General features: G+C 59.7%; 1 protein-coding gene across 1 annotated transcript; it reads left to right on the top strand.

Annotated features, from left to right (window-relative positions):
* The first annotated feature begins 27,365 nt into the window (after positions 1-27,365).
* Positions 27,366-62,622, top strand: CARD11 (caspase recruitment domain family member 11). The gene is made up of 24 exons (XM_036241485.1): positions 27,366-27,591; positions 31,376-31,588; positions 33,133-33,270; positions 34,088-34,413; positions 38,845-39,024; positions 39,734-39,886; positions 40,266-40,391; positions 40,789-40,986; positions 42,492-42,668; positions 43,277-43,328; positions 44,569-44,651; positions 45,632-45,732; positions 46,558-46,610; positions 50,059-50,191; positions 50,693-50,894; positions 51,282-51,408; positions 53,318-53,558; positions 54,088-54,184; positions 54,537-54,632; positions 55,562-55,697; positions 56,681-56,860; positions 59,208-59,332; positions 61,051-61,166; positions 62,347-62,622. The coding sequence occupies exons 1-24, from the start codon at positions 27,411-27,413 to the stop codon at positions 62,561-62,563; spliced, it is 3,651 nt and encodes a 1,216-aa protein (XP_036097378.1). The 5' UTR covers positions 27,366-27,410; the 3' UTR covers positions 62,564-62,622.
* The last annotated feature ends 6,787 nt before the right edge of the window (positions 62,623-69,409 follow it).

The following is a 69,409-nucleotide window of genomic DNA, read 5'->3' as shown; positions in this document are numbered from 1 at the left end:
CGGAAGTCTCACCGTAATGTCGGCCCATTCCGAGGGGTTTTCTCACAGTTAACTCTTGTCTGCGTCCTGGGTGAGGACGACGTGCCCGCCCCAAGCTTCGTCTTTCCTTCTAAAAGCATTAGTTTCGTTTCACATGTGGCTCTGTAATTCACCCGGCATGGTTGTTTCCTTTCGCATCTACGTCATTCAAGTGTCATTTCCATGCCGTGGGGCGCACCCATTTTCAGAGTCCAGAGAGTTCTGATAAGTGTATCGACCCAGGTAACCACAACCACCCCCCAGCTGCGGACTGTCCGCCTGGCCCGGGATGTTGCCTCTGTCCCTGTGCTGCTCAGAGTGGCCCGTGGCCCAGCAGCCTGGCCTGACCTGGAGCTGGTGGGAACCCAGGTGCCGAGGTCCACCCGGACCCACTGAATTAGAACCCACATTTGGACAGGGTCCCCAGGTACGTGTGTGCACGTTAACGGTGGAGCGACAATCGGGGATTCTTCGGAGAAAGCTGACAAGACGAAACTGCAGTTTCTTTTGTTGTCAAAAGCACAGCCCAAAGCGAGGCGAGGTGGTGGCGGGTCCTGAGTTCGCGGGGGGACAGAGCAGAGGACCGAGCTGGGCGTGAGTTCCAAAGTCCTGACGGGAGCACCCTGCGTCCCTGCTGCATGCCACTCGGAGAGGCCGAGCTGTCCCTCCCGGCTCTCTTCTCTGCGTTTCGTTTGCTTGTGAGTCACAACATGTCAGTCTGAGGATGTGTGCCGTTTCCCTGGCGTGAGCCCAGGCTGGTCTCCCTCTTTCCCATGGGGGTCCCCGCAGCGCCCTCGCTGGCTGAACTTAGGCTCCGGGGACAGTGTCATACAGGGACTCCAGCACTTGGTCCGGGGCCTCAGCACCGGTGTCTCTGTCCCCTCCTAGTCGTCCTCCCAGAGCCTCCGGTCTCGCCCTCCTGATGTTCTGTGTCCTGTGAAGGGCGGGGGGCCCGCCCTGCAGACCTGCACCCTGAAGCTGACAGTAGGAGACAGGTGCGCTCAGAGTTCACGTCACCAGGACCGTCACTTTCTCACTGCTGCCTGGGCACCTCGCCGCCGCTCCAGAGATGCGTGAGTCCTTCGTGGCGCCCTCAGGTGGTCGGAGGTCCCTGTGCGTGGCGCCCAGTGCTCTGTCTGGAGTAACAGTCTTGGCACAGTGATTACTGCCCCGGGCAGGTTCTGGAATCAGCCTGGAAGGGCCACCAGTCACCTGCCCCAGCCAGGTGAGGAGGGGCCGGTGTGGGAGCCACTGCAGAGCCAAAGGCCCCCAGGAGGGCTTCAGGGCTGAATTAGGAAGGGCCTTTCCTATCCCAAGATTATAGGCATATTTTAAAAGTTGTTTCTCCTAATACTTTTGGAATTCGTGATTTACTTTTCAAGTCGTTCATCTATCTCTAAATTGTTTTGCAAAGGGTCTAGGTAGGAATGTTCGTTTCTCCAAACTGTTAGCAAATTATCCCGGCAGTGATGGAATCCTCCTTCCATTCTCTGCATCGGTGTGAAATAGCGCCCTCAACACGCACTGAATTTCTGCACGCAGCTGAGCTGTTTCCAGACCTGTGTTCACGGATCTAATTATCCCTTTCAGTGCCTCTGTGGCCTGTGGTTTTATATGTTTTACTGCAATGGAGAGAGAGAAATTGATCTTGGACTTGGCCACCTGGCTGAGCTGTCCTTAGTTCCAGCAGTTTACGGTCTCACTGTTGTTCCTTTCAAAATAATTTTTAATTTACGTGTTTACATTGTTTTCGGTGTGCCGGTTGGAGACCATGTTCTTTTGCAATTTTTAAATTGTTATATATATTTTTTATCAGCAATCATGTCGTATGGTGTTTCTACTTTTCCTTAGTGCTTGACATTTCCTCTATGGCTGATGAGTACACGGCAAAGTTCTGTAAAACTTCCACGTGTGTTTGAGAACAGTCTGTCTTCCCGATTCTTGGCTACAGAGTTGACGTGTTGATTATTTTCAGTCCTCTGATTGTGCTTCTTTTTAATCCTCACCTGAGGATATTTTTGCATTTATCTTGAGACAGAGCGGGAGGGAGAGAGGGAGGAAGAGAGAGAGAAACATCGATGTGAGAGAGACATATCGAGTGGTTGCCACCTGCACAATCCCAACCAGGGCTGGGGACAAACAGCAACCAAGGCACGTGCCCTTAGCGGGAACCGAACCTGGGACTCTCTGGTCTGAGGGCCAACATTCTAACCGCTGAGCCAAACCGGCCTGGGGTGATTGTGTTTTTATTTGTCCCCTTCTTGGAGGCTTTGTGAAGTCTCTGACTGTGACTGCGACTTTGCCAGTGTCTTCTGGTATGTCTCGAGATACATAAACATGAGCTGTGCACCATCTCCTCTTCACAGCATAGAAGTCTCCCTGTCCTGCCTGGCTGGTGTGGCTCAGTGGTCGAACACTGACCCATGCACCAAGAGGTCGCCGGTTTGATTCCTGGTCAGGGCACTTGCCCAGGTTGTGGGCCTAATCCCCAGAAGGGGCATGCAGGAGGCGGCCAATCGATGTTCTCGCTCATCGATGTTTCTCTCTCTCTCCTTCTCAGAGAGAGAAGGAGTGGGCCCTCTGGGGATTGGGCCCACAACCTGGGCATGTGTCCCGACCGGGAATCAAACCGGCGACCTCCTGGTGCATGGGTCAACGCTCCACCACTGAGCCACACCAGCCGGACAGAAAAAATATTTTTTTTAAAAAAGTCTCCCTGTCCCTTTTCATGGCTATCCCCTGAAATCCCATGTCCTCGTTGACCCTTGTTATCTGTTGTGATGCACGATACACTGGACACACTGTGCGTATTTACCTTGTGGTTGGAACCCCTCGCCTTTTCTGCCTCCTGCCTTTCCGAGAACCATCAGGTCATCTTCGTCCTGTTTGGCTTTTCCTTGTCATGGTTTGCTCATCACTGTCTCCTATTGATCTTCTCTGATTGCTATTGAAAGTGGGCTATTGTCTCTACTCTTCCTGCAGAGCGATTTCCCCTTTCCATTCTGTCGATGTCGCGCCCGGGATCCTGGGCCTCTGTTGTCAGCTGCCTGTATGTTGGTAATTGTTATATTGAGTCGCTCAGTTGACCCTTCCATCAATATATTCTGTCCTTCTTTGCGTCTTATAACAATTTTGCTTAAAATCTACTTTGTCTGGTATTAGGATACCCGCCCTCAGGTGACCATGAAGGAAGGTGGCCCCCCTGAGACCCTGGGAGTGGTGCTCTCAGGGCAGAATGGAGCTGGTCACACCGGCACCCAACTGGCCACGTGTTCAATGCAGAGCCAGAGGGGCAGCGGCCTGGGGTCCTAGGAACAAGGACGGCGTCTTCAGAGGGAAGAGATCCTCCTAACCAGCTCTGGCCAGTAGGGTCGGCCTCTGAGGAGGTTCCGACCAAGACAGCTCTGGGTCACGTTCTGAAGCGCGCAGGGGGAGCGGCGGCCCCTCGGCGCATCCGGTGTGGGGGGCAGGCGTGCCGGGAAGGTGATGAGCGGCCCCACACTCCCGCTGCGGGAGCAGGCAGGGGAAGACACATTAAGAAAGGCGCGTCAGCCGTAACTGTGAGCTCCTTGGTTTTATTGGTCTGTGTCATAACCTTAATGTTACTTAAATGTAGTTGGTGGTGTTGTTTATTGGGGTTCCTCCTTCTTTTCCCTGTGGCTGCTAATATTTCGTGTCTCAGCTCCCTACTCTCTGTTGTCACCCGCTATCCATTACTGTCACCGCCTTGCTAGGATGTCCTTGGAGGCCACTCTGAATGGAGCTGTCCTGGTTAAAGAAATTCAATGTGATTGAACTGCAGCAAAGGATCAAAACCCGGATACCTGAAGGGAGGAATAATAACTAGGTATTAAAGTGTATTGGTTATTTATTACCGGCAGAAGGCTGGAAATTAATCACCGCTGGTGATGGAAAACCTGAAAAAGTCACCTCTGTCTCTGTGAACCCGGTTCTGCTCTTCCTGACGTGCTCCCAAGGCCCCAGGCCGCCCTTGCCGGAGAGGTTTCTATCCCAGCTGGCCAGCTGCAGACGCCGAGAGCTCGAGCCAGAAAAACGGCCACGCTCACGTCGCCGGGCGTTGAAAGAGGGCGGAGGTCCGAGGAGCGTCTGTGACGTGACCTAGATACAGACCCTGGCCGCACCGCTCAGGAGCCACGACCTGAGCCCAGTCCCCCGGCGTGTCCAGCGTGGGTCTCCCACCTGTCCTCAGGTTCAATGAGATGCCGCTGTTCATGTTTAGTCCCTGGGCCAATGGCCTCGGTGGGTGGCCAACAAAGGGGCTCAAGGCCTCATCAGTCCAAATGCTATCTGTGGGCCAGCAACACATGAACAGTGCAGAGCCCCAGCCCCCGGGCCCCCTGCATTGGAACCCACCAGCGGCGGGGCCCCAGGCGAGGCCAGGCACAGTGCTTGAGAAGTGCCAGCAGCTTCTTAGGGAGCTGGAGAGAGGTGCCCTGTCTCATGCTGAGGCCAGGAAAGATTCCTCCGTTCCGGCTGCAAGAACGGAAAGGTGCCCGGAAGCCTTCGAATCCTCTTCACAGACGAGGAAACCGAGGTCCAGACAGGTTCAGCGTCTGCCCGAGGCCGCAGATTGGTGTTCAGTGTTGTCCACGCCGACAGCGCGTGACCTAGAACACTCGCCATCGTCTGTTTAGCTCGTGAGTCTGCAGACGGAGCAGAGCTCGGCTGCGGGATCACGTCTGCTCTCTGCCCGTCTGCCCGGGCGCCCACCTTGGGCTCAGGGGTCCTCTCCCCAGATGGCGTAGGCCCCGCCCGCCGCTCAGAGGGGCAGCAGAGACCCCAGGGGTTGTATTTTAAAACTGTTCCAGGCCCGGCTGGTGTGGCTCAGTGGTTGAATGTTGACCCAGGCACTAAGAGGTCGCCGGTTTGATTCCCGGTCAGGGCACATGCCCAGGTTGTGGGCCTGATCCCCAGCTGGGGTCAGGCAGGAAGCGGCCAATCAATGTTCTCTCTCATCTATGTTTCTATCTCTCTCTGCTTCTCCCATCCTCTCTCTAAAGTTAATAAAGAAAAAAAAATTTTAGCCCTGGCCGGTTTGGCTCAGCAATTAGAATGTCAGCCTGTGGTCCGGAGAGACCCAGGTTCGGTTCCCGCTAAGGGCATGTACCTCAGTTGCGGTTTGTCCCCGGTCCTGGCTGGGTCGTGTGGGTGGCAACAACTTGATGTGTCCCTTTCACGTCAATGTTTCTCTCTCTTTCTCTCCCTCCCACTCTATCTGAACAAAAAATGGAAAAATGTCCTCAGGTGAGGATAAAGGAAAAAAATTTTTTTAATTTTAAAAGTGCTGCAGGTAGCCTTCAAGAGAGCTGGGATTTAAACATAGACTTTCTAGCACAGAGTTCTCTCTACAATTCCAGATTCGATCTTCCCCCTTGATCTGTCCTTGGGGAAAAATTAGACCCTGTCAGCTTGATCCTGGGTAGAAATAAAAATAACCTCATCTTTTCGCTTGCCGGTGTGAGCTGAGCACCCCGGGGCTGAGCCCATCATCCTGGTCCCACAGAGAGCCCCGGGAGCTGCCTGGGAAGTTGGTTTTCACAGCAGGGGAGGTGGCAGCAGCTGCCTGGGCCCGATCAGCTCAGGACTGTCTTAGTGAGGGCGATTCTGCAATGAGACGGGACCAAACCTCGCCCAGTTTCGCCCACCTGCCCAGCCCAGGGCCTGGCCTGCCCTCCTATGTGGGCTGGGCTGGGCTCCTGGAGCTCCTGGGTTCTGGCCTTTCTCCTCCCTGACAAATGGCCCATCTGCCTGAGGCACTAGTGTATGAAGGGGGGTGGGCGGGGGGCTTTGTATTTGTTGTTTAGTTTGAATCCAACTACAGGGGTCCCCCCTTTTCAGCCGGTTCTCTTTCCACAATTTCTGTTGCCCGTGGTTAACTGCATTCCGAAAATATTAAATGGAAAATTCCAGAAGTAAGCAACTTGTAAGTTTTAAACTGAGCACCCTCTGAGTATCACGATGCAAGCTTGCGCCCTCCGCTCTGTCCTGCCCGGCATGAGTCACCCCTTTGTCCGGCTGTGTCCACGCTGCGTCCGCTCCCTGCCCGTTAGTCACTGAGCAGCCGGCTCAGTTGTCTGATCCACTGTTCTGGTGTCGCAGGCCTGTGTTCGAGTCCCCTTCTTTTACCTAACGGTGCCCAAAGCCATTCTGGTTACTTTGTTCTAGTTGTTTTTATCACTGCGCTGTTTTATCATAGCTACTGTTGCTGACCTCATACCGTGGTTTATAAATGAAACGTTATCACAGGTCTGTGTGTAGAGGAGAAACACAGTGTCCGCAGGGTTGGGAGCTAGCCGGGTTGCAGGCACTCACTGGGGGTCTTGCCATGTATCCCCGTGAATAAGGGGGCGCTGTGGCTCCGGTGAGCCTTCGTTGGAGCTGGGATGAGCCCGGTTCACCTGCCCCGAGCTGTGTCTGCCATTCCAGACCGTGGCTCTGTCTGGGCTCCTCCCCGGGCTGTCTGCACATGTGAGGGACGTGTCCTCACACCGTCCACACAGGCCGGGACTGGGGCGCAGGAGGTGGAGCACACTGGGTGGTGTCAGCGTCACTTCACCACGATCCACGCGGGCTGAGTTTGTCCCGTCGTGTGTAGGAAGTCAGCAGCCACGTTTTAACCTGAGCTCCTTGGAGGATGCTCGGAATAGCCCCTCTCTTCCCAGGAGGACTTCAGCTCCTAGTGAGTGCTGCACTTCGGATTTGACTAACGACCTCGTGCCAGGGTGAGCATAAGGAAAGCTCCCCAAATTGAGCACCTGCTGGATGCCAGGCATGTGCTTTAGCAGTGCTTTTAGTCGTCGTGAAAATTTCACCCGCCGTGGGTATCATCCATCCTATTTTACAGCTAAACCATTTGCAAATTATCTGTAGATTCCTAGCTTGGGGAAACCGAGGCCGGGGGTCGTTGTGGAGCAGGGCGGGGTACTGAGTGCCGTGTGTTTCGTGAAGCATTGTCCACGCTGATGTCTGGCATCAAGCAGAATGACTGGGCTCTTTCTAGTGGCTTTTTCCTTCACCTTCTTTGCAAAGACTCGGGTCCTTCCTGGTCCCTCCCTTCTGCCTCAGAGATGACAGAGCTGGCCTCTGACCGGGCCGAGGGCCCAGGTACTTCCCACAGACCCGGGAAGGGACAGCCAACCCACCGCCATTCAATTCTCTGCCTGAGTCTGCGTCCTTCCGCGCCAGAGGCCGCCTCCCCGGGGCCTGTGCAGGGAGGGACGTGCAGGGCGGGGAGGGGAGCTCACAGGGCAGGGGCTCTGTTTCCTGCGGGGGGGCCTTCTCCTCCCCTCCGTCTCCAGGCTGGCTTCCACGGAGACTTCATTAGCAGCGAGCTGCTAATGAAATTTCATATTTATGATCAGAAAATAAAATCATTGGACCTTCTTGAAACAGGATTTGATGAGTTTTGGCCGCAGCAGCTGAGTCAGCAGTCGGGGCCTGCACAGTTTGGAACCGGGGTTTCGGGGCAGAGATAAATACAGCGAGGCGGGGGAGGCTGGGCCTGGTCCTCAGTGGGCGTCAGCCTCGGAGGAGCGGACCCGGACCCCTGGGGGCAGCATTGGACAGGGAGCTCCTCCCGGCCCCTCGGGCGGGAAGGGCAGGGTTTGGGGTTCAGTCCCCGTCGGTGTTGTCTCCAGGGTCTCCAGGCCCCCGGGGGGCTGTTCTGATTGCAGAGCTGGCTGGGTTGGGTTCTTTTTCTTCTTGTCATGCTAGAAAAACCACCCTTCTCCCGCAGCCCAGACCCCAGCCTCGCTGGGAGTATGAACGGGAAGCTTTCAGCTACACTTCCTTGCCGGTGGTGCCTGAGACCCTGCCGCCTTCCCCGAGGGGTCCCGAGGCCCCCTTTCCTCCGTGGCCTGAAGCGACCCCTCTCCTGGGTGGTTGCCTGGAGAATCGGCTCCTGCCCTTCAGTGGTGGCGCCCTGACGCGCCCAGAGGGAACCTCCTCACCTGGACAATCCTCCGTCGGGTCTCCCCAATGGGAGCACTTTAGGCCCCAGAGTCGGAAGGGACTTCGAGCCTTCCTGGGTCTGACACCCCCGCCCTGCAGGGCCTGGTGGCGTCTGTCCTTGAAATGCCCGCGACTGGGCAGCTCCCCTCCGCGTGCTTTCGGTGAGTCTCATCTTCCCGAAGTCGCCGCCGCCTCCTCTCTGAGCTCGGACGGGTGGGCTTGCCCGAGGGGGATGGGAAGGCCGTGCGCAGGGCGAGAAGATGGACCGTCCCCGCGCCGCCCCAGCTCTGTCGAGGTGTCCGCGTGGAACACCTGCACCTCTAGACCCTCTTCTGCACCCTGGAGACAGGTGTTCGAGTCCACAGGGCGGCCACGGTATCAGTGACAGGAGAGACGCCTGCTGGGGCCCGGGGCCACTCGTGAGAGCGCTGGTTCTGCCCGGCCCGCGTTCCGCCTCTCGGGGCTCCCGCTCCCTCACCTCGCAGTACCGGTGTGGGTGGCGCCTCGGACCACGTGGGGGGAGTCTTCCCGCCGTACTTCCCTCCACTCCTCCACTCAGGGAGTCGTCACTCGGCCGACAACGTCCCAGGGGGGCCCACAGCACAGCAGGCAACCGAGGGAGGCCCTGACCCGTCGGGGACACGGCGAGGGCGGAGCCGAACCATCCACACTTCCTGCCACGCACCACGTGTCGTGGGCTGGAAATCTGTGCCCCGTGTCCGTAGGTTGAAGCCTTAACTCCCGGCGGGTGGCACTTGGTGGAACCTTTGGGAGGGTTAGGGTTAGAGCAGGTGATGTGGTGGGGCCCTCGGGACGGGGTCAGTGATCTCAGAAGAAGAGAGGCCAGAGCCCCGCCTCTCCACGAGCACGCACGGAGGAGAAGCCACGTGAGGACAAGGGAGGTACCGTCTGTGACCCAGGGAGAGGTCCCTCACCTGTCACCGAACCTGCCAGCAGCGGGTCTGACTCCCAGCTCCTGACACTAAGAGAAATAAGTCGGGTTCTTGAGCCACCGACAGACTAGTACCAGGTGACCTCGGGCAAAGCCTGCGGCTTCCCGGAGCCTTGGCTCCTGGTCACCATGGGAACGAGGGCGGCTGGGAGTTCGAGCAGGTGCGGTCACCGGCCTTCCTTCCCGGGCGCCCCTGCCCGGAGCGAGGTGGGCTCGCTTCCCGACCACCTTCACGGTCAGGCCCGGAGGCGCGAAGTAAACTCCAGGGGGGGGGGGGGGCGCACTCCCTGCAGAGGCTCCAGGACGGTCCTTTCTGCCTCTCCCGGCCTCGGTGGCCCTCGGCTCACACCACCCGGTTCCCTCTCTGCTCCCGTCCTTCCTGTGTCCGTGTCTGTCCCTGGAGTTAAGGCCCACCTGACCCCGGAAGACCTCCCCTTCACTGAGGTCCATCTGCAAAGACCTTGTTGCTACCTACAGTCACGTCCTCAGGCCCCGGTGGACACGGGTTTGGGGGATGACACTGAACCCAGTACACGCGGGCAGGTATGAAGGCGGAGCCCGGGCGGAGGGAAGGGCTGGAGCCCGATGTGAGGCTGGAGTGCAGGGTGCTCGAAGGAACGGGCGGCATCAATCCTCTGCAAGTAGGAGCCCGAAACGACAAACCTGAGGGCCAGGTGTCGACGAGGACACAGGGACGAGGCCTCTCGTCCGCTCGGGCAGCATGACGGGCTCGTTGGAAAACCTCGGGCAGAGGCATGAGGTTAAGCACCGACCCCATGACCCAGCCGCTGGCCACAGGTATTTCCTCAGGAGAAATGACCTGTGCCCAGGCGGGCAGACGTCCCTCCACAGGTCACGGGCGGACCACCTGGAGGTGCATCGGCCCCTCAGGAACGGAACAGGCCGCGGCAGCCGCAGACGCGGGCCCATTGCATGCACCGGCCAAGGCCAGCCCGCGCCAGGGCCGCCGCCGTCCGTCCTCCGAGGCTCAGAACTGGTCAAGAACACAGTCCTGGTGCCTCCGGTGGGGCAGGCAGAACAAGCACAAGGGAGCTTTCTAGGGTGACAGCCGCACTGCCCGTCTTGACTGGGTCTCGTCTCAGGGGTGTCTTCTTTTCAAGTTCATCGAACTGTATGTTCGAGATGCAGGCAGCTCTCCCTGGCCGGTGTGCTCAGTGGTCGGCACGTCTCAGGTCCAATTCCCCGTCAAGGGCACAAACTTGGGTTGCAGGTTTGATCTCCAGCCTTGGTCCCGGCGCATGCGGGAGGCAACCAGTCAGTGCGTCTCTCGCATCAATGTTTCTCTCTCTCTCCCCGCCCCAACCCCACTCTCTCTAAAAATCAGTGGAAAAAATATCCTCTGGTAAGGACTGAAAAAAAAAAATAGCCCTGGCCGGTTTGGCTCAGCAGTTAGAGCATCAGCCTGCAGTCCCGAGAGACCCGGGCTCGATTCCCGCTAAGGGCACGTACTTCGGTCGCAGTTTGTCCCCGGCCCTGGTTGGGTCGCGCAGGAGGCAGCCACTCGATGTGTCCCTTTCACGTCGATGTTTCTCTCTCTCTCTCTTCCTCTCCCTCCCGCTCTATCTGAACAAAAAATGGAAAAATGTCCTCGGGTGAGGATAAAAAAAAAAGTTAAAGAAAAAACAATAGAGTTTACAGATCATACCCCAGTTTTTTCAGAAAAGGGAAGTCAGTTCCCTCATGACCATACAGGCTGGAGACTAGAGAGGAATTAGGTTGAAATGGCCGATTCGGGCTCCGAGCGTCGGGCCATGGAGCATGGGGTGAGAGGCCTGTGTCCCGGAGCAGGAGCGGGGGATGGGCAGGCCCCTAGGAAAGGGGTGGGGCTAATCTCTGGACCCGCCAGGCTGCAGGGTGCTGGATCCCCCCACAAAGGCTCCCTCCCTCTCTCCCCCTGAGCTGTGCTGGCGGTCCACCTCCAAGTGACCACTGCCAGGGGAGGTGTGACCAGCTCTCCGCTGCAGCCCTGGGGTGGCAAGAGGTCCAGAGGAGGAGCACAGGCTGGTGTTTCGCTCTGAGCACCCCAGGATGCGGCTTTCAAAATTATCTTCTAGGGGTGTCCTAGGCCCCGCACTTCCCGCCACCCGGCCGCCTCCTTATACAGTTCCGTCAGGGGATCCGTGGTCTCCTGGGCAAAGCACGGTGGCAGGGTCGGCAGGACGGGCAGACCTGGGGTGGTGCTGGCCTCCTGCCCGTTCCTCATGCCCTGTGCACCCCTGACAGCCTGAGCCCCGGCTCCGCGACGCCCCCAATCCCCTTCTCTTCTCCCAGCCTCCCCCTCCATGGAAAGTCACCTACAGACTCCACTCAGAACAAAAATAAAAAGGGAAGTGGGGCAGCCCACCCAGCCCCCACCTCTGCCCCGCTAAAAATAGAGGCGGCCTCTGAGTGGGCGTGTGTGGGTTTCTGGGCTGCTCCTGCAGCATCAGCGTTTTCTGGGGGCTGGCAGGCAGCGCACCGGAGCAGAGGGAATTCGAGAGGTGTGGGGAGAGGCCGAGAGACCCCAGCCCAGGGCAGAGCTGGTTGGCAAACATGTGAGTATGTTCCCCAGCTGGCCAGCCGGCTCACACTGAGCCACGGGTGTGCCGCCAGCCACGGAAGCCACGGCCTAGCTCAGAGGGGGTCGGCTGCGCAGGTCAGGGGTGGCTGCGTACCCCGTCCGCCGACTTCTCTGGCGTCATCCACACTGTGAGCTCTAATGGCTTCGTGCATGTTCCTTTTCATGTCTTAATCTCTTCAATGACACGGTGGCCCTCCCACGGGTGCTGGGCATCTGTGGGACGCTGTGGCTTCTCCTGTGCAGGGCCCAGAACTGGGCCCATGAGGACGCTCAGCAAACGCCCAGTCATCCGTGCGGACAGACGGCTCCCGCTCTGATGGCTGCGTCTTCTAACTTTCTCCTCGTGCGACGGTGCCAAGGCTGCGGAGCAGGCTGCAGGCCCCAGGCCCCGGGGCGTTCCTGGGGAAGGAGTGAGGTGCCCGGGCCCCAGCTGGGCGGGAAGGAAGTGGGCGCAGCGTCTGCTCCCTGAAGCTGGGGCCCTTTCCTCCATGGGAAGCTCGCAGCCCGCAGCCTGCCCTGTCTGGGATTCCCGCCCTCCCCGGAGAGCACCCTTCCGGCTCTGCCTCGGAGGGTTAGGAAAGCTCTGTACACGAAGAAATAAGCCTCTGCGAGGTGTCCGACAGTCCGACCCAGGCCAGCCCCTGTCCACAGGCAGCGTGGAATGAGCAGGGGCCATCGGCTGGCCGAGCCACGGGGAGACCCAGATCCATTGTCCTGGGAGAGAAGGCCCAGCCTGGGGCCGGTGGTTCACCCAGGAGGCAGACAGACCCTGGGGAGGCCCACCCCACCCGGGGTCTCTGGGAGGCCACGGGGGGCCCTGGTTTCCTGATGAAATGCTTCAGCAAGTCCTGTGTGCTGAGAGGCCTCACAGGCCCCAGGCGGGGGTGGGAACAGGCTGTGTTGCTTTTTAGGGACTCGGTCTTCTTTCCGGGCCACACCGACGTCAGGAGGTGGAAGGTGTGAACTGGGGGGTGGGGGCATCCTGGCCAATGAGAAAGAAGCCAGATACTCGTGCTGTCCCCAAGTCATCCCTCGATGCAGAGACGTCACCACTGGTCTGATGAAGCCACGGCCTGGCCTGTGATGTGGGTGAGGCCGGGCGGCCAGCCTCCAGCCTGGCTTCCTACGCAAGTCCTCTCCGGCCGGCAGGCAGGCGGAGATGAGGACCACAGAGGGAGCCAGCTCGGCCGAGGGCCTGGGCACTGTCTGGGCGCAGTGTGGGTGGGCCGGACTGAATCCCTGGCGATTTTATCTTGGGCCCCGCCCCCACCCAGGCTTCCTGGTCTGCACCTGATTCATCAGCTTTGGCTTCCATGGCAGAGACGCCAGAGCCCTCGAGCAGCTCTCACCATCACTGCCCCAGAGGCTGGCCCAGCTTCCCTCACAGCGGCCGTGCAGGCGCCAACCCGCGGCGGCGCCCGGGCCCAGAGAAAGCGAGGCAGACCCCACCCGCCTCCAGCGGCCAGCTCTGCGGGCCTTACACACGGGCGGGGCCGGGACAGGCGAGCGGCAGGGCTCCCCTGGGCAGGGCAACCGGGGCGTCGGGAGAGGTGTTGCGACACCCCCGGTGACGTGGAAAATGTGAGTCCCTGTGTGTTTGCACCTCCCGCGGGCGTTCAGGCAGGTGAGCCGGCCTTCGGAAATGAGTCAGGCTCGTGGGCCAGCTGCTCAGGCCTCGGAGCTGTCGGGGGCGGGGGCTGACGCACAGGCGCTGGGTAGGCGTCCTCTCCCCGGCGGCCCAGCTTCTCCTTGAGCCCCCGCACCCCGCGCGGCCCCGCCCCGCCCCGCCCCGCGCTGGGACTGGCTCTACTTCTCTTCCCTTTTCTGGCCGTGCACCTGCCCGCTAAATACAGCCCCGAGTCCCAGTTCCCTTTTCTCTGCCCTCTGCCACCTGCGGCCTCTGGGGAGCCGCTTCCTTGACACCGCGCCGCACAGCCTCACTGATTCCCACGGCGCCCGGACCTCGGGTCGGAAGCCACTGGAGGGCCGCGGTGCCGCACACGTGGCTGCCTCCCCGGCTCCAGGCCGGCCTCGCCCCCGCCGTCCTCTCCCGGGACTGGACCTCCTCTCCCCTTCCTCAGGGTTGGTGGTGCCTTCGCTGCAGGGCTGCTTGGTGGTTGGGCTAGTGCTGGTTCGGGACCCGACGGCGCCCATGTGCTCAAGAACCGATTGCTGCTTTTCTTTATTTTATTTTACGGATCCAGGTGGCATCCACAGGACTAAAATTCGCCATTTTGAAGTGAACAGGTGGTGGTTTCCAGTACATTCATGGCGTTGTGCCAACCCCACCTCTGTCTAGTTCCGAAGCATTTTTGTCACCCCCAAATAAAAGCCAGTACATGTGCGCGGTCACCCCCCACCTCTGTCCCTGAGCCTCGGCCATCTCCTGTCTGCCTTCTGACTGTGGATTGGCCTGTTCTGGGCACGTCACAAAACTGGAATCCCACCCTCTGCGGCCTTTGGTGTCTGCCCTCACGCAGCAGGTGTTTCCAAGGTTCCTCCGCCTTGGGTGTGGCACATGTCAGTGCTTCATCCCTTTTGACGGCTGCATAGTATTCCACTGTGTGGATAAGCCGTCTTTACTCTCAGGGTTCAGGGCTGCTGGGGCTGGGAAGGGAAACTGGGCAGAGAGGGTGAGGGGCGTGGGAGCCTTGGTCATCGCCAGTGTGCAGCAGAGATGCCAGAAGCGACCTTCGAGGGTCCCTGCCCATCACCCTCACCCACCCCACGGGGCCGCTCCATGTTGTCATGGAGACGGGGCTCTTAGCGCCCCTTTGAGGAGCGAGTCAGGGCCACGGCAGCCCTGGCCATCCTTCCGAGTTGCCGTTTGGCTTTGCTCCTGAAGACATTATTACAATCAATTACAGCCAGTTCCTGATTATCTGAAGCACTAAAGAGCAGAATAGCCCAGAGCTAATTGAAATGGGCTGTGGGGGTGGTCGGGAAGGAGGGGCCCCCTTCCATGCAACAGCTGTTTATTTTGCAGTTAATTATGAGTAAGGAGCCCTTTCATCTCCCACCCCCCCCCTCTGTCCCCCTCGGAAACCTGTTTTCCCAGCGTAGTGGATACTCTATGAACACATTTCCACCGTCGCGCCTGGCCGTCCGTCTCTCCGGCAGAGTGCCCGGCGTGGAAACCTGACCGGCTCTGCCCGCGTCCGTGCCGCCTGTCCCGCGGGAACGCTCCTGTTCGGACAGCCGTGTAGTCATTGCGCCGGATGTGGGCATCCTGCTTTTTCCTTCTAAAAATGTCTCCAGGGAATGGAGACATCATCACAAGGCTTGCAGAAGAAGGGGAAATGGGGCAGATCCGGTGTCTAGGCGTCACCGGTCCTGGAAGGACTGGGAGATGGTTGTCGCTACTGGTCACGTCCCTGATGACCATCGAGGCACCTGTCTGATTTCCCCGCCCAGCTGCAAACGAACACCTCCGCTGGGTCCTGCAGTCTCCCGGAAGCAGGGCCGCGGTCTCAGGTAGTCTGGGATCAGGTGATGGACGCCGTGTGGAGGTGGGTTTCGTCCCTCCTAAGCTCTGGCATTTTTTCCTGCGGCTCAGCCTGCCTCCGCCCTCACCATCTTCGTGGGTTTTGTTCCTGAGTCATTCTGTCCCCACTGCGCGTCACACACCCACAGATGCCATTGTCCCGGCTTGTCCAGGAAGGTGTCCTCTGAAGGTGGGCTGGTGACAGTTTCCATCCACTTCCTGGGGCCCCGCACGGAGGGAGCCATGTGTGGGGCTCACTCCGAAGGAAGCCGGCCGGTGCTGGTGATCAGTGTCCCGAGCCTCACAGTCCGCAGGCCAACCGCAACCCCCGTGTCTGTGCCAAGGCATCCGGATTCTGGCAGTGCCCCCGGGAGGGAGCCCCAACACTGAGGCGATGTTTGGGAGCACTGCCCGACAGTCTCCCTACAGAACCGGGCGAGGCTGGCCCGTCCCCGCAGGTCAGAAACCGCAGGGACGTGTATCCAGCCTGCTGGTCCGTGCTGATGGAGGGAGCGGGACAGATCGGTGCTCAGATCCGCAACGCAGGCGCAGCAGAGGAACGGGGGACACAGGGAGGGCGTGGGGTGCCGGCCACCGGCTGTCACGGAGAAACCTCAGCACGCGCAGGGGCGCCAGTCTCTCCCGCAGAAGGAAAGAAACTGCAACGAAAGGGATCCGGCGTTCCTCCAGTGGGAATCACCTTCATCCATGTTAACCCTCTGTGTGCACGAGCCTGTCGAGGCCGCACGGGGTACAGGAGACAGGAGCTGCGCCCCACAGGCAGAGCTGCCCACACCACGGTGGGTGAGTCTGACAAGCCCAGACGACAGGGTGAGGCCAAATCACTGAAGTTTTTCTCTCAGTTCTCTTTGGTGTGGAGGGCGTCACGCAGGACCCCGAGGCAGAGATGTCCCGCTTCCATGGGGAGCGTGCCGCTGGCTTCGGCAGGGTGGCCCTGACCACGCGCCCTCCGTGAGGGTGCTGCTGTCCAGTTGTACAGACCACGACGTGGGCGCTCAGGGAGGTCAGGTGGCACGCCAAGGCCACAGAGCAGCAAACAGCAGAACTGAAGCTCCAACCCCGGATCCTCTCCCTTCAGGACCGTGTCCTTCCCACCAGAGCACAGGGAAGTCTCGGTTCGGTCTCTGCAAAGGGCGTTTGGGTTTGACTACTTTGGATTCGAGTAGAATTCCTGCGACCTTTCTGCGACAGCCCCTATATTTTAGGGGGAACAGTGTCACTTCACACCAACAGCACGATGTATTATAACCTCTCAAGGGCAGGAGCTCCATGTTCCTTGTGTAGGATGCCCTGCACCCCGGATCCCGGCCCCCCCCCCCAACTCTCTAGATTGACAGGGAAGGACTCTTGAGACACGGCCCACCTTGACAAAGTCGCGGTCACTCAGCCCTCAGAACACCTCCTCTTTCTCCTCTTGCTGCCTGGAAATCCAGCCGGTGACCCGATGCCTGAGGAAGTACAGGGCTCCCCTCCAGTCCTGAGCCCCTGGGAGTAAAATAAGGAAGCCTGAGGTGCAGGAAACCCGGGCTGCTGCTTCCCGCACCAGCGATCCCACCAGACCTGAGGCGCCCCGTGCAGTTGGGAAGGCAGAGCCTCTGGCCTCCTCCTCCCAGGCTGCCCTGCAGCTCAGGTGCCCCCCAGCATCACCTGTCACCTTGGACCCTGATGGGAGAATTGGAAAGGTGAGGGGGAAACAGCCCACCCCCACACCGCCACCCTGTTCCCGGATAAGAAAACCTGGATACTAACCTTTGGGTTGACTGAAATCATTACAGAGTTATTTTCAAACACGTGCAAGTGCGTTTCGACATGATACTAAGTTTACCTGTTTCCATGGATTTCATAAGACAGGCAGCCCCACAACTGGAAATGCGTTTGAAGCTGACCCCCACGGCACTTCGGAGAGCATCTCCCGTCTGTCTCGTCGATGCAAAGGAGAGACCAGGGCCGGCTCTGTGTGCCGCGCCCCCACCGGCCCCCTGGGCCCGAACTCCATCTGGGCCACAAGGATGACGAGCGGCCGCTGCACGTTCCCCTGGCACATCACTGTGCCGCGCCCGCTCCGATCTGCAGTCTCTGAGCTCGGGCTGGCCTTTCAGAGGTGGGCCAGGCGGGCTGTCACGCAGGCTTGCGTCTCCCCTGCTGTCCCTTCGCGCCCGTCTGCGCCATCTTGTTCACGCCGCCTCCTCCTCCTGGTGAATCTGCCAGGCTCTCCTACCGTGTTGTTCCCTGCCCCCTCCTTCACTCCCCTCCGAACACCGACTGTGTCTCTGCGCCTTATGCTCGCTGGCCCTTGTCTTCTCCTGAACCTTCCTTCCCGTGGTCTGTTTCTTCCTTTTCCTCACTCTGTTTTCTGTGGCTAGCACTGATGTTGAATCCAGTGAGTGAGTGAGTGAGTGGATGGATGGATGATGGATGGATGGATGGTGGATGGATGGATGGATGGATGGTGGATGGATGGATGGTGGATGGATGGATGGTGGATGGATGATGGATGGATGATGGATGGATGGATGGATGGATGGATGGATGATGGATGGATGATGGATGGATGGATGGATGGATGGATGATGGATGGATGATGGATGGATGATGGATGGATGGATGGATGATGGATGGATGATGGATGGATGATGGATGGATGGATGGATGGATGGATGATGGATGGATGATGGATGGATGATGGATGGATGGATGATGGATGGATGATTGATGGATGGATGGATGGATGATGGATGGATGATGGATGGATGATGGATGGATGGATGATGGATGGATGATGGATGGATGATGGATGGATGGATGGATGATGGATGGATGGATGGATGGATGGATGATGGATGGATGATGGATGGATGGATGATGGATGGATGATGGATGGATGATGGATGGATGGATGGATGGATGGATGATGGATGGATGATGGATGGATGATGGATGGATGATGGATGGATGGATGGATGATGGATGGATGGATGATGGATAGATGGATGGTGGATGGATGGATGGACAGATGGATGGATGGACGGATGATGGATGATGGATAGATGATGGATGGATGGATGGATGGATGATGGATAGATAGATGGATGGTGGATGGATAGATGGATGGATGGTGGATGGATGGATGGATGGATGGATGATGGATAGATGGACGGATGATGGATGGATGGATGGGTGGATGATGGATAGATGGATGGATGATGGATGGTGAATGGATAGATGGATGGATGATGGATAGATGGATGGATGATAGATGGATGGATGGATGGTGGATGGATGGATGGTGGATGGATGATGGATGGATGGTGGATGGATGGATGGATGATGGATAGATGGATGGTGGATAGATGGATGGATGGATGATGGATGGATGGATGGATGGATAGATGGATGATGGATAGATGGATGGTGGATAGATAGATGGTGGATAGATGGATGGATGGATGGATGGATGGATGGATGATGGATAGATGGATGGTGGATGGATGATGGATGAGTAGATGATGGATGGATGGATGGATGAAGGATGGGTAGATGATGGATGGATGGATGAATGATGGATGGAAAATGGATGGATGATGGATAGATGATGGATGGATGGGTAGGTCCCAGTCTCCTGCTTTAAGTCTGCTCTGAAGCATTCTCATTACCCAACTGCAGACATACCCCGGGCAGACGTTGGAGGCCAGGGCCCACCTGGCCTACCATTTCGAACGTGTCTCCTGCTCCCGTGGGCCCAGCGAGGAGACAGAGGGAGATTTACGTTGGCATGTGGCTCACACAGCACCGGCCAGTCCTCATCCTTGGCTGCTCTCTGCGTGGGGCTCTTATGTGATGACACCAGTGACCTTTCCTGTGAAACCCAAGGCCCAACCTTTTTACTCAGCAGATTCTCGGGGCCGCGGGGCTCCCCGGGGCTCCCCGGCAGCAGGGTCTGCCTGTCAGTGCTCCAGTTCAGGGCACAGCTGCCACATCCAGTTTCCAAACAGCCTCCCCTATTCCCCAAACCACAGTGACTTGTGGCCTCCTGCCGCCGCTCCTGGGCTAGAATGTCATTTCTCTACGATGTATGCTCCCAGATGCCTGTGTCCACGGTGGGGTTGCTTCTGCGTAGAGAGACGCAGGTCTCCAGCCTGGACTCCGCAGGGAGACGCGGGTGTGGGGGAGAGGTCAGCGCGGGCCGGCAGTGCACCGAGAGGCACAGATGAGCACAGCACGGTCCCCCTCAGTGGAAAAGAGGAGAGACAAAGGGAGGTGGTCGGACAAGACATCACCGTGCGCCGGCCGGCCCACACTTCCTGCTCCGAGTTCTCCCCGACTGACCGATCACCGAATACAGTTCTGTGGCAAGGGGATGTTTTTATCATAAAACCTGGGCCATCAGAGCGCTCCATTCTGCGAACGTGTATTAAAAACCCACCACGTGCTACATCGTCTGGTTGCGACCCCTCCCGAGACGGGCGTGATGCATCCACAGAGGGACCGTGGACTCCGAGTGTCTTACAACCCAAATAACAAAATGGTGGCCAGAGCTTTGAAGAACATGCCAATGAAAAGGAATTTCACAGGGCCACGTTGAAGCACAGGGCTATCTGGAAGCACGGGGGCTCTGCCTTGGAACCGGCTGGCTCTCGGTGACTTAGCGCCCCAACCCTTGGCGAAGGTGCATTTGTTGACCAGGCTTCCAAGGCAACCACAGAAGAAACCGGCATTTCATTCTGCTAAGACCAGGGGCCTTCCCGTGGCCAGCCACGCAGAGGGCTGCGCGCCACAGGAGGGAGAGGCGACCTCACTCCGGGACTGGGTTTGGCGGAGCGGCTCAGCCTGGCCTCCCGGCGACCATCGGGACTGCAGTTTGCTGTGCGCTCGGCTCAGAACCCAGGCAGAGCCAGAGTGCTGAACGGGTGCACATCTCAGAACAATTCAGACCTGCTTTTTGCAGAAGCTTCCCTGCGGTAGAAAAATGAGAGCAGCCGGGGGGAGCCGTCCCCTCCGAGGATGCAAGAGGTATGCATCCTTCTTCCAGAAAGCCTTTGCTGTGGCACAAGTCGCAGGGCGCTGAGGAATGAGCGTGGACGTGTGGCAGGGCCTGGGGGGCTGGGAGGGGTGATTGGCCATGCCCTTGGTCTCTGGTTCAGTAAGCGGGTCATGCCCTGCCCCTGCCCCTCGATTCTGACTTCCTCTTTTCCTAAAAGACATTTGTATTCCACAGAAGTGATGGGCCCCTTGCCCGGGTCACGGAACGTGGTGGCGGGAGCACCTTGGGAACTGAGCCTGTGCCGGGCGAGACTAGGGGCGGTGGGCAGGGCCGGGGCTGGCAGGCAGGGCATGCCCGGAGGTTGCCCCGGAAGCTTGGCTGTAACTGGAGACGGGGCACTTGGGAGTATTGGAAAGAACCGGGGCTAGGAGAGGACAGGTGAACACCCGTGGCTGTGGGAGAAGCTGAGACTGAAAACGGAGGGTCCCGGGTCAGGATCAGAGGCCTGACCGCAGCGGGCGGGTGAGACAAATGGTCCCGCCTGTGGGCCGCAGCCAGGAAGGGCTAAGCACACCCGCGAGGTATTGTCTGCTGGTTACCATTTCCCGCGCTCTGTCTTATTGCCTCGGGACACCGTAACCCCTCGGAGTCACACCATTTGTTTCTGTCCTCGCCGCGTTCCATCAGCCGGCAGTACTTTGTCTTCATTGATCCCCTGCTTACTCAGGTTTTGTATCTAGAAAAAAGAACAAGCACGAACGGACAGATAAGGCGGCGGCAGCTCAGACTGCAGCGCTCAGAAGTCTAGCTGGGACCCAGATGACTCTCTCAGACGTCTTAGATCTTACTTATCCCATGTATCCATTAGGATGGTTTTCCTAACGGCAAATACTAGAAACCAAATCAGAAGTTCATATATACGGGGATTTTATTCTTCTATGGACCAGGGACTCAAAGGTTGGCTTGGACCCAGAGTCCTTGTAGCAACCCCAGGCAGCCATCCTTAGAGTGCAGACTTTGTCTTCATGGCCACAAGATAGCTGCTGTGCTTCAGAGCATTGCATCCACATTCCAGGTAGAAGGACAGGGACAAATAAGCAGCTCTCCTCACCTGATTCTGCACCAACCCAAAGAGCCTTCCTAGATGTCTCACCAGAAACTTCCACTTATTTCGCATTAGCCAGGATTGTGTCCTGCGGCCGCCCCTAGATGCAAGAGCGGCTGCAAATACCGATTCTCAGATGGGCACAGTGGCGCTCCAATGCAACGGGGGCTCTGTGAATAAGGAAGAGAGAATGGGTATCGGGTTGGCAGCTGGCAGAGGCTGCCACTCCGCTGTGAATTTAAAATGATAATTGCCGCTTTCAAAATATGTACCCGTGAAGCCCAACTGATTGCTGTACACATGGTAATTGATGGGAAATATTATTATCTCCATATTTCGGTTGAACAGGCTGAGAGAGACCGAGGTGAAGAAGTTCACGGGAATGCCAAGAAAGAATCCTGCAGGGGGGTTTCTCGCTGCTTCTCTCGGGGTCTTGTTTGTAGCCATGAAGGGGAGAGGGGGACGCACAGGAAGGCACAGCTCTGGTTCTTTTTCATGGGCTTTAATTCCAGGGCTATAAACACCAGGCAGAAGGAGTGCCGGTGTGTCCCTGTGTCTCCTCGGTCCTTCTCACAGGCACTAGATCATTCTTCTAAATAATCTCCCCCCGCCCCCCCCCGTCTTTTTTTTTTTTTTTTCCAGAACTTCTTTCAATTAAGTGGAGGTTTCATTGGAATAATTAAACCCTCCATCTCAAGCTGCTCACTCCAATGATCCAGGCAAATCAATTAACCAGAGATGCATTTGTCTTACTGACTGCTCGGACCCATTCTGGTCCCAGAGCGTTCACACAAGGGACCATCCTACAGAGAAGAGGTGTCCCGCAAGGACAGCTCATTTGCAAAGAGCTTGGCACTCTGTGGACCCGAAGTAAGAGCAGCCTCGTTGTTGCATTCAGGATTTGACTTTTATTTATTTACCCAAGGTATATATATTGCATACCCACCGCGAGTAGGACCCAGGCGAAGTTCCGTGGGGCAGGCCAAGGTGAGATGGACAAGTGGCAGGTGGCTGAGCCGCTCTGAGCTGTGGGGCTCGTAGCAGCTGCCTCACAGGTGGCTGTGTTCAGGGAGATCGTCCACATGGTGTCTGCCTGCAGCCGCTACCACACTCCTTTCCACAGACAGCTGTTAGAGGGTGTGCTCCAGCAAAATGAGGGAATAAAACAGTAAAACAGAGGACACGGAGCCCGGGAAGTGAGGAACCTGGCTGGTTGCATTAGATGCTGTGCTTAATAAAGGTTATCTTTACGGAAGCTGGCTCGTTAACTGAGGCTCAGATGACATGGGGTCTGCCACTCAGCAGCTGTGGGGTCTCACCCCATTATTGACACTCTGATCCTACCTCCTCATCAGAAAAGGGGGACCAAAAGGCCCACCTTACCACAGCCCTGAGAAGGAGGAGGGGACGTCTGTGACGTGTCCCACACACAGTGAGCATGTCTGGCTCATGAAGGGGTGAGCTGTGTGGCAAGCAGTGCAAAAGGTAGGATGTGGTGAGTGTGCCGAGAAGGGAGGAGACTGTATGACCCCTCAGGCTTTGTGCATTTTCCATGTTTCTAACTATTGACATATGTTATTTTTTATTTTTTTTTACCAAGATAATGCCTATGTCATGCAGAGTTTAAAAGGTACATAGGCTGGCCCTGGCCGGTTTGGCTCAGCAGTTGGAACGTCGGCCTGCGGACCAGAGAGTCCCAGGTTCAGTTCCCGCTAGGGGCACGTACCAAAAAAAAAAAAGTTAAGTAAGCTTGCCCGGCCGGTGTGGCTCAGTGGTTGAGCGTTGACCCCTGCACCAAGAGGTCACCGGTTCGATTCCGGTCAGGGCACAGGCCCAGGTTGTGGGCCCGATCCCCAGTGGGGGGCATGCAGGAGGCGGCCAGTCGATGTTCTCTCTCATCGATGTTTCTCTCTCTCCCTCTCCCATCCTCTCTCTCTCTCTAAAATCAATAAAGAAAAAAAAAATATATATATATATGTATATATATATAATTTTTTTAATTAAGTAGGCTCGCCCAGCCAGTGTGGCTCAGTGGATTGAGTGTCGTCCCACGGACTGAGAGGTCCCGGATCAATTCCCGGTCAGAGCACATGCCTGGGTTGTGGGCTTAATCCCCCAGTGGGTAGCATGCAGGAGGTAGCCGATCCACATTTCTCTCTTACATCGATGTTTCTATCTCTCTCTCCCTTTCTCTAAAAAGTCAACAAAAACATATTTTTTTTTAAATTAAGTAGGCTCGCCCTGGCTGGTTTGGCTCAGCAGTGGGAGCATCGGCCCGTAGACCAAAGAGTCACCAGTTCCATTCCGGTCAAGGGCACGTACCTCTGTTGCAGTTCAGTCCCTGGCCCTGGTCGGGGTAGTGCAGGAGGCAGCCAATCAATGTTTCTCTCTCACATTGATGTTTCTCTCTCACATTGATGTTTCTCTCTCACATTGGTGTTTCTCTCTTTAAATCCCCCTCCCCACCCCCCGCTCCCACCCTATCTGAAGATAAATAGAAAAATATCCTAGGGTGAGAATTTAAAAAAAAAAAAACACAAAAAGTTAAGTAGGCTTGTAATGAAAAACATCAGTTCCTACTCTGGCCATCAGCATCCCCAGTCCTGAAGCAGCCGCTTCTAACTCGTCTTCATTATTGTTTTCCTTCATTATTATCCTTTGTATTTCTAAGTAATGTGTGCACCACCATGTACTGCTGTGTCTGTTGGCACGCCGCCAGGTAGGTGGGGACGTGGGGTCTCCTGGCACCCACCGCATGCACTGTCTCCCTCCGTTCCCCCAGGACAGTCAGGTCGCAGGTTTTTGTGTTATAGTTTCATGACTAGGTAACTATTGTTTACATTGAGGCAAGTTGAGTGCTGTAACTGTTTCCTTTCTTATCTTTTTATTTTTGCCAGGAGTCAATGTTGCCTCTTTCTCTTTTTCTTTTCATTTGCTGCGGATTTATTTTATGTACCTGTCCTTCGTGTTGTTTTTATTTTCTATCTGGCTCTCAGATCTATGCTTTGCTTAACTATATGATTTCCTACATTATCCAATATATGAGATAATCATTCTCGCTCCAGTGGGCCTTCCGTGGTCCTGCCATAATCTCGACAGCTACTTTCTGCTGCATCCCTCTCATCTTGGAACTTCCCTTGATGCTTCATCCCATTGGATTCTCTGTCTCCTGGGCTCCAGGCCTTCCTCTTTATTGCTTGATTCCCTCAAGGAGCCTTCTAAGAAAGGTGCTGGGAAATAATGGTTAGGGTCCCTTGCCTTTCTGAAAATAATATTCTAATTTTTGCACATAATAGTTTGGATGCGTTTACAACTCCAGGTTTAAAAGTATTTCCCATAAAAACAAACGTGAAGGTATTGCCTTGCGGCCTCCCAGCTTCCGGTGTTGTTCTTGAAAGCCTGAGATCACACTTCTCGTCTTCTGCGGGTGACCTGAGTTTTCTCTCTGGAAGCTTTTGGGGTCTCTTATTCACTAGTGGCCTGAAATTTCATAATGATGTCCTCAGAAGGTTCTTTTCCACTGATCGTACCGAGTGCTCAAACACTGTTTAAATATGAAGATTCATATTCTTACCTTGGGAGAATCCTCTAATATTATTTCTCTGATCATTTCATCCCTTAATTAATATTATATCTTCAAAAGATACACAAGAAAGGAAATATAACCTCGGTCGTCTCTTCCTAGGATTTCTACTTATTGGACATTAGACCTTCTAAGTTGACTTCATCCCTCCTTCTTATCTTCCTTCGCTTAACTTTTTATTAACTTTTGGGGAGATTTCTTCAACTTTATCTGCCAAACTTTTTATTAATTATAAATTTCTGCTGCCTTATTGTAATTACCAAGAATTGACTCTTTGTTCCCTTTCTATAGCCTTATTTTCTGAATGCCACATCTTATCTAATCTCTTAATGGATTGTAATGATCAAATTATGTTTTCTTAGGTCTTACCTCATTCTCCCCACAGGTTCCATTTGGTCTCTTCCTTCCTGCGGAGACTTCCCTCTGACATCCCACGAGGGTGTTTATTCTTAAGTGGGGGCGGCAGACCGTGTGGACAAGTTCTGCTTGTCGGCTAATGGGCTCCTTGCAGGATGAATGGGCTTCCCCGGTCAGGCCCGAATTCCACGCTAATAACTCACTGGGCCATCGATCCCTTTTTTTTGAGAAGCAATAGCTCTTTTTCACCCTGAGCCAATATCTACCATCTTAGAACTTGTTTTTACTTCTGTTTTAAGCTGTGTGTTAAAGTGATATTTCAGGGAGCTTTTGTACATACACTTTCTGGTTAGAGACATTTAAAAGGCAGACTTCTAAAAAAATAAAAAGACAAAAAAGGCAATTCTAGGATCTGTCTAGCAGTGATTAAGAGGAAGTCAGAGAACCTTGGGTCCAAATCCTGCCTTCCCTGCTGACTCCGACATGGCCGGGCCCCAGGCTCAGTGCCTCGGCTGTGATGACAATAATCACAGTCACAAGAGCACCACCTGCCTCCAAGAGCCCCCGAGGTCTGTCAGGTGTGCTTAGCAAAGTGCCTGGAACACAGTCAATGTTCTGGAAGCATCGGGGGCGATGTTTCAGCCCGGTGACTGTGAAAGACCTGCCAGCCAGTCTCAGGAGCCGTAGCCCATGCATCGCCCCGACCTCGAGTCCCTGAAGGCGCCACCAGAACTCTAAGGGCAGAGAGCGAAGTGCAGACTCTCTCCTGGCTGTCTGCTGCCTTGGCTTTCCCACCTGTGCCAGCCTGTCGGGCGCTGTACCAGCCTATAAAACCTGTGTTCTCTCTCTTGCGATTAAAACCTCCCTCACGTCCCGGCCGGTGTGACTCAGTTGGTTGAGCATCACCCTATGCACCAGGAGGTCGCCTGTTCGATTCCGGGTCAGGGCACATGCCCGGGTTTCCAGCTCCATCCCCGTGGGGGGTGTGCAGGAGGCAGCTGATCGATGTTTCTCTCGCATCCATGTTTCTCTCTCTTTACTTCCCCCTTCCTCTTTCTGAAATCAATAAATCATGGTTTTTAAAAGCCTCTCTCACAATTAAGTTTTCTGAAGCCTTTTCTTCTGATTGTAAGAGAAACGCTTGTTGCCCTGGCCGGTTTGGCTCAGCAGGTTAGAGCGTCCGCCTGCGGTCCGGAGAGACCCGGGTTCTGTTCCCGCTAAGGGCGCGTACCTCGGTTGCAGTTTGTCCCCGGCCCTGGTTGGTCATGCGGGTGGCAGCCACTCAATGTGTCCCTTTCACATCGATGTTTCCCTCTCTCTCTCTTCCTCTCTCTCCCTCCCACTCTGTACAAAAAAATGGAAAAAATGTCCTCAAATGAGGATTAAAAAAAAAAAAGAGAGAGAAACGTTTGTTCCCTCTTTTTTTAAATGCAGATACAGGAAAGTGCCCTTTTCTCTGCCTTTGCCGGGTGGCCTGCGGGCAGCCCTGCTGATCCTGGCTGGTAGGTGGCCCTGGAGGCCGGCCCGCAGCCCTGCCCGCAGTGCCCACCGTAGGTGGCTGCCCCTGTCCCGGCCGCCAGCAGGGAGGCCGGGGGACACCAAGGAGACCGCGTCCTCCAGAGAAGCGTGTCGCTGCCGCTTCCCGGGGGCGAAGGCCCGTGACAGCTCACTCCGATCCCAGCGGACACCCGACGAGAACAGCTTCTGTCAGCTCTGGGAGGGCTAGTGTCGCCTGTGATTAATCCTCAAAGCCAAAATCAAGCGAGTGTCTGGTTAAACAGTGGCGCCCCAGGCTCCCTGTCATTCCCAAGTGGAGCGGCCACGGACACCTGCCGGAGGCCCCAGCGCAGGGACCCGGCAGGTGTCAGCCCTCCTCGCCTTCTCCGGCGGGAGCTCAGCGTCCCCTCCCCCGCCTCCCCTTCCCCAGAGGAGAGCTTGTCCTTCCTGTCAAACCCACCGCCAGGGCCGAGCTCGGGGAGCGGCGAGCTGGGCATCCGGCGGCCTTGTCAGTCCCCGTGAGGAAGCCGCCTCGGGGGTGGCCCAGGGTGCCATGCGTGCCCCTGCCCAGACCCGCAGCCAGCCGGGCGGAAGACCCGATTCGGAGCGAAGGGACTCGGCTCGGCCTGCTCGCTGTCCGCCCTCAGGAGCTAGGAGCCAAGCAGCCGGTCCCCCCTCGGCCTGTGCTCCCCTCACACCACGGGAGACCTCCCTGCCGCAGGCAGCCCCCAGGGGGCCTCTGCCCTTCTCCCAGCCCCAGGGGTCTCAGGCTCTGGGGCCAGTGGCCTCCCCGCAGCTCCTGGGCAAGGCCCACCACGGTCACCTGGAGAGATGCGCCCTCGGCGCCACCGTGATCCTTGATGGCTCCCTGCGGTCCGACCGCCTGCCAGTCAGATCGCCTTTCCTCTTACAGACGCCGGCCGCCGCAAGCCCGGGTCCAGCGGAAGACCGGCTCGGGGAGGGACAAGCCCCGGCCCCGAGGAGTGAAGCTCAGACCTCGGGAACCAGGAAGCTGTGTCCTGGGCACGCCCTCCATGCCAGGTACTTCTCATGCGCCACCTCCCTCGTGCCGAACAGGACCGGGTGCGGGCACCTGGACGGGATGGGCGGGGAGGGGTCCCAGCAGAGGGCGCGGGGAGCAGGCGCTGGCCAGCGGGACTTTGCTGCGCCGTCAGAGGCGGCCAGTGCACTGGGGACACGGGACGCGGCCGTGGGCACTGGCAGGAGGCAAGGGCCTGGGGTCACGGTGAGAGTGTGAACGTCACGGTGACAGCAATAGGGAGCCACATGGTAGATGTTCTGACTGAATGAGTGACGGAGGTGAGACCGGCAGCCACCACAGCGTCCGTCTGCCGCGGGAAGGTCATCTCCTGGCCCTGTGACGAGGGGAGCAAAATGGCCTTCCTGTAGGGCCTGGCCCCAGCCTCCAACGGGCTCTTCCGCTGTTCCAGAGAGGCCAGCGCAGCCCAGGGTTTGCCTCGGGACCACGGAGACCCTGCTGGTGTTGGGTGGGGTTGCCCCCAGCTCCGGTTCAGCCTCAGGGGGTTGGGGGGGGACGGTCCAGCTTTGGACATAGTAAAGGTAGGTTCCTTTTCCCCGTGACTGGCAGTGGCCGTGCTGTCGGGCACGTGTATGTGGCCACAACCGCCCGAGCAGCCCAGGCCCACGCTCTGCCTTTGCAAACAGGCTGCAGGTCCAGACCCGCGTCCATGAGGCCAGTAGTGTGTTGTCTGTGCTGTTTACTGGCCCAAATGGGACTGAATCCTCTTGGAATCACTTTAAATCAGTTGTCGCTCAAAACGGCACACACTCCAGGCCCTCTGGTCGCCCGTAGCGAAGGCCCACGCAGCCTCGCTCCGATGAGCCGCGAGGTTATTGAAAGGCAAAAGCCAGCCTGCGGTCCTGAGGGACCCAGGTTCGGTTCCCGCTAAGGGCACGTACCTCGGTTGCAGTTTGTCCCCAGCCCTGGTCGGTTGTGCGGGTGGCAACCACTCGATGTGTCCCTTCACATCGATGTTTCTCTCTCTCTCTCTGTTCCTCTCTCTCCCTCCCACTCTACCTGAACAAAAAATGGGAAAATGTCCTCGGGTGAGGATAAAAAAAAAAATGCCCTGGCCGGTTTGACTCAGCGATTGGAGCGTCGGCCTGCGGTACAGAGAAAGGCAAAAGCGAGGACCGGAAACTGGAGTTAGAGACCCAGAGACACGACCCTGCCACTCGGGCCCCCTGGCTGGTCACAGCCACCTCACATGGCGTCTCCCCTGCCCCCCGCACCCGCTCTGCCTGTGCTCCAGCGGGACCCAGTTCTAGCTCCATGGCCATCCAGGTGCCCTTCAGCTCTGCTCCCCAGCCCTCCCTAACCCCTGCTCACGTGAAACCCGGGTGAAGGTGCAGCCCGGCGAGGGCACAGTCCCCCTGGGCAGGTCAGTCAGCCAAGGTCAGAGGGTTTATTCAGCACGAACGAGATTGCAGGGCGGTGACCTACCACGAGGTGTGAGTAGGAGGCAAGTACTGGATACCGGCGAGTCCCCTGCCCAGGACTTGTAACTGTCACACACCTGCCCCTTCGGGCTCCAAGGCCCAGGGGCCACCCTGCTCTCCCTGGGTGGCCGTAAACCGGATTCTCCCAGCCCCGCAGCAGGTCCACTCATTTGCTGGAATAATTCACAGAACTCAGCAAAACACGACACTCATCATTGCGCCTTCCTTTAGAGGATACAGAGGAAAAGCCACATATTCCCAAATGCGGAGGTGCCTGGAACCCCAGGGTTTAGGGACTATCGAGGTGTCCCTACGGGGGCGAGAGGATTCAAGGATTCCTCATTGATGACCGACCTCGATCTCTAGCCTCTCTCCCTCCCCAGAGGTCGGGTGTGGGGCTGAAAGTCACCTCCAGTCACTTGTAGTGTCTCTGGCCACCAGCCCCCAACCTGAAGCTCTAGGGGCCCCTGAGCGAACAGGCATCTCGTTACCACACAAAAGACACCCCTACCAAGAGATTCCAAGAGTTGTAGGAGCTCTGAACCGGAAACCAGAACAAAGACCAAGAATGTTTGTTTTGTTTTATGAAACTACATGTACATATTCTGAAATTTTCTGTTGTCAAAACAACATGTCTTGGGATGTTTCATACCACACATCCCTTGGAAATATGTTTCAGTGGCCCAAAGAGTCAAGGACTATCTCCCGGTGGGTGGTCAGGTTCTTTCCACGGTTTCCCATTAGAAATAGTGCTAAGTGTTCAAGGAAAAAACCCAGGGCAATGGGTAAATACTTTTGGCATCTCTCACAATGGCATGCGTGCCACTGTTACAAGTGAATCAAGCACCTGAAACTCAAGAGACTGTCACATTGACGCTTGAATGAAACAATGTTACTCAGACCTGCTGTGTATGAAGCATCCAGAAAAGGCGGGTCTATCCTAAGTAGACGGGCAGTTCCCACAGTCAGAGGGAGTGGGGTGTGACCACTGAAGCCTATGGACTTTCTTCTGGGGGTGATGAAAATGTTCTACAGTCAATGGGGGTGATCTTTGGGCAACTCTGTGAATATACTCAAGACCTTTGGATGGTATACTTTCAAAAGGTGAATTGTATAGTACATAAATTATATTTCACTAAAACTGTTTAAAAATGAACAAATTAGATTTATATATCTATAGATAGATAAATGATAGAAAGATAGATAGATAGATAGATAGATAGATAGATAGATAGATAGGTAGATAGATAATGTATAAAAACGTGGATGGGAAGGGTGTACTCCAATTGCAAAACTTTCCCTCTCCCTATAAGGTTTTTTTTTTTTATCCTCACCGAGGACTTTTTTCCCCACTTTTTTGTTCAGATAGAGTGGGAGGGAGAGAGAGGAAGTGAGAGAGAGAGAGAGAGAGAGAGAGACATCGACGTAAAAGGGACACATCGAGCAGGTGCCTCCGGCACAACCCCAACCAGGGCCGGGGACAAACTGCAACCGAGGTTCATGCCCTTGACCGAATCAAACCCGTGAGTCATTGGTCTGTGGGCCAACGCTCTAACCACTGAGAAAACCAGCCAGGGCCCTCTAAGTGTATAAATATTACAGTATCCACCACCGTCCGTGCTTAGTGCACACAGGGAAGGCTGCATACCGCGGTGAGCCCGGGAAACAGTTCACTGTAACAGTCGTGACCTGCATGCCTTTGTCCATGTGAACGGTCAGCCTGCTCCTGCCCACCCCTGCCTATCTATATTCATATCCCTTCCTCTCTGTATTTTTGTATTTATTTTTGTATTCGATTGATTTGAGAGAGAATAGTTGATTTGTTCTTCCACTTGTTTATGAACTCATTGGTTGATTCTTGTATGTGCCCTGACCAGGGATCGAACCTGCAACCTTGATGTAGCGGGACACTCTAACCAACTGAGCTACCGGGCCAGGGCTCTTTCTTCCTCACTTTTTCTTTTTGTTAATCCTCACCAGCGGATATTTCTCCATTGATTTTTTTAGATAGAGTGGAAGGGGGAAGGGGAGAGAGAGAGAAACATCGATGTGAGAGAGACACATGGATCAGTTGCCTCCTGCATGATCCCAACCGGGGCTGGGGATTGAACCTGCAACCCAGGTATGTGCCCTTGACCAGGAATTGAACCCGAGACCCTTTGGTCCATGGGCTGGTGCTTTAACCATTCAACCAGGGCTCCCTTCCTTGCTTAAATGGGTAAGACACCGTGATACTCTTCCCTGCTTGACTTTCATAATCTAACACATTACGGCGGCCACCCCACCGGCCACCCTCCGGCTGTCGCCTGCGGCGGGGGTGAACCGCGTTGGTCTCCGTGCCCAGGCGCAGGCCCCGAGATGGACGACTACATGGAGACGCTGAAGGACGAGGAGGACGCGCTGTGGGAGAACGTGGAGCGCAACCGGCACATGCTGAGCCGCTACATCAACCCTGCCAAGCTCACCCCCTACCTGCGCCAGTGCAAGGTCATCGACGAGCAGGATGAGGACGAGGTGCTCAACGCGCCCATGCTGCCGTCCAAGATCAACCGGGCAGGTAACCTGGGGCCGCTCGGCAGGGGAGGGCGGGCCGCCCTGTGCAGCTTCGGAAAACCGCACCAGGCAGCAGCGGTACCAGCATAAAGTTTCTCTGCGGCGGGAATTACTATGCAACCGGGTCCACAGACCTCTGCCTGTTCCAGTCCGCCCACCAAGCTGTGTGGAGACGAAGGGTCTGCGAGCTTGGCTAGGGGGATTACTGACCTGACCCGGGCTTTAGCATCCCCCCAACTATGAACATAGGTAGGCAACAAAGCAAGTGATTAGCCTACCTGTGACTTTGTCAACAATAGTTACAGCTACCTTCATAGCACATTACTGCTGTTACAGACCCCTCCAAATCCCATTTACACGATCCTCCTCCTCGAAATCATAGTAGCTATTAGACCTGCCAAGAGATTGTGTTATTTTATGCATAAGCACTTTATTACTGAACCATAAATTTAATATTTCATAACTGTATTTTATTATAATTGATACCCTTTGTAATCCCATGCATTTTATCTGTTTAAAAATATTATTCTGAGAAGGGGTCCGTCAGGCTGCCCTAGGGGTCCGTGACACTTTCTTACATTCATTAAAGGCAGTACGCATGGTTTGTGAAACTTGTTTTATGTTTTGTATATGCGTGTGTGTGTGTATATATATACATATACATTTGTATACTTGTCTCTGTGTGGGCAAGAGGCCACGGTATAAAACCTGTACCTGTCTGTAGCTCGCAGTTTAAAAGGTTTGAAAATCACTTCCCCACAGTGTGACTGGTGATGAGAGGCTCAAACGCTAGGACTGCCCTTTGTGTCCATGACACTAGTCACAGCCTGCTCTCCTGCTGCGCTCACCGTGCCTGGACACTCCTGCCCACACGGCGCTCCGGGCCGCTCTGCCAAACATCAGTTGACACAAGATGAAACTCACGTAGTAAGCCTGTCCCAGGGACAAGGTAGTTTTAGGACCTCAGGGGAAGAAGGGTCTGCAAATAAACCACTTAAGGAAGGGTCACGAAACGCAAACATGACGTGCAGCCAGTCGGGTAAAAAACAAAACTGCCGGGCAATTACATTTGGGTTAAAGATGTTTCCAGACTGTGTGATAACCCCAAGAAGAACAGGGAGCTGTGCCCGCTTCCTGTGACTTCTAGCCCACACAAATATTTGTCTTTCTGCTCTGAATCCCAGAGAACCGCATGTCACTGTGTAAGGGCCACTGCCCTCCTTCAATCACGGAGGAGCGGACGCCTGGGTGGTTCACTGTAACCCTGGCCCACCGGGAAGCGCTTTGAAACGGGGTGTTTCCTGAGGCTGTGGTTCCATGTATCCTGGTTCTACCGATTTCTCAGAGAAGGGAAACCAGCACCCACTGGATCCCTATAGAGGGCCTGGCCTTCTGACTTACACTCTCTGGACTCCGAGATAGAACTCGGGAGTGACAGAATGTGAGGGCGCTGTGTCCCTACTTTACCGAGGGGTACGCGTCCAGGAGGGGACTAGACCTGAGATTCGCATGCAATCGGACATGCATTCTTCTCCCTGACTTCCGCAGGCCGACTGCTGGACATTCTGCACACCAAGGGCCAGAGGGGCTACGTGGTCTTCCTGGAGAGCCTGGAGTTCTATTACCCAGAACTGTACAAACTGGTGACTGGCAAGGAGCCCACCCGGAGGTTCTCCACCATCGTGGGTGAGTGGCTTTGCCATCGAGAGCAGTAGGACTCTGGTGGGACACTTCTAGAGCTATGGATCTGTGACATCAGGACTGTGCCACATGTGGGCTGTCAACCACTCATTTCTGCCCGATGATGAAAGGGACAAGGTGACAGGCGCATTCATGGTGGGGGGACAGATTCTCATGGTGGCCCCCGGATCCTGTTCTTGCCTACTCTCTTGCCAGCATCCCTGACCAGAGCCCTTGGCCATCTCATCTGGCCTTTCTTTCCTGCGTTTTCTTGCATCAATCTTCTGTCCATGTCCACCACAGCCCCACCCAGACCCTACAGCCCATCAGCTCTCTCCATCCGCTCCTCAGGCAAACCTCCCCTGCTGACAGCTCTCGGGTCCTCCCCTGCTTCGGCCTTTACTGCCCGGCCGGCGCGCACCCAGAGCCTCACCTTTCTGCCCCTGCCTCTCCATGCGCTCCAGACACTGAAATGTGCCAAGTCCCTCCGTCCTCCATGCTCCACCTTCTTAGTGTTTCTCCCCCACACTTAAGCTTTCAGCTCAACTGTCGGGAGCCCCCGCAGCCCTCCGCCCACCAGGCTGGACCCGCCGCTCTCCCAGCCTCTCGCTGCCCCAACCCTTTCCCGATGACAGGCTCCCAGCCTGCGGTTGTGCTGGTGTGGTCACGTCTGTCTCCCTGGCCAGACCGTGAGCTCTGCCGGACCGAGGCTGCTTGGCTCGCCCCGCGTCCCGGGGGCCTGTGGGTCGTGCGCGCTCAGACGGTGCTGGTGGGCGCGTGGGTGCGCATGGGCGCCCGCCTGACCCGCCCCCCCCCCCCGCAGTGGAGGAGGGCCACGAGGGCCTCACGCACTTCCTCATGAACGAGGTCATCAAGCTGCAGCAGCAGATGAAGGCCAAGGACCTGCAGCGCTGCGAGCTGCTGGCCAAGTCGCGGCAGCTGGAGGACGAGAAGAAGCAGCTGATGCTGACGCGCGTGGAGCTGGTGACCTTCCAGGAGCGGTACTACAAGATGAAGGAGGAGCGCAACAGCTACAACGACGAGCTGGTCAAGGTGAAGGACGACAACTACAACCTGGCCATGCGCTACGCGCAGCTCAGCGAGGAGAAGAACATGGCGGTGATGAGGAGCCGGGACCTCCAGCTCGAGGTGAGCGCGGGGCGGCCAGAGCCCGCACCTGGCTGGGGCCGGGGCCGGAGAACTCCTGCGCCGAACCCTAGGCCCACCGCGCGTGCGCACATCGCCCCGAGTTTCGCGCGGCCGGGGCCCCTTCACCATGGGCACGTGCATGGTGCGGCTCATCCTGCCCAGGAGCGCAGCTCCACCGCGCGCAGGTCTGCGCATGCACATTCCGACCAGTGGGGCTTCCACCTAGGAAATCAGGCCCCCAGCTCCACCGCGCGCAGGTCTGCGCATGCACATTCCGACCAGTGCGGCTTCCACCTACGGGATCAGGCCCCCAGCTCCACTGCACGCAGGTCTGCGCATGCACATTCCGACCAGTGCGGCTTCCACCTACGGGATCAGGCCCCCAGCTCCACTGCGCGCAGGTCTGCGCATGCACATTCCGACCAGTGCGGCTTCCACCTACGGGATCAGGCCCCCAGCTCCACTGCGCGCAGGTCTGCGCATGCACATTCCGACCAGTGCGGCTTCCACCTACGGGATCAGGCCCCCAGCTCCACTGCGCGCAGGTCTGCGCATGCACATTCCGACCAGTGGGGCTTCCACCTACGGGATCAGGCCCCCAGCTCCACTGCACGCAGGTCTGCGCATGCACATTCCGACCAGTGCGGCTTCCACCTACGGGATCAGGCCCCCAGCTCCACTGCACGCAGGTCTGCGCATGCACATTCCGACCAGTGCGGCTTCCACCTACGGGATCAGGCCCCCAGGTCCACCGCGCGCAGGTGTGCGCATGCGCATTCCGACCAGTGCCGCTTCCACCTACGGGATCAGGCCCCCAGCTCCACTGCGCGCAGGTCTGCGCATGCACATTCCGACCAGTGCGGCTTCCACCTACGGGATCAGGCCCCCAGCTCCACTGCACGCAGGTCTGCGCATGCACATTCCGACCAGTGCGGCTTCCACCTACGGGATCAGGCCCCCAGCTCCACCGCGCGCAGGTGTGCGCATGCGCATTCCGACCAGTGCGGCTTCCACCTACGGGATCAGGCCCCCAGCTCCCCCAGCTCCACTGCACGCAGGTCTGCGCATGCACATTCCGACCAGAGCGGCTTCCACCTACGGGATCAGGCCCCCAGCTCCACTACACGCAGGTCTGCGCATGCGCATTCCAACCAGTGCGGCTTCCACCTACGGGATCAGGCCCCCAGCTCCACTGCACGCAGGTCTGCGCATGCACATTCCGACCAGTGGGGCTTCCACCTACGGGATCAGGCCCCCAGCTCCACTGCGCGCAGGTCTGCGCATGCACATTCCGACCAGTGGGGCTTCCACCTACGGGATCAGGCCCCCCAGCTCCACTGCGCGCAGGTCTGCGCATGCACATTCCGACCAGTGCGGCTTCCACCTACGGGATCAGGCCCCAGCTCCACTGCACGCAGGTCTGCGCATGCACATTCCGACCAGTGCGGCTTCCACCTACGGGATCAGGCCCCAGCTCCACTGCACGCAGGTCTGCGCATGCACATTCCGACCCAGTGCGGCTTCCACCTAGGGGATCAGGCTCCCAGCTCCACCACGCGCATGTGCAGACAGGTGCACAGGGACCCAGGTGCACTATGCGCATGTGCAGACGAGCTCACGCAGGCAGGGCTCGGGCGGGCAAGTGGGAAGGTGGGAGGAGCCAGAGGCCCAGATGCTGGCTCCCAGTAGTCAGCAAGCAGCTGCGCACCGAGCCTGCGCGGGGAGGCAGGAGGGCCTCGAGACCGGGCTCCGCCCTTCACCCCTGTGCACAGAGCTCGCGTGGCTCAGTGGGATGGCCAATCCACTCCCCAGGGACTCCCCAGCCAACTCACTGAGGTCATTGGTGAGTTTAGCGCCCAAGTGGAGACAGGGAAAGGTATTTGCTTAACTCACTCGTTCCATTTACGTAGCGAGTGCCCCCATGCACCAGGCTCTTTTCCAGGGACACATGACTCCAGGCCAAGGCCCCGCTGTCGCGGAGCTCATATCCAATCAGAAGACAAATCGACCAATGCCTGTAGTGCTGAGTGCTGCTTAGAGGATGGCAGAGTACAGGACAGGGAGCAGGGATGCTCTGTGAAGTAGGACGGCCGGGAAGGGCCATGTGAAGGGGACTGAGCTGAGATCTGAGGACAGGGAGGGACCGGCCATGCAGGTGTCCGGGGCGGGGCGAAGAGCAGGTGCAAAGGCCCCAAGCAGGGAGCATGCTTGAGGTTTTTCTGGAGTCCAACCAGCAAGTGGCATGGAAGGAGGGGAGAGGCGGCCAGGGCCCAGGTCATGGGGACCTGGGGAGAACATGGCAATTTATTCCAGTCGTGATGGGAAGCACTGAAGGATTGAGAGCCGGGGAGTGACACCTGATTTATTTCTAGCAGGATCACTCTGGCTACTAGGTGGAAAATAGACTCCTGGAATATTTATTAAGCACCTGCCACGTGGAAGGCACTGTGCCAAGCACTGGGGGGGCCACGGGGATAAATAACCTGATTTCTGGCTGGGTCACGTGCAATTTAGTCGAGGCCGACAGATCAGCCAGCAGTGCTCCAGAATCCAGGGGAACTTAGTCAGAGGCACAGCGGACAATGGAGTGTTTCTGCTAAGAGAAGGAGCTTTTACATTCTGTAGCTTTGACTTCAGACCTGGCTTCTGGCTTAACCAGTAATTGACTCGTGGCCCAGTTTCCTCATTTGTCAGTGGCCATAAGGGAAGGAATACCTACGCCCTCAGACCTCAGAGACCCTGCACCGCAGGTCTCTGGAAAAGTGACTGACGCAGGACGCACCTCCCCCATGCTGGCCCGCCATGCCTGCTTGGCTGCGGCTGGGCATCTGGACCCAGCACAGGGCACTTGGGTTGATCTTCCAAGATGCTGACAAGGATTTTTCCCACGAGCACTAAGGAGTGATTTCGGTGCCATTTACCCAGGATTTGGGAAGTTAACCTTCAGTGGGACTTGTCAGTTTCTGTCCTAGAACTTTTTCTTGTATGGTGTGTCCCTGAAGACGTAGCGGTGGTGAGAAACATGTCTAGGATCGAGAGGGCCAGGTGGCCAGGCGAGTCCGAGGCCGTTTCTCAGCCGCAGGCTGCTTCCCTGCCTGCCGTTTCCCTTCTTCCCCCAGGCCACTGGGGCAGAGTCGCTGTCTTTGCTGCTAAAGCCACTGCCCTCAACCTGCCAGGTATCCTGATCCCTGTCTCTCCATTAGCCTGGAGTGGACAAGGACACCTGCCCCTTGTCGCATCCCTTCCTCGATGCCCTTGAAAACAAGCCCCTTGTTCTGGGTGTGTTACCGAGGCCCATCGGTTGGGGGAAGCAGACACGCTTAGGCACAGAAGTTAAGAAGTGTTCTGGTCCCAGTTCCCGACACTCACCCCTTGAGGGAGACGCCAGCACATCTCTAGTCCTGTTTTTAAAATTTTAAAATGTAAAACTTGGTCTGTTCAAGGAAATCAGAAGTCAACATACGTGAAAGAAGGGAAGTGGTCAAGGTGTAGAATTATCTAACCTAATGTCTTGAATGTGGGCTAGTGGCAAATCACGAAAGACCTTATTTTTCAAACTTTGTATTTTTATTTTCTTATCCTCACCCAAGGACATTTTTGCATTTATCTTCAGATAGAGCAGGAAGGAGAGAGGAAGGGGGAGAGAGAGAGAGAAACATCGATGTGAGAGAGACACATCGACTGGCTGCCACCCACAGGACCCCAACCGGGGCCGGGGACAGACTGCACCCGAGGGACGTGCCCTTAGTGGGAACTGAACCCGGGACACTCTGGTCCACGGGCTGATGCTCTAACCGCTGAGCCACACCGGCCAGGGCTCGTTGTCCTGTTTCTCGGTGTCGCTAACTGCCTCCTGCGGGTCCTTCAGCCCCGGGAGCCTGTGAAATTAGGTCCAGAGGGTCTCAGCTGTCCTTGCAGCAGAACCACCATGTGCTCAAATAAAGCCCAGGGTGAAACCCAAGAGGACAGAACCTGGACGAGCAGAGCTGCTGTGGGCGGCGGGACGAGGTGGGCCTGGAACCGAGTCCTTGGCGTGTCTCTGCTCCCGTCCGTAACACCGGGGCTTTTCCGGGGGGGTCCTAGAATTCTGAGGACCAGAGTTGGAAACCCATCGTAATAGGTATCGAAGTGGATAGCACACCTCGGGGACCACCGGTCGGGTACCTTTGATCCTCGTCTGTAAGCGATTACTCGGGAACTCTGTGAGGGACAGCAGAGCCTTTGCCGCTGCTCGAAAGGAGCGGCTCGGGAACTCTTCGCCCACCTGGTTCTACCGGGAAAGGTTTCTCTGAGCCCTTCTCTGCCACCGTCTGGAAGGCGAGAGGGGCGTCGCTCAGGTCGCGCCTGCAGCTCCGTGGGACCCGGGAAGCGTAGCCTCTCCTGGGTGTCCCCTGCCAACTGCCTTCCCCCTCGGCACCCTTGGTGTCCCAGATCGATCAGCTGAAGCACCGGCTGAACAAGATGGAGGAGGAGTGCAAGCTGGAGAGGAACCAGTCCCTGAAGCTGAAGAACGACATTGAGAACCGGCCCAAGAAGGAGCAGGTGCTGGAGCTGGAGCGGGAGAATGAGATGCTGAAGACCAAGATCCAGGAGCTGCAGTCGATCATCCAGGTGAGGCGGAGGGCGCAGCGGGTGGCTGCGGGGGTGCCGGGCGCCTCGGCTTCCTCCTCTGCGGACCGCGGTGACCGCACCACCCCCCTCAGACGCGTGACGCTATGTGACGTAGTACCTGTGGAAAGCTCCCTTCAGTGACGCACTCACGAAAATCATTCCCGCGGACTCGGCGCCCTGGGCGTGTGAGGGGAGCGCAGCCGGGTGTCCTTAAAGATCCCGAGTGCCATAGGGAGAGTCCAAGGGCCCCGCCTCCCTCCGCACAGAGCCCCGGTGGCCGCGGAGGAGGTCACTGTGCGCAGCAGTCCTTCCTTCTCCAACACTGTCCCTGGGATTGGCCCCCGGTGCCCAAGGCTCTGGTTCGGAGCAGAGGCTGAACCCGGTGGAAGCAGAGCAGACTGATGGACATTTCGGGGGAGGTCAGCCCTGTGTGTGCTGTTTTGGGGGAGCAGCTTCTCCGCTCTGATAAGAGTTGGGGCAGAATAGGCCCGGGGTGTTCCCGAGCCGGAGTGGGTTGGATGCTCCTTTCCAGGTGGTGAAATTCTTAAGTGAGCTGCCTAAGGATCCCCAGCGACAGGGCTTTGTGTCTCTGCCTCCCTGGCACAGCACCGCCGGGTCTGCCAGGGTCTGTGGCTGGCTTTTTGCCCCCTGCCTTCCGGGTCCACCTTGCTCCTTGCACCTCAGCTGACCCTGCCCCCACCCCGCGCAGGCCGGGAAGCGCAGCCTGCCAGACTCGGACAAGGCCATCTTGGACATCCTGGAGCATGACCGCAAGGAGGCCCTGGAGGACCGGCAGGAACTCGTCAACAAGATCTACAACCTGCAGGAGGAGGCCCGCCAGGCGGAGGAGCTGCGGGACAAGGTGGGTGCCCGGCGGTGGGGCAGCGTCCACCAGCTGCTGCCCTTGCTGGGCCCTGTCGCCAGGAGCCCTGGGGATCTCCCCACCCCCTGGGGTAAGCCTTCTCCCTCCAAGTCCAGCATCAGCAGCCTGCGGCTGGGTGTGAGTTACCAGTCAGCATGGCACCTGTGCCGCCTTCCTGACTGGAGGCCACAGGAGGGCGTGCTCAGTGTCTGCACGGTCCCCACTGAGCCCCCTGGCACGCAGTAGGTCTGAGCAGACCTCAGCTAACTGACTGGCTTACTGCCACGGTCCCTGCTGGTCAGAGCTGACGGACGGCCAGCCAGACCGCCGGTGACGAGGTGGGCGCCTTGACCTCTCCCGTCTCCGGCACCGCCCGCAGTACCTGGAGGAGAAGGAAGACCTGGAGCTGAAGTGCTCGACCCTGGGGAAGGACTGTGAGATGTACAAGCACCGCATGAACACGGTCATGCTGCAGCTGGAGGAGGTGGAGCGAGAGCGGGACCAGGTACAGCAGAGGCTGGGAGCCGGGGACGGGACCAGGGTGCGCGGCAGGCCCCACCCCGCCGCCAGGCTCGGCAGGAGTCACTCCCGAATCCGGCTCTCGGCTTCCACTTCAAAGATGAATTCCCATCGGAACGCACAGGCGTTGGGATATCCTGGGCCTGAGCTGCCTCAGACAGCTCACATCTCGGGCTGCTCCGTAAATGCCTGGTCTCCACAGTCAGCTGTGTTCGGGGCCTGTCACTCAGTGTGTGACTGCGGGCAGGCGGGTACCTGGCAGCCGCAGTGCCCTCATCCGTCACATGGGGATGACAGCAGCTGGGGCGGGTACTGATGAGGGCTGGGAAGGGGTGCTGGACACAGACCGGGTGCAGAGCCGGGTGCTTCCCCCTCCCCGGCAGGCCTTCCATTCCCGGGACGAGGCGCAGACCCAGTACTCACAGTGCCTGTTGGAGAAGGACAAGTACCGGAAGCAGATCCGCGAGCTGGAGGAGAAGAATGACGAGATGCGGATCGAGATGGTCCGGCGCGAAGCCTGCATCGTCAACCTGGAGACCAAGCTCCGGCGTCTGTCCCGGGACAGCGGCAGCCTGGACCAGGTGGGGCCCGCCTGGCTGCGACGTGCACCCTTTCCTGCCACACCCAGAACACCCCATGACCTTGAACCGCCTGCGTGCTGTGCCGTGAGGAGTGGGAGCTGTCAGTATTGAAGTTAGAAGATGCAGGAGAAAACCCTGCTCGGCCACGAGCCGGCGGGGTGACCGCAGACGGTTCCTTCCAAGTAGCGTCAGCTCCCTCTGGTTGCCTGCATGGCAGTCCCCACCGCCGCCTGGGTGGTCTCCGGGTGAAGCTGCCTGCTCCAGTGAGGTCACTCGTGCCTGGGGGAGCTGGCCCCGGGCACTCACATGAGTGGCGCGGCCATCAGAGCAGGCGACGTCATTGCTGTAGCCGTGGGTCCCCGTGCAGGCACGTGGGTGCAGGTCTGGCGCTAGGCGCCTTCTGGGCGTGGTCTCGTTCAAGCCACGGGGCTGTCCACCAGGGAGGCCAAGGAAGGAACCCAGACAAGCAGCTGAGTAGCTTGCCTGAGGCTCCACTAGTCAGTGGGCTGGGGAGACGAGGATAAACACCCCTCCCCCCCCCGAGGACTTCAGGAGCCTGGCATGTCAGGGGTGTTGTAAGTTACACGGTGGGGCCCGGGGAGGAGGTCTGCGCTCCATCAGGGTTTCGGAAAGGCTTCCTCCGGGCAGGTGGCCCTTCCTGGCTAGGCCTCCTGTGGCACAGAAACTCGGAGCTTCTGTGCTACACGCTCAGCATTTCGGCATCTTGTCCTTGAGCTCAGGAAGGCCTGTTTGCCCACACCTGGCACCAGGCACAGCCAGACCCCCGGAAACATCTACCTACCTGATGTCCGACGAGGGTGGGGCCATGGGGACAGCATGAGCAAAGGCCCAGGGGCGTGGCACCGTGGCGTGCTGTCGGCCGCCACCACCAGCTGTCGGTCATCCGTAGACTGGCAGGTGGGACGAGCAGGGACAGGCTGGAGGGGCAGCAGGGGGAGCAGAGTGGCTTGTAGCTGAAGGACCGGAACTGCCCGTCCCTCTGGGACCCTGAGGGGTTGTGCAGGACAGTGAGGCAGACAGCTCCCGATTTGGAGGCAGTGTGGCCAGAGGGTGTGGATTGGCTTTGGGGGTCAGTGGAAGTTACTTAATGCCCTTGCCCCTCAGCCTCAGATGGGTACAGAGCACGGAGGACAGGACCTGGCACTCGGACATATGTTTCCATTTGTAGCTGAGGCAGGGGCTGGGAATTGGGGAGGGGCGGTGGTACATTGACGAAGAGGCCATGACCAGCGGGGTGCAGGCCCATTACTGCTCAGGCGCTGCCCGGGGCATGGGACGGAGGCTCGTGAGGAGGAGAGGGCATTGATCTGGAAGGCGACCTTGGCACCAGGTAGATGTGGGGTCAGGAGAGAAGCACACGCCCTCCTGAGCTTGCATCTCGGGTGCCCGAGGCAGGGATGGCGCCCTAGGCACAGCAGTGTCGCCGCTGGTGGCGGCTGCTCTCGCCCCATCCCCAGCACCGGACGCTTTCTCTCTGTCTCCAGAGTCTGCCCCGGAACCTGCCGGTGACCATCATCTCTCAGAACTTCGGGGACACCGGCCCCAGGACCAACGGTCAGGAAGCCGACGATTCTTCAACCTCAGAGGAGTCTCCGGAAGACAGCAGATACTTCCTGCCCTACAACCCCCCCAAGCGCAGGATGAACCTGAAGGGCATCCAGGTACGCGCACCTGGCGAGGCCGCACGGGCGGGGCTGGAGCCCTGCAGGCCGGCGAGGGTGCCGCGCGGCCCTGCTCCTGTGAGCGCCTCCCACCCCAGGCGTGCCCACCTGTCGCAGCCCCACGTTGGACACTGTGCCCGGGCACAGGTTTGCCTGTGGGTTTGAACCAGTTCCTTCGTTTCTTTCCAGTGTAGTAGGAGAGAAAGAGACAGAGAGAGGGAGGACTGGAGGACTGGATGTAAGCATATTTGCAAGTTCATTTGCTTACTCAACAGATAGATGTTGAGGGCCAACCTGATGGCTGAGATGGGCAAAACCAGGCAGCCTGGCACTCCGCCCCCCCCCCTTCCTCTCTGCCGCTGTGGGACTCGTCCCGCCTGAGCCCATCACACGGCCCCGAGGGGGCATCTGTCTGTACCAGCAGCCGTCATGCCACCCCGGAGCCAGGCCTCCGACACGGGTGTCGTGCGCCTTCTGTGATTTGGCGGCCGCGTGACGAGGGGCAGCCTGGGCTCACCTCCATGTATCTGCTTCCGTGGCTCTGGTGACAGGCGTCTTGGGCCTTGTTTGATTTGCATCCCCTGTCTTCCCACCCCTCCCCCTTTCAGCTGCAGAGAGCCAAATCCCCCATCAGCCTGAAGCGCATGTCAGATTTTCAAGGTTAGTGGGAGCCAGGTCCCTCCCGTCTGTCACTCCTCTGCGCTCCGTCCATCTGCTGCTCCCACCATGGGGTTCGCTGCTGCGGGTAACCCTGGGACGGCCTCGGGGCCCCGGGGTGGGGTGTCTGCTGTCCCCGGGAGGGCAGGCGCGGCTATCACAGCCCTGTCCCGTCCCCGGTTCCCCTGCCCACCCCCTCCCTGGGGGTCCATCCGGACCCCAGTGCGTCCGCTGAACGTGGCGTTTCTGCTCATGCTCGTCATCTGGAGGACGTGCCACCTTCCCCCCAGAGTTCTGCCCGGGCTCAGGGGGCTGTGGTCCACCCGCGAGCCCTGGTCCTCCAACGCACGGCCCCCAGAGTGCTCCCCCTGGTTCTCCCATGACCCTGGGGTGGCGGCTGGCTGGGAGGGTTTGCTCGGGTGACTCCAGCGCCTGCTGGGTGCCAAGTACCAGCAGGTCCAGGCACTTCGGAGCCCATGTGCTCGGGCCCTCCGGGGAGGTGCGAGGTGCTCTGGACACCCCAAAGAGAGATGGAGGGAGGGAGGCTGCAGAAGGGTCTGTGAAGAGGGGGCCTGCGGCCTGAGCCTCCCAAAGACAGAGCTCTGGCCAGTGGGCACGTCCCCGGGGCCAGGACAGAGCAGGGAGCGGAGATGGGGGGTGGAGCCCAGCACTCTGCCAGGCTGGAGTCAGGGCTGCAGTGCTGGGAACGGCAGAGACCAGCCTGAGGACCTGGGGGGAGGGTGGGCTCTGGGGAGGGTGCTGTGACCGTGTCCAGGTTCGGGCTGGACGTCCGCAGCCTGGTGGAGGGAAAGCTGGGGGTGGAGCTTCTTGGCTCCTCACCGAGCCTTCGCAGCTGCGCAGTGAGGCTGGGGGCCAGGGACCTGCACCGCACGGCTCATCCCGTGAGCTCACGGGTGCGCATGTGCGTCCGTCTGTCTGATGGGAGACCTGACCGGCCCTCTGCAGAGAACAGGGCTGCGCGAAGTGTGCAGAAGTCCCCAGGCAGCCCCTGAAGGAGGGGAGGGGCCCGCGTTGGCCCGGGGTGGGGTAATAGGAGGACATTCCTGCCCACGACACAAGTGTCCTCCTGCAGAGGGCTGGCTGGAGACCTTGCCTGAGGCCGCCCAGGGGCAGGGACACTGCGGTGGGAAGGGCAGCACAGCCCCTCCCGGTGTGCAGGGCTCTCAGGTCCCTGTCCCCTCCCCTTCCCTCTCTGCCTCTCCGGCCCTGTGGACGAGGACAGGGAGGGGACAGGAAGAAGAAGGCATGGACGCCAGCCCCAGCTCCTCCCGATCCCTGCCCATCACCAGCTCCTTCCCCAAGATGGTAAGCGTTGGTCCCCACCTGCCCGCAGCTTGGGCCCGCCCCGGGCAGGCCAGGCTGAGGCAGCACACTTGCCTGCTGGGGCTGCAGCCCAGGCCTCCTTATGTTTATTTAAAGATGTTTCAGGCCTCATGATGTATTTCCACCTCCTGGCCGCCTCCTCTCCCAATTTAACACTCGGTGGAAGGAAGAGATGGGCTCCCAGGGCCGCTTCGACTGCACAGGACGGAGGGAGATGTTGCCACAGTCTCTTAGACCCGGCAACGCCAGCAGCCCGGGGTGGGGGCAGGGCCCTCAGAGGCCAGGAGCAAAGGCTGGGTGCCCCTCCTCCACCCAGCACCCCCTGCACCTCAGCCCCAGCCCCCCTGGGCCGGGCCAGACAGGGTCTCAGCCACTGTCCAGGGCCACCCCCCAGCTAGGCGGCAGAGGGCTGGGGCTCAGCAGTTCCAGCCCCAGGGGAAGCCCAGAGAAGCTTGTTCACTGCACTCCCAAAACCAGCCCCTTGGGGGGGGGGGGTGCAGAGATTTGATGACATGACTCCTGATTGCAGCTCTGGGGGGTGAAATCCGGGCTCTTGTTGAAGGCAGCCCTTGCCAGGAGCCTGGTTTCCAAGGGTCACCCCGTTGCCCCCACTCACACCAGGCCTGCCGGTCTTCCCCTGGACCAGAGCAGGTGCCTACGGCCAGCTGGGCCCAGGGTGGTGGCGCCCAGCCACGCAGGGTACGAGGCACTGCCTTGGCTCCGCCCACATGCACCCGCCCCCCGCCCCCGCGCTGAGCAGATGGGCACCGAGCTCCGTGCCTCAGGCTGAGCCGAGCCTTCTCCGGCCAAGGTCGCCGAGCACCAGCTTGCCGCCCCCGCTCCCGCGTCGGAGCAGGGCCGCCTCCGAGTTAAATGTAGTCCCTGTGTACACGTGTACGCCCTCGGAGGCACGCCGTGTGAACACGTGGCTCCCTGTAACACCTCTGCGTGTGCGTCCGAAGCAGCCGCACCGGAGCCGGTCCAGCATCATGTCCATCACCGCCGAGCCCCCCGGAAACGACTCCATCGTCAGGCGCTACAAGGAAGACGCACCCCAGCGGAGGTGGGTGGCCGGTGCCGGGGCTGCATGTGCCCTGGGCTTGGTGCCCGTGCCTAGGCCCCAGGGGGGCGGCAGTGAGGTGCCCGTCTCACAGCCGAGGAGGCTGATGGCTTTCCCGGGGTTACCCCGCCGTCTACGTCACTGTGCCCCACACTGCCCAGAAGTCGGGTTCCTCAGCCCCGTGGCTCCGGGGCCTGGCTTTTTCTGCCAAAGAGGAAGAGACCCCGGGAATGCCCCCGACTCCTGCTCCCTGACCCCCTCCCTCACCTCTCGGGATCCATCAGTGTCCCCGGCAAGGAAACCATGGCAGAGGCACCCCGGGTACCCCCCGTGTCCCATCGGCGGGTGTTCCACCCCGCACCCGCCATCTGAGGTTGGTGGGTGATTCTGGAGGGCCGGACCCCTGCCTCCGGGCCTGCGTCACGCGTGGACTGCTCGCCCCCGGGCCTGGCTGAGGGCGCTCTGCTCCCTTCGCCCATCATGCCATGCAGCCGACTGAGTACAGTGGGCACTGGGTTCTCTGTGCAAAGACGGGGGAGCGCAGGTGGTGTCGGGGACTCTGCCCACCTGCCGTCACGCTCCTCACAGCACCCCTGTGCCTCGGCCGGCCGCAGGGACACCACCTTCAGCACAGCGTCCAGCCTCACCCGGCCCTCCCCTGACCCTCAGCCCGCCCTCCTCCTGTTGACTGTTGTCCATCCGTCCTGCCCTCAGAACCGAGGTCTCAAAAAGCCGGAACGTTCCGGAAGCCTCCCCTCCCTGAGCACCTGCACGCAGCAAGGGAGCTCTCACCCACACGCGCGTCTGCCCCTCCCCCGTGTCTTGCAGCACCGTGGAAGAAGACAACGACAGCGTGGGATTCGATGCCTTGGACCTTGATGGTAGGTGCCCGGCAGATCTGAGCCTGCAGGAGCCCTGCTGCCTGACCCCCGCCACTGCAGGCCGCCTGGGCCGGAGCCCTGCACGGAGCAGGTCCTCAGGAGCGTGGGGGACAGTCTGAGCAGGGCCGGGAGCTGTCTGCACGGAGCAGGTCCTCAGGAGCGTGGGGGACGGTCTGAGCAGGGCCGGGAGCTGTCTGCACGGAGCAGGTCCTCAGGAGCATGGGGGACAGTCTGAGCAGGGCCGGGAGCTGTCTGCACGGAGCAGGTCCTCGGGAGCGTGGGGGACGGTCTGAGCAGGGCCGGGAGCTGTCTGCACGGAGCAGGTCCTCGGGAGCGTGGGGGACAGTCTGAGCAGGGCCGGGAGCTGTCTGCACGGAGCAGGTCCTCGGGAGCGTGGGGGACAGTCTGAGCAGGGCCGGGAGCTGTCTGCACGGAGCAGGTCCTCGGGAGCGTGGGGGACAGTCTGAGCAGGGCCGGGAGCTGTCTGCACGGAGCAGGTCCTCGGGAGCGTGGGGGACAGTCTGAGCAGGGCCGGGAGCTGTCTGCACGGAGCAGGTCCTCAGGAGCGTGGGGGACGGTCTGAGCAGGACCGGGAGCTGTCTGCACGGAGCAGGTCCTCGGGAGCGTGGGGGACAGTCTGAGCAGGGCCGGGAGCTGTCTGCACGGAGCAGGTCCTCAGGAGCGTGGGGGACAGTCTGAGCAGGGCCGGGAGCTGTCTGCACGGAGCAGGTCCTCAGGAGCGTGGGGGACAGTCTGAGCAGGGCCGGGAGCTGTCTGCACGGAGCAGGTCCTCGGGAGCGTGGGGGACGGTCTGAGCAGGGCCGGGAGCTGTCTGCACGGAGCAGGTCCTCGGGAGCGTGGGGGACGGTCTGAGCAGGGCCGGGAGCTGTCTGCACGGAGCAGGTCCTCGGGAGCGTGGGGGACAGTCTGAGCAGGGCCGGGAGCTGTCTGCACGGAGCAGGTCCTCGGGAGCGTGGGGGACAGTCTGAGCAGGGCCGGGAGCTGTCTGCACGGAGCAGGTCCTCGGGAGCGTGGGGGACAGTCTGAGCAGGGCCGGGAGCTGTCTGCACGGAGCAGGTCCTCGGGAGCGTGGGGGACAGTCTGAGCAGGGCCGGGAGCTGTCTGCACGGAGCAGGTCCTCGGGAGCGTGGGGGACAGTCTGAGCAGGGCCGGGAGCTGTCTGCACGGAGCAGGTCCTCAGGAGCGTGGGGGACAGTCTGAGCAGGGCCGGGAGCTGTCTGCACGGAGCAGGTCCTCGGGAGCGTGGGGGACAGTCTGAGCAAGGAGGGAGCTGCCTGCGCAGAGCAGGTCCTCAGGAGCGTGGGGGACAGTCTGAGCAGGGCCGGGAGCTGTCTGCACGGAGCAGGTCCTCGGGAGCGTGGGGGACAGTCTGAGCAGGGCCGGGAGCTGTCTGCACGGAGCAGGTCCTCGGGAGCGTGGGGGACAGTCTGAGCAGGGCCGGGAGCTGTCTGCACGGAGCAGGTCCTCGGGAGCGTGGGGGACAGTCTGAGCAGGGCCGGGAGCTGTCTGCACGGAGCAGGTCCTCGGGAGCGTGGGGGACAGTCTGAGCAGGGCCGGGAGCTGTCTGCACGGAGCAGGGCCTCGGGAGCGTGGGACGGTCTGAGCAGGGCCAGGAGCTGTCTGCACGGAGCAGGTCCTCGGGAGCGTGGGACAGTCTGAGCAGGGCCGGGAGCTGTCTGCACGGAGCAGGTCCTCGGGAGCGTGGGGGACAGTCTGAGCAGGGCCAGGAGCTGTCTGCACGGAGCAGGTCCTCAGGAGCGTGGGGGACAGTCTGAGCAGGGCCGGGAGCTGTCTGCACGGAGCAGGTCCTCAGGAGCGTGGGGGACAGTCTGAGCAGGGCCGGGAGCTGTCTGCACGGAGCAGGTCCTCAGGAGCGTGGGGGACAGTCTGAGCAGGGCCGGGAGCTGTCTGCACGGAGCAGGTCCTCAGGAGCGTGGGGGACAGTCTGAGCAGGGCCGGGAGCTGTCTGCACGGAGCAGGTCCTCGGGAGCGTGGGACAGTCTGAGCAGGGCCAGGAGCTGTCTGCACGGAGCGGGGCCTCTGTCCACTCGAGCTGCCTGGGCCACACACCCCAGAGAAGCCGGTCCCGTGTCTATAGGCAGCAGGGACCGCCAGCTGCTGCGCACGGGTCCAAGTGCAGTCTGGGTTTTTAGGAGAAAAAAGCCCTCCTGGTGTAGCTGGCGCCCTGTGTACCTGTGCAGTCTGATTGACTCGTGATGACTTTGCAGGGGTGCTGCTGTCCTCGTTTTGCCAGAGAAACAGTCTTAGAGGAAGACCCAGGAGGGTGGAAGGTGCCTGAAGGCAGGGAGAGCTCTTAGGAATCCATATATTAAGCTGTTAACCAACCTGACCACACAGGTTGGAATTGGGGGGAGACGGGCTGGAGGTGGGGCACCAATTAGGGTATTTTTGCACCCCCTGAGAGGAGGTGTAGGGTAGGGGGGCCTGGGAGGACAGAACACCAGGGCAGTCCTAGGCTGGCCGCTGGGGCAGAGCTGCTGGGACTAGGGATAGTCCCGTGGCCAGAGGTCAGTACAGAGAGCCGGGAAGGGAGCTTGGTCCCACATGCGCTGAGCCCCAGGCTTTGCTGGGGCCTGGTCCGGGTGCACGGGACACACCCTCCCGTCCCTGAGTCCTGGCCGAGGCAGAGGTGGTGGTGGAGCTGTGGACCGGTGGGGAGGACCCGTGCAGGTTTCCAGACCTGAGCACCTGACTGGCGGGCAAGAGAGAGGAGTAGGAAGGGCCTCGGCCCCTGGGGATGGCGGCAGCCTCCCCTGGCCCCCAGGGCTCCCCTCACTCTGCCTCCACTCCTGGCCAGCTCAGACTGCCAGCAAGGTAAAATGGAAGATTAGTGACTCCCCTTAATTGGGGACCGTCAGAAGCTATCAAGTGTTAAAGAGAGGTTAGCACCTAATGGAGGCTGGGTAATGAGAAGAACTGAAGGAGTTTTGGAAAGGGAAGCCGGGGAGAATTCTGGGCAGCGGGCCAAACGTTTTTGCAGCGTCGGGACAAATTCCCTGTGCGGAGGAGGCTGTTACTGGCCCCGAGCAGGGCTGCGCAGAGCTGCCCTTCCCCTGGGTCCTCGTCCCACAAGTTGGGAACAGGGTCTTCGTCATGGTCCAGACCTGGCCCTCCCTGCCCGCCCAGTCCCACAGGCCCAGAAGCTGACAGGAGTGAGACCTCAGGGTGAAAACATGGAGCCCGGTTCAGAAACAACTAGCGGCTGCCAACGAGGCCAACTTTCCCCAACACAAAAAGGGGCCCTTAAGAACCAGAGGGCGGGGGCTGGGCCCTCAGGGACACCAGGCTGCCCCTTCTCCAAGCTTTCTCTCCGGGGGAAGGATTTCCCCGGAGGGGCCCAGGGCCTGGCCACCCTCCCTGCTCCGCTGGCTGCCCTGGGTGCTGAGGAGTCCCTGTTCCTTTGCAGATGACAGTCACGAGCGGTACTCCTTCGGACCCCCCTCCATCCACTCCTCCTCCTCCTCCCACCAGTCCGAGAGCCTGGACGCCTATGACCTGGAGCAGGTCAATCTCATGTTCAGGAAGTTCTCTCTGGAAAGGTACTGTGGTCACGGGAAAGGGGAGGCTGGGCTGGGGGCAGAGACGGGAGGGGAAGGTCATTCACCACCTAGATCCCCCACACAGGGTACCCTCCATGTCACCCCTGAATTCTAGAATCCGGGTCCCAGAATCCTACTATCCCTAAATCGGAGGCCATGTTCCCTGACCCCGGATCAGGTCCAGAGAGGAAGGGGCTTGCCCGGGCCACACAGCTTGGTGGAGGCAAGGGAGCAGGACTTGTGTGCTGGCCCTGGGCCCTGCCCGCCACACACCAGAGGAGGGGGCTGTGGCCTCCGGTCTCACAGCAGCCGTGTCTCCTGCTGTGGTCACTGCTGTGCTGGGAGCACAGCTCAGCTTCCGGTCTGTGTGGGCACAGCGCCCTCCATGGTGCAGTGGCAACGCCCTGGGCGTCTGACCCCCAGGAGGTGGCCCCCTCTGGCATGTCCTGGTCCAGGTGCCACAGTTCCACCTGCTAACCCCTGTGCTGTTTCCTGACCCAGACCCTTCCGGCCATCTGTCACATCGGTGGGGCACGTGCGGGGTCCCGGGCCCTCGGTGCAGCACACCACCCTGAGCGGCGACAGCCTCACCACCCAGATCACCCTGCTCGGGGGCAACGCACGCGGCAGCTTCGTGCACTCGGTCAAGCCGGGCTCCCTGGCCGAGAAGGCAGGCCTGCAGGAAGGCCTGCAGCTGCTGCTGGTGAGGGGCGGGGCTGGGGGCGGGGCTGGGGCGGGGCTGGCCCTGCATCCTCTGCGCTGCTGTCCGGCAGAGCCCGCGCCAAGCCTTGCATTCAGCTATGGCCTCCTGGCCCAGAGGGAGCCGGAAGGTGGCTGTCACCCCCGTGCTGGGAGTCCCTCTCCAGGCCCTTCTCCCTGCAACTCCTCCCTAGTGCTCCTGGAGCCTGTGCACATGAGCACACACCAGCACACGTGTGCTCCGGGCAGTGGGCAGGGGGCCGCGAGCCCAGGGACGCAGGTGCTTTCTGCCCTCGGCGGTGCTGAGCCAGCGTCAGGGAGAAATGCTTGTTGCCTCGCGGAGCACCCCCAGCCCGCGGGCCGAGAGGAACCTGTGTCTGTCGTGATCTAGCTGGAAGGCTGCATCAAAGGCGAGAGACAGAGCGTCCCCTTGGACACGTGCACAAAGGAGGAGGCGCACTGGACCATCCAGAGGTGCAGCGGCCCCGTCACACTGCACTACAAGGTCAACCAGGAAGGTGAGGCCAGCGCCTCCGTGGCCACCGCTGGCAGGACGCCAGACGGGTGGGACCCTGGACCAGCGTCCTCTGCTGGCTCATCTGTTCCGTGGGAGGAGTGAGCCGGCCCAGATCGGCAGGAGGATCCAATGGGGCAGGTGTGGGACGGCAGGCAGGGAGAAGCAGAAGAACGTGAGCACACACACATGCACACCTGCCCGGCACACCTCGGGCTGCCCGCCGGCTCACGGTGGAGACGGCAGGTCCAGCCCCAAGCAGACAGCTGGACGGGCCGGAGGAGGCTGGGGCTCCCAGCTGAGGGCTAGGCTTCTGTGCTGTGGTTCCCCGAGGCCAAGACAGCCGGCCTCACCCCCTTCTGGTCTGGTTCCCGGCAGCTTCCTCCGGCCTCCTGTCTCGGCCAGGACTCCTGGGCAGCGAGCACCAAGCTTTGTCTTCCAGGTGCCACAGCCCGAGTGCTCGGTCTCACCTCGGGGTTTTTCCTGCATGATTGTCTCTGCAGCTGGATCTTATTTTTAACCACCAGGGCTCATGAATGTTTCAACAGAGCATAAATAGCCCCTTTCCTCCAGCCGTTCCCGCTGCCGCCTGCCCTCCTGTGCCCTTCCCGGCAGTGCCTATCGGAGCGGAGGATGGTAATGATGCTCTGGCCCCAGAGGAGGGCCCCTCCTCCTGCCGGGGTCTGGCTCCTGGGCCCAGCAGGAAGTTCTCAAGAACTGCCCTTCAGAGCTGCGCGGCAGGACAGCCCCGGGTCTGGAACCCAGCAGAGGAGGCTCCCGGCAGGGCCCCGTTTGTAGGGTCTCCCCTTCCAGGCAGCACGGAGCTCAGACAGCAATTGGTGTTGACACGACCTGGTGGGGGGCAGGCCCGGCCAGGAAGCCCCTGTTTCTCCATGAACATGAGCAGGCAACCCCGCTGGCTCTGCTCTCTGCATGAGAGGGGGGCACGGGTGAGAGCGATTTCTGGTTCCACTGCGCCCGTGCAGCTCATGCGTGTGGGGCCGACCTGGGGATCGACGGCGTGGAGGTACGACACGGGCACCCACCTTGCGGCATTCACTGTATCCGTGGTTTATGCCTTGCCTCTTTCCAAAGGGGTTTGTAAAAATGTACACTAAAAAGCAACGATGGTAAATAAGGTTGAAACAACTGTGGCCCCGCCACTTCAGAAAACCACTTGGCAGTATCTGCAAAAACTAAATAGATGCATAATCAGTGACCAGTAATTCCACTTCTGTGAATGTATCCAAGAGAAATGAGTACCTATGTCCACCAAAGAGACATGTCTATAGCAGTTATTCATAATAGCCCAAAATGGGGAGCAGCATCCATTTCATCCAGAAAGGAGAAATCAACACCATGTGGAATCGTATACAGTGATGCAAAAGAACACAGTGCTACATTGTAGCAGCATAGGTGGATCTCAACCTCGGTTTGCTTCCACGCATGTGAAGTGGGGCACAGCTAGCCCATGGTGACAGCAGTCGGGAGGGGTACCGACAGAAGAGAAGCATGAGAGAGGGTTCTGAGGAGTGCTTGCCTGGTATCCATTTGTAGAAAATCAAGCTGAATCCTTGAGAATGATGCTATTTGCTGCATGAAAGTTATGCATTCACTACAGGGAAGAGTCAGTGACAGACGCCGTGTAATGGTGGGCAAGGTGTGGAAAGTATAGCCGAGATCCCAGCTGTTGCAACTTGGCACAGAATTGAGCTCTGAGCTTCCTGGAAGCCAAGACAAAGCGGGAAACCCAGAAATGACACGGCTACTCGTCTGGGAGGACAGACGTTTCCGTGGCCGCCAGCTCTGAGAGCAAGGAGCACAGGGCGTGTCATCTGGGGGTGGCGGCAGAGCCGCAGGGTGCCCTTCACTGCCCGCCGCAGGTGCTGCTCTTACCAGACCTCCTTCCGCAGGGTACCAGAAGCTGCTGGCGGACATGGAGGAGGGCCTGATCACCTCCGGGGACTCCTTCTACATCCGGCTGAACCTGAACATCTCCAGCCAGCTGGACTCCTGCTCCATGTCCCTGAAGTGTGATGACGTGGTACACATTCGTGACACCATGTACCAGGACAGGCACGAGTGGCTGTGTGCACGGGTCGACCCTTTCACGGACCTCGACCTGGACATGGGCACCATCCCCAGCTACAGCCGGTGAGGCCGGGACCAGGGCGGCTGGGGGCTGGGCAGCTCAGCAAAGGGGCCCGTGTGGGAGCCTTTGCCTGTGGAACAGTGAGGCCCCTCTTCCCTCCTCCTGCTGAAAGCCTGCCCCGCCTCCCCAGGGACGGTGCTCTCCCTGAACCCCAGAGCACTGTCCCGGTCATTCTCGGCCCACTCCTCCTGACATGGCCCATAATCACACAGCCGTAGCCAGTAGCCGCCAGGGGCTGGGCACTGGCCTCCCCGTGGTGGGACGCACAGGCATTGCATAAAGTGTCTGTAAACTCTAACACTGTTGCAAGGGCAGCCTCAGTGGACCCAACTTACAGATGAGGAAACTAAGGCTCACAGGAGTCAAGAAACTTTGCCTCAGCACCACGATGATGCCACTGGAGGCAGGATTCGAGCCTAGATTCCAGGCTCTGTGTCGCCCCTGGTGCCCCAGGGGCTCAGAGCTCACACCCTGCCCAGGGCTGGCCCGAGGAAGGCTCCGCCCTGAGGCTCCGCCCCCCTCTCCCTGCAGAGCCCAGCAGCTCCTCCTGGTCAAGCTGCAGCGGCTGATGCACAGGGGCAGCCGGGAGGAGGCTGACACTGCCCACCACACCCTGAGGGCACTCCGGGTAGGTCGCCAGCACCCTGCCCACTGCAGAGCTCCTTCTGATCTTTGGAGGACGGCAGACGGGATCAGAGAGTCACGTGGGATGAAGGTTCCCAGGGGACTTGGTTCTCAGGAACAGGACACCCCCTCCAGAAGGAGCCGGCCCTCTGCCCTCCACGGGCTCTCGTCTCCATGGGAACGAGTCTGGGGGAGGGGGAGCCTCTCTTGCCCTCTGAGCTGCTCCCTGCTGGGATGCTGATCCCGTAACTGGCACTTCTCCCCCATTAATAGAGGGGACACCTCTCTGGGTCTCCGCGGTGCTCAGGTGTCCTGCGGAGCCCCGCGGGTCTGACCGATGGGCAAACTGATTTCAGAACACCCTGCAGCCTGAAGAGCCGCTGTCTACCGGTGACCCCCGCGTCAGCCCACGCCTCTCGAGAGCCAGTTTCCTCTTTGGCCAGCTCCTTCAGGTAAAGCCCTCCCTGGCGCCTGGTGGCCCTTCGCTCCTGTGCTGCGGCCTCTCTCCCACCGAGAAGCGTTGATAGCATAGCAGGTGGTCTCTTCAGAAGTGATTTCCCATAAACACTGTGGCCGTGTCCTCCGCCACCGGTCCTCGGGTCCTCGGGCGCTGAGGGAGTGATGTTCAGAGGTGGCCTTGCAAGGATGTTCTTGGCAGGTGCTTTGCTAATGTGTCACTCCACTGTTCTGTCCTGATGTCAGGACAAAGGGAACCCGGAGACCCGGTGAATAGCGTGACCCTAAAACCCAGGGAGGGCAGACAGGTAGCAGAAAGTCACTTGCAGAGGGAGGAGGGACCCTGACGAAGTCTGAGGCAACGTGAGGGCAGGAGCACGCGAGAACACACGTGGTGGCCCCCGCATATCACGCAAGCTGAAACCCAGGGGCCACTTGACAGAAGATCCCGGCTCCCTGGTTTCCTCCCTGCAGGAGGAGGGTGCGGGGAGACTCAGAGGAGTCCAGGGAATGTGATGGGCACCACTGTGCCCACCACTGGGGCACTCACTCCGCCCTCGGGCCTCATCTCTGAACTGCGGGAGGGAGCCGAGGATAGCAAGGCAGGGGTGCAGAGAGCAGGGTCCTGGGGGATGAAATCCTGCCCAGGCCCACCAGGTGGGCGGGCTGGGCTGTCCTGCCTGCGGAGACCGTGCCCATGCTTCCCCGGAATGCGGATGGGAGGGACCAGCGCCCAGGCTCCAGGCGGAACGTGGACCCCCAGACATAAAGGGCCCGCAGGCCAGCTGGGGACCTTCTGTTCTTCCAGGGGAAGTGGCGCCCGGGCTCCCGGGCAGAGCTGGGCCCTGAACAGCGGTCTGCTCGGTTCTGGGCGGAGGCCGCTCGGGCGGGTCAGGTGCACACGCAGCCTCCGCCCCGTCCCCAGTTCGTCAGCAGGTCAGAGAACAAGTACAAGAGGATGAACAGCAACGAGCGGGTGCGCATCGTGCCGGGGAGCCCGCGGGGGGGCCTGGCCCGGCCCTCGCTGGACGCCGCCAAGCTCCTGACCGACAGGCAGGAAGGTATGGTGCTGACCGGCTGGCCTGCCTTCCCCCTGAAGGCCCGGCAGTCTCAGGGGTCCCCACAAAGGGGTCCGGGATGTCTGCTTCCTCCAGACGGGGGTGCCTTTGCGGAGGATCTCCCTCTCCTCAGCTCTGGGGGGACACACAGCTCCCCAGGTGGCGCCCCGCCAAGCTCATCCCACTAACGCCTGCTGTAGTCGGTTTGAGCCCAGGCGCCCGTGTTAATTGGAACTGTTTGCCTATTGATTTCTGTCCCCAGCGCGTGTTCTTGCCATTTATCAAGCCAGTGAAAGGCCACCAGGGCACAGGCCCCGTGCAGGGCTCTGCTCATGGCCAGAGGAGGGCCCGGGGCTCTCCGCGTTCAGACAGCCAGGCCTGGGGACAAAGTACCTGACACGCCTCTGGTTTCTGGGGAGGGGGTTCCTCCAGCTGCCTGGGCTCCTCGACGCCAGCCGTGGGGGTTGGGGAGGTGGGAACGAGGCCATGTCACCCCCTGCCTCTGTCCCCGGTCAGCCCTGCCCTTCATGGGCTCCCGTGCCCCCCCTCCCCCAGCGGCCCCCTTCCTCCTCAGCTCCCTCGTCGTACGTCCCTCTCGGAGTCGTCCCTGACCGTCCTGCTCCGGGCCTCCTCGGAGCTCAGCACTGTCCGGAGTGACGAGAGCCTGTGTTTACTACCAGCTCCTTGTCTGCCTTCGGCCACCGCAAGCCCTCCTGGCCTGGCGCACGAGAGGCAGGGCCCCGTGCCCAACTCAGTCATCGCCGGCTTACGGTGCAGGGCCTGGCCACGGGGCCCTGCGTAAGCTTTCCCGGAGAGCCCGGCGGCCGGGTCCCGCGGCCTGCGTTGGCAGTGGTCTTCCAGAACCAGCCCCAGGATCCCATCCTCCCCCGAAAGGATCCGTGAGGTCTAGGGTGCCCGCGGCCTTCGTGCCCCCCACCCAGGCGGGCAGGCAGGGTCTCAGTCTGCCCTTTTCCATGGCTCCCCAGAGCTGGACCCCGAGAGCGAGCTCAGCAAGAACCTCAGCCTGGTCCCCTACAGCCTGGTGCGTGCCTTCCACTGCGAGCGCCGCCGGCCCGTGCTCTTCACGCCGACCATGCTGGCCAAGGCCCTGGTCCAGAGGCTGCTCAACTCGGGCGGCGCGATGGAGTTCACCATGTGCAAGCCAGGTGAGGTGCCCCGCGGCCCGGGCACCAGCCACTCCCTCGCCGCTGCCTCGATACACCCCCTGCCGGGGGCTGGAGGAGCTGCAGGGCCGGGGGCCATGGAGTGGACTGGCAGGTCTGTGCGCCCACGCTGGCCTCCCCAAGGTCACGGCAGCCCAGAGCCAGAAGAGCAGGTCATCCCTTCCACGTTTTATACTGAGGGTGATAGGGTGAGGGTCTCAGGATCAGCCCTTCTGTGGGAGGCAAGCCATCTCCTTGTGGGGTCTTCTGCATCCTCATGGCAGGGAGACAGTGATGGGGGGGTGAATGGATGGACGGATGGATGGGTGGGTGGATGGATGGATTGATAGATGGATGGTTGATGGGTATGTGGGTGGATAAATGGACCAGTGGATGGATGAAGGATGGATAGATGAATGGGTAGATGGGTGGATGGATTGATCAACAGATAAGTGGATGGATTGGGGGATAGATAGATGAGTGGATGGGTAGAAGGTGGGTGGGTGGGTATAATGATGGATGGATGAATGGATTGGTGGGTAGATGGGTGGATGGTTGGATGAAGATGGATGGATGGATGGATGGACGGATGGGGGATGGATGTGTGGGTGGATACGTGAGTGAATGGGTAGGAAGGTGGGTGGATGGGAAGCTAGGAGGATGGATGGATAGATAGGTGGATGGATGGGTGGGTGGGTGGATGGATGGATAGATAGGTGGGTGGATGGGTGGGTGGATGGATGGATGGATAGATGGGTGGTGGGTGGATTGATGGATAGATGCGTGGATGGATGGGTGGGTGGGTGGATGGATGGATAGATGGGTGGATGGATGGGTGGGTGGGTGGATGGATGAATAGATAGGTGGATGGATGGGTGGTGGGTGGATGGATGGATAGATGGGTGGATGGATGGGTGGTGGGTGGATGGATGGATAGATAGGTGGGTGGATGGGTGGGTGGGTGGATGGATGGATAGATAGGTGGGAGGATGGGTGGGTGGGTGGATGGATGGATAGATAGGTGGATGGATGGGTGGTGGGTGGATGGATGGATAGATAGGTGGGTGGGTGGGTGGATGGATGGATAGATAGGTGGGAGGATGGGTGGGTGGGTGGATGGATGGATAGATAGGTGGATGGATGGGTGGGTGGGGTGGGTGGATTGATGGATAGATAGGTGGGTGGATGGGTAGTGGGTGGATGGATGGATAGATGGGTGGATGGATGGGTGGGTGGGTGGATGGATGGATAGATAGGTGGATGGATGGGTGGGTGGGTGGATGGATGGATAGATAGGTGGATGGATGGGTGGTGGGTGGATGGATGGATAGATGGGTGGATGGATGGGTGGGTGGGTGGATGGATGGATAGATGGGTGGATGGATGGGTGGATGGATGGATAGGTAGGTGGATGGATGGGTGGGTGGGTGGATGGATGGATAGATGGATGGTGGGTGGATTGATGGGTAGATGGGTGGATGGATGGGTGGTGGGTGAATGGATGGATAGATAGGTGGGTGGATGGGTGGTGGGTGGATGGATGGATAGATAGGTGGGTGGATGGATGGATAGATGAGTGGATGGATGGGTGGTGGGTGGATGGATGGGTGGTGGGTGGATGGATGGATAGATGGGTGGATGGATGGATAGATGGGTGGATGGATGGTTGGTGGGTGGATGGATGGATAGATGGGTGGATGGATGGGTGGTGGGTGGATGGATGGATAGATGGGTGGATGGATGGGTGGTGGGTGGATGGATGGATAGATGGGTGGATGGATGGGTGGTGGGTGGATGGATGATAGATGGGTGGATGGGTGGGTGGGTGGATGGATGGATAGATAGGTGGGTGGATGGGTGGTGGGTGGATGGATGGATAGATGGGTGGATGGGTGGGTGGGTGGATGGATGGATGGATAGGTGGATGGATGGGTGGTGGGTGGATGGATGGATAGATGGGTGGATGGATGGGTAGATGGATGGTGGGCGGGCACGTGAGTGGATGGGTAGGAAGGGGGGTGGATGGGTGAGTAAAGCAAGAAACCCTTCCTGGTAGACAGCTGGTCAGTGTTACCACCAGCGCCTGAGCCACTCTGTCCAGTGAGACACTGCTGAGCCAGACCACGAGTGTTACTAACCAGCTGTGTGTGAGCTGCCGCAGGCTGTGTCCTCAGCCGTGCCCCCGAGGAGCCTCGTGTCGGCTGTAGGGGACAGATTTACTTAAACGTAGCCCGAAGGGGATTGGGACGTGGACTTCAGTCCAGCCTAGAAGTGGGAGGCAGAGTCTGGACAGGACACTCGACCCAACGTCACCTCGTGCCTCCCTCAGGACTGGCCCCTCTCTCCACAGATGTTGTCACGAGAGACGAGTTCCTCAGAAAGCAGAAGTCAGAGACCATCATCTACTCCCGAGAAAAGAACCCCAACACCTTTGAATGCATCGTCCCTGCCAACATCCAGGCCGTGGCGGCCAAGGTGAGGCAGGGCTGGGGGGCTGGACGCCATGACACCCGCCCCCGTGTCTCCGAGGCCCCTGTGGCCAAGGCCGAGCTCGGGATGTGACCGGCTCTCGCCCCCTCCTTTAACCTTCCTCGCTCCACGCCCTCGTCTGGGCTCTGACGCGTGTTGGTATTTTAAAGCCTCCTCCTCCCCTTTCTGCCGGCTTCCCGGTGCTGGTGTTCGAGCGCATCGTTCAGGGACGTGCGGGTTTGGCTGTCAGGGCAGATCTGGGCAGAGCCAAGTGGGTGACAGACGCCGTGTTCGCCAAACCAGGGGAAACGGAGCATCAGAGGGGTTGTGGCGGTGGTCCAGAGCAGGGGTCAGCACCAAGTCACAGTCACCTGAGCCAGCGCCGTGACCCCCACGGCCTTCGGCGTGTCCTTGCCCCGTCCGGGGCTTTGCGAGAGCGCAGTTCCCGGCCTTGGGCAGTGACCTTGGGGACGGCAGGCACAGTGCCCAGCCAGGAGCTCCACATTCGCCGCCCAGCTGACGGTCACCCGCCCCGCCCGGCGTGGTCACTCACACAGCAACGCGCAGGCAGAGCCCTCATCCTTGAGCCTTCAGTTCTGAAGTCCGGGCCGCGGCAGGTCAGGGAACTCGGACCTGGAGTGGGTGGGAGACGGGTATGCAGCGTGCGGCTGAGGTCACGTTAGCGAGGAAGCGACGCCGTCCAGCGAGTCCGGTAGGAGTGCGGGCAGCGCTGCGCTGCTGGGGCGGGCGGTGGCAAGAGCGTGGGCCTGGGGCCGCATGTCCTCTGCACCCCCGTGCCGGTCGCCGCTGCCGGCCGAGGAGCACACTGCTCTGTACTCCTGTCTGTTTCCATGCAGCGGAGGTTTGTTTCTGAAGCGCCACCTTCGTCCACACAGGGATTGTCCCTTTTCAGAAGTGACGAGCTCATGGGTGCCAGGGAGCTTGCAGACACCCCCGGGAACCTCAGCTCCCGAGTCCGCCCTTGCCTAGTTAGTGCCCTTGCAGCAGCTGGTGTTCTCCATGCCGATTTGACTTTCATTAAGACTCATCCAGCTGCCGGATTCACCCCGGGCCGCTGCCTGGGCCCCACCGGTGCCGGCTCTGTACTCGGCCGAGAGGGACAAGTGTCCACAGGAGCGGGGCCTTGTCTCGGGGAGGCTGGGTTTCACCTCCAGTCGTCCCCTGGTCCAGCCAGTGGTACTCTGGGCTCTCAGGAACCTGGCCCTGAGCACGGGCCCTGCCCATCCCCACGCAGGCTGGAGATGCAGGCTGACCGGGGCCCTGAGCTCCCTGCCGACCGGGGTCCTGAGCTCCCTGCCGACCGGGGCCCTGCGCCCCCTGCTGACCCGGGCCCTGTGCCCCCTGCTGACCGGGGCCCTGAGCTCACGGCTGACCGGGGTCCTGAGCTCCCTGCTGACCGGGGCCCTGCACTCACTGCTGACCCGGGCCCTGTGCCCCCTGCTGACCGGGGTCCTGAGCTCCCTGCCGACCGGGGCCCTGCGCCCCCTGCTGACTGGGGCCCTGTGCCCCCTGCTGACGGGGCCCTGCGCCCCCTGCCGACCCGGGTCCTGCGCTCACGGCTGACGGGGGTCCTGAGCTCCCTGCTGACCCGGGCCCTGCACTCACTGCTGACCCGGGCCCTGTGCCCCCTGCTGGCCGGGGCCCTGAGTCCCCTGCTGAGCCCCCTGCTGAGCCCCCTGCTGACCGCGGCCCTGTGCTTGCAGGACAAGCACTGCCTGCTGGAGGCCGGGATCGCCTGCACCAGGGACCTGATCAGGTGCGGCATCTACCCCATCGTGCTCTTCGTCCGGGTGTCGGAGAAGAACATCAAGAGGTTCAGGTAGGGCTCCGAGACCCCTGGCACTCTTGAGCACCCCCTCTTCTGCCACCCCACCAACAATTCCGGGGCCCCCTGAACAGCAGGCGCAGTGGCCTGGCGGGCGATGGGGAAGGGCCGGTGCTGGACCCCGCTCAAGGTGTTGCGTTGTGCTGAAGGCTTAGCTGTGAGGTCTGAGCGACGAGGAATCGGGGCGACGCTGAGGCTGGGGGCCCGGCATCAGCGCTGACCCCACCTTCCCTGGCACCTGTGACCAAGACCAAGCGCTGAGGCCACTCCTTTCTGTCACCAAATGCTCACGGGGCGCCTGTTCAGTGCAGGACCTGGGGCACCCAGGAGTGAGCACATGAGACCCACATCCCCACCTGACCGCGTCACCCAAAAACAAATCAGAACGCGTGCTGGCAAGAACGGGAAACGGTGTGGCTGCTGCGGAGGACGGGGAGGTTCCGCGAAAGCAGACCACAGAATCACCACGTGGCCCCGCCGCCCCGCTCCTGGTCTAGACCCAGAAGGACGGGAAGCAGGGCGGGTGCTCGCGCCGCGCACAGCCGAGGGCCCGTGGGTGGGTCAGCAGACGAGCGGAGGGGCCATCCAGACACTGGGTGTTAGTCAGCCTTAGAGAGAAGGACCTTCTGGCACGTGAAACATGGGTGGACCCGAGGACATTGTGCTCAGTGACACCCAGTAGACACAAGAGAAAACTATTTGATTTCCCCGTATAGGACCCCTGGAGGGGTCAGACTCAGAGACAGGAAGCAGAGGGTGGGTGCAGGGCAGGGGCGGGGGAGTGTTCATGGGGACAGTCAGCCTGGGAAGGTGGACAGTTCTGGAGGTGATGGTGGGGCTGTGCTTCCTGTCCCTGAACTGGACACCTAGAAATGGTGAGCTGGCATTACTCTATGTGACCTTTACCACAGTTCAAAAGTGAAAAGAAAGATTTTTTTTTTAAATCCCCACCTCTTGGGAGTTCCATAGCAAACAGAGGCAAGGACTCAGGATACCGCGTGCTGGGAGGGGGCAGCCGCTCTGGAGAGACAGTGCGGGCAAGGGTGGTCAGGGCTGGCCGAGGAGCCGGGCGGTGGCCTCCAGCAGGGCTGGCCGGGCAGGACGTGGGTCGCGCAGCCCAGGGCCAGCCAGCCAGCCTCGCCCACGGCTCGCGCATCCGCCCCCGTGTCCACAGGAAGATGCTGCCCCGGCCGGAGATGGAGGAGGAGTTCCTGCGCCAGTGCCGGCAGAAGGAGAGGGAGCTGGAGAAGGAGCTGGAGGCCCTGCCATGTCTGTACGCCACCGTGGAGACCGACATGTGGGGCAGCGTGGAGGAGCTGCTCCGCGTCATCAAAGACAAGATCGGCGAGGAGCAGCGCAAGACGGTCTGGGTGGACGAGGACCAGCTGTGAGGCGGCCTCCCTGGGTCAGAGCGGGACTCACGGGGGCTGGACCCCACCAGGCAGTGCTGTGGGGGCGAGGGCATCGTGGGCCCGCGAGGGCATCGTGGGCCCGCAGAGCCGCCCAGCCTGGGGGCTTCGTCCCACCCAGCCGGAGCCCTCCAGGGGGCCCGGGGGACGGACACACAGGAGGAGCAGGGAGCCGTTCATTCCCCCAGGGCTGACGGGCTGAGGGGCCGCCCTGCTGGCGTGAGCGGGGAGGCAGGGCCCCGCAAAGGACACAGCCAGGCCGAGGCCGAGGCCGGCGGCTTTCTGGGAGCCAGAGCAGCAGTTGAATGTAATGCATGGGACAGGTGTGCGACCTGGGGTGCAGGGACCCTGCAGGCCAGCTCCGCCTGCCCGCGGCACACACAGGAGGACCTTCCCGGCAGGACCCGCTAGTGGGCGGAAGGGAAGTGAGCCAGGCTGTTATTTCTCTTGCATTAAAATGTCTCCATTCCGTGTTCACCCACCTTTTTCACTGAATAGTCTGCAGAGGGTTTCAGCTCCTCCGCCTTCCTAACCTGCAGGGCTCTGCCTAGCTCAGCCCCCCCACCCCCCACCCCACCCCCACCCCCCGTCGTGTCGGGTGAGGGGCTCGCCCATCCCACTGTCCCAGGACAGGCCCGGTGCACACCTGGGTTTGGGGCTCATTACTAACAGCACCATTTGACTAAGATGCGTCCTGATTTGGACAATAAGTTATCGCCCTGGGAAAGGCTTATTTTGGGGAGGTCCTGCTATATCCCCCTGCATCCCCCCGACTCCGGCCCTGAGGCCAGGCCCCCTCACTCAGCAATCCTGTGTGTAGGGCTCCCCTGCGTGCCACCTCACTTCACCCCTCCGCTCAGGAGGGGGCCTTCAGGGTAAGGCCCGCTAGTGGGCTCACGGCCACCGCACAGGAGCGGGGGGCGGCGGGGACGGGGTGCAGGAAGCTGTACTTCCCGCCAGAGCAGACAGCAGAGGCCTCTGGGGTCTAGAGCCGTTGTTCTCTTTGACCCCCTAGATGCAAACTCTGAGTATAGACCCAACAGGGCACGGGCAAACCAGGCCCCCTCCAGTCTGGCACCGTGCTGAGTGCTCAGCATTTGGTAGGTGGTAAGCTGGGGTTCAAACCAAGGTCTGTGCATTTGTGGGATCTGTGGGAGCAACTGCTAGTTGACAGTTCCATGTCCACACTCCCTTACCTAAAGAACTCTGATTTTATCCTGGGAAACGAAGCTAAAAGGTCATAGTTCCCAGCCTCCCTTGCAGCTAGGGTAATCAAGCAAATGTAAGGTCGAGTTTGGGGAGAGACAACGCAGATCAACAGCCCATTCTCCAGTTTCCCGTCTGGACTACAAACCTGATGGCTGGAGCTCCGGCAGCCCTCTTGGGTCTTTAGGTGACCTTGAGGACGGAGGCCCTGCACAGAGGATAGCGGAACGGAAAGACAGACGGAACCAGAGTCACTGAGGGTCCCCTGGAGCCCAGGACTGCTGCTTGGGTTTCTTTTACACCAGCTTGAAATCTTACCTTGTGTTCAATGGCTGTTATTTCCCTTCTCGGTTGTTTGCGGCCTCAAGGAACTCCTGAGCCGTCCTTTCTTTTGTGGGTTCAGATTCCAGGGCCGTGAGTTGACCCTGGGCTAGATTCTGCCACATAGCCCAGATATGGGTTATGAGTAAAAGAACTTAACACGTCTCCTCAAGAAAATGCACAACAGCGGGCATCCAGGAGCATCCTAGCATTTCAACCCGCAGACGTCCAGTTAGCACAAAGCCCCCGGAGGGGTGAGCGGTGCCAGCGGCCCTGGGAGGGGCTGGTCCTCTCCTCCCTCCCTGACCCATCTCTACAGCACCTGCGTGTGCTGGGGAGGCCGGTCCTCGGAGAGCCAGCTGGGGACGCTCTGTCCCCGCAGCAGCCGGGGGCTGTGGCCGCGCTGCGTCTGAGGGGCCCTGACGCGGGCCGTGCAGGCCGCCACGAGAGGGGCAGGCAGGAAGGGGTCTGCCCACCTTGGTCGAGCTTTGAGTTGAACAGTAAATTCCCCCACGCCAAGCCGACCCCGTTTCCACTTGGAAACCGTGGTTCCTTGTGCGGTACTCAGAGCCGAGGGGACGGACGTGACTGGAAAGGGGTCCAGCGTCAAAGGCCTGCGGACTTACTCGTGTTTATATTCAAATTCTCGGTTTGCTGACGGAACAGCCGGACCCGAGGTGCACGTGCCATTTGGGTGCTGGGGCGGGGAGGCGAGAAGGGGTGAAGGTAGGCCTCGCCCGGGGCCAGTTCTGAGAAGAATTTGTCGTGGGGTTCTTCTCCCAAGTGCTGTGTGCCTGGCTCCGGAGGCAGGGCTGTGGTTTGGATAGATGCTAATGAGATGGGGGGGTGGGGCCAGGGAGCGGGGCTGGGCTCCGGGTCGCTTGCTGGTTCAACTGATGAAGTCTGTGGGAGGCTGGGGTTTGGCACCCCCGGGAATTGGTCCACATGAGGATTCAGAGGGGACCCTGACATCTGCTCGAGCTCCCGGCTCTGACGTGTCAGCAGCAGGCACCCTGAAGTTGCTGGGGAAGGAGAGGGGCTGGGCGGTGCAGGACTGAGCGTGCAGGGCACCCTGCAGGGGCTTGGGGCTCAGGGGGCCCTCCTGAGACAGCAGGGGGCGTGCTGTCTGCGCAGCCAGCCCGGCCCAGGCTCTGGCCAGGACCTGCACCAGGCTGAGGACACCAGTGACACCGTGGTCTGCGTCCAGGGGCACCAGCCGAGCTGCTCAGAACCCCAAAGCCCCATTGTGTGTGTGGACCCACACGCTTCTGGGGACCAAGTCCTGGCTTTCTCAGATCCCAAGGGGTCTTCCGAGCCCCAAAGGATGAAGGACCATTGCTCATGGGTTAGGCAAATGTTGCCAACTATTTTTTGAGTCCCTACTGTGTGCCAAGCCCTTTCTCTTTGTTACTCACGGAACCCAAAACCCTTTTCCATTTTATACAGGAGAAAAAGGAGGCTCAGAGAAGTTGAGTAACTTGACCAAGGTCACACAGCTCGTAAGCTGGAACTCTACCCAGGCCCTGCCAGTGGGCCACCTGCAGGCTCTCTCTGGGGCCCTGGTGGCAACTGTCAAGCCCCCCTGCTGTGCTGTGATGAGAACTGGTTAGTGTCCAGGACGGTAGCTGGCAGGGTGCTCGAACGGAGACGATGTGGGCGTGCTCTCTGGACCAAGGCAGCCTGCTCACGGCCCAGCAGCGCCTCCTCAGCAGGCCACGGGGGTGGGGGGGCAGGCGGGGGCCTTCTGGGAGCCCTGGCATCCTGCCAGCATGCTGCCCCCAAAGCCGCCACAGCTGCTGGCCTCTTTTTCCTGTGTGTCTCTCTGGGTTGGCACCCTTCTCCCAGCCTGGCTTTGCTGTTTCTCCCAGATGTGTCCTTGGCGGTGCCGTCAAGGTCGCCAGGATTCTAGGGCTGCCTGATGGGGAGACAGGCTCCCAGCGCCAACCCCACCCCTCTTATGACCCAGGATGTCCTAGGGCCCCTGAGCGCTGCGGGCCTGGGACCAGAGAAATCTCCAGAAGAGGGATGTCAGCTGGGGCTGAACTCTGGCTTTGTAGTTTCAATTTCAAATCTCAAGAACCCAAACCGACAGCAACAGGAAGTGCCCCCCTCCCCCGCTCTCCTCCTTCCCACCCCACTCCCCCAGGCCCCCTGGGCCAGCCCCAACCTGTCACCGCTCAGGCTCTGCAGGGAACTGGGGACCTCAGAGAGGGCGGCTTCTCGCAAGGCGGGCGGTTCACCTCCGTTTTTAATCTGGAATTTTGTATTCGTGTTTAATAGATAAAACATCCAGAGTCCAAAAGCCACACACTAGAAAAGGCCACCCCTTTAAAAGTCTCACCTCTGCCCTGTCCCCATCCCCCGTGCACACAGGAAACAGCATTGATGACTCACGTGTGCCCTTCCAGGGCCTTCGCACAGACAGGCGACAGAGGTGCCCCCCACGGCCCCCATTCCCCCACGTCACACAACAGCAAACACAGGAGTTTTGCTCCCCGTCCTCTGCTTTCTTAACCTAAAGCATGGGTCTCGGCCTCATTCCCCGCAGGCCGCCCCCGGTGGACAGGACTGGCCTCCTCTACCCTTGGTGAGCGGTCCCTGCTCCTCCCGCAACCCAGCCACTGCGGGGTTAATGCAGGCACATCAGGAAACCAGGAGCTGTCCCTTCATACCCATATGCTAAAGGACTCTCTTTGGGCCTGTTGCACACTCCCACATCACGCCAGGCCCCGCCTGACGCCAGGCCCAGGAGTCTCGGGATGACCTGGACTCGGGCAGCGACTGTCCAGCAGCTGGAGCAAGGGTGCGTCCCCTGCCCTGGTTCTCTGTTATTGCAGAACCAACTGCCCAGAGCTGGGTGGCTTCCAACAGCACCCATTTTCTGGAAACCTGCTCAAGACTGCCCACAGGGCTCAGCTGGGCAGCAATTCCAGCCTGGCACACGGCCTGCAGCCCGGCGGCCTCCAGGGAGGGGGTTTCTTCCACGGTGGCTCAGGGGTCACTGCATTGCCATTGGAGTTGCCCAGTGGCCAGCAAGGATGTAAATAAGTGAAGTGGGCCGGAGTGTTGCCTGAGGGACAGGTAGGCACCGTGGCAAATTGGCAAGCATGTAACCCATGTCAAAGGAGCAGCGTGGTGCCATGTAGGAAGCGAGTCCCGTCCTGCCAGATCTAACACTTCAAGAGAACTGTTGGCTTTTCTTCAGGCCGGTCACCTCCTCATGATAAGATGGCTGCCACAGCTCCAGGCATCACATCCTCACATGCTGGTGCCAAAGCAAGAGGGAAGGAGGCTCTGTCCTTTATCATGGAGGAACCTCTCTCCCAGCAGCCCCAGGAGTCCTTCTCATTGGCCAATACTGAGCACATACCGCCTTGTCACTCATAGAAAACGGGGCTGGTCTTTATGCAGGCAAACAACCATGTTTGTCTTGTTTAGATAGCATGGCCTCCTTGAGGAGGTGACATTTGAGCAGAGGCCTCAAGAGACTGTCAGCAAACCGTGCAAAGATGTGGAGCAGTCGCATTCAAGCCGTGAGAACAGCAAGTGCAAAGGTCCTGAGGCAGATACAGAATCCTGTCCAAGGGAGCCCAGGGAAAAGGAGGGAGGGGCTGCTGTGTGGTGGATAGATTCCGCTCCCCCTGACGTTCCGACTCTACCTGCTCAGTTCTCCCTCTCCCCACCTTGGAGGCCTCTACCATTCCCAGACTTGGAGGAGGGCAAGAGAGGCCTTGGGGCAGAAACTGTGGTAGGAGTTGGAAGTTTTCCAAAAGAGGAGGCAGCAGCTGCTGTGTGAGTTGTTGCTGAGAGGGGGAAGATGGTGTTTTACAGTGTTCACTCCATAACATTTCAGAAACACACCTTGGAATTCCTGCTTTGGTCCCTGGGCTGGGTTGCTTGGCTGGGTTGCTTCTGAGAGACTGTCCCTGTCATGTCTTCAGAGGCCGGAGACTCTGGGCCAGAAAGCTCTGGCTGGAGAGCAGCCAGGCCCCGGGGGTGGCAAGGCCGCCCCGTGTGCGGGCCCAGTGAGCCCCTCTCCCCACCTGGTGACCTTGGCGGCGGCTGACAGCACACAGCGGGGTGGGGGGGACACCCGGGAACTGGCAAAGCTCCGAATCAGGGCTGCCCCCCTGGAGAGTGGCTGAACCTCGGAGCACAGCTCTGCGTATCCCCATCCTGCAGCAGCAGGTACCTGTCCCGTCACCTCAGCCTTTCTGCTCGTCAGGTTCCTCTTTCTGTCTCCAAGTTGCTCGTTGTGTTTGGTCTTCACGTCCGTATGACTTGCGCTCAGAGCCCCAGATCCAAGCCACCCCGCGCCCAGGTGCCCCCCACGCTGTTCCTGTGAGGCGTCCGCCCTGGTGGGACCAGCTGTGGACCCGGGCAGGCAGGGGTGGGACCGGCTGTGGCCAGAGAAGAGGTCATGGGAGAGGACAGCCACGTACCCCCACGCCCGCCAGCCCAGAGGCCCTCCCGCTCTGGGATTCTGGCTCTCCTCCTGGCTGAGCTCTTGGGAAAGGGAAAAAAATCCCAGAAAGACACCAGAGGGAGAAACGTCTGTGTTGGCAGGCGGAGAGGCAGCTCTGGGGGAAGGCAGCTCTTGCCTCTCCTCCCTCCGCGACTCTCCTTGGCTCACACCTACCCTTCCTCCTGATTCAGTTTTACTGGGTTTGTATGCATTGTTTACAAATCTAACCGAGTGGAGGGGGGGGCCCTAAGGACTCAAAGTCCTCCCTTCTTGCAGGTCTGGGTCAAGGGCACCGCTGACCACCGGGCAGCCCCGCCCTCTGCCCCAGTAGCACTAGCCTCTGGTTACCAGATCGCTGTGGCCCGGTGCAGGCAGGTGGCCGGGCTCTCCACCCCGTTCCAGGGATGGCTCACGTGTGCCTCTGAGTGCCCCTATGCTGTGCCAGGCAGGGTCTGCCCACTTTCTTTGCTTTGGGGGCCCTAGACCTCAGACCCCAAAAACACCCTAGAAAGTAGCAATAGGTCATTTCCAAACCTGGCACCAATCTGTGCCGCTGGCAAATACCATCCCCGTTTAATAGATGCGGAAACCAAGGCTCAAAGGAGCTGGCCGCTGGGGAAGGGGCAGGGCTGGGGTGTGACGGGGGGACCTCGGGACACTTCTCAGAGCTTCCTGGGGCTTCTCCGGCGGCGCAGGTGCCCCGGAGCTCACGCCAGGCTCCGTTGTAGGGGCGGGGCAACGTCAGACCACACTGGAGAAGACTGAGTGCCCAGGTCTTCGGAAGAGTGCAGGAGGAGAGGGTGGGCCCTGAGCTGCGGGTCCCTGGGAGAGGCCCC

This window comes from Molossus molossus, unplaced genomic scaffold (assembly GCF_014108415.1).
Source record: "Molossus molossus isolate mMolMol1 unplaced genomic scaffold, mMolMol1.p scaffold_m16_p_4, whole genome shotgun sequence".
In the NCBI taxonomy this organism is placed as follows: Eukaryota; Metazoa; Chordata; class Mammalia; order Chiroptera; family Molossidae; genus Molossus; species Molossus molossus.
This window is presented reverse-complemented; position numbering and strand designations above follow the sequence as displayed.

Bases quoted from the DNA above. Each gene is read 5' to 3' on its own strand.
- CARD11 (XM_036241485.1), top strand. From the start codon at position 27,411: ATGGCTCCCTGCGGTCCGACCGCCTGCCAGTCAGATCGCCTTTCCTCT. The intron at 40,392-40,788 runs GTACAGCAGAGG...CCTCCCCGGCAG, and splicing joins TGGAGCGAGAGCGGGACCAG to GCCTTCCATTCCCGGGACGA. The intron at 61,167-62,346 runs GTAGGGCTCCGA...CCGTGTCCACAG, and splicing joins AAGAACATCAAGAGGTTCAG to GAAGATGCTGCCCCGGCCGG.